At 52.6% G+C, this 68196-nt stretch overlaps 4 protein-coding genes and 1 long non-coding RNA gene across 6 annotated transcripts; 4 read left to right on the plus strand and 1 right to left on the minus strand.

Moving 5' to 3' along the window:
* Positions 1–10994: 10994 nt before the first annotated feature.
* Positions 10995–27443, plus strand: Gga1 (golgi associated, gamma adaptin ear containing, ARF binding protein 1). The gene is made up of 17 exons (XM_028789874.1): positions 10995–11419; positions 14371–14455; positions 15592–15667; positions 16583–16681; positions 17493–17616; positions 18467–18567; positions 19103–19183; positions 21391–21528; positions 21608–21689; positions 22170–22277; positions 22890–23042; positions 24267–24331; positions 24742–24914; positions 25286–25479; positions 26019–26188; positions 26391–26501; positions 26596–27443. The coding sequence occupies exons 1-17, from the start codon at positions 11377–11379 to the stop codon at positions 26704–26706; spliced, it is 1914 nt and encodes a 637-aa protein (XP_028645707.1). The 5' UTR covers positions 10995–11376; the 3' UTR covers positions 26707–27443.
* On the minus strand, positions 24036–32921 carry LOC114640828. 2 transcript variants are annotated; one of them, XR_003714209.1, is made up of 3 exons: positions 32732–32921; positions 31061–31230; positions 24036–24054 (listed from the first exon to the last, which is right to left on the minus strand). It is a non-coding gene; the product is annotated as an uncharacterized LOC114640828 (long non-coding RNA). The 2 variants fall into 2 exon arrangements; XR_003714208.1 differs by lacking the exon at positions 24036–24054 and having other exon boundaries at positions 30990–31230; positions 32732–32917.
* A 55-nt stretch (positions 32922–32976) lies between these two features.
* Sh3bp1 (SH3 domain binding protein 1) lies at positions 32977–45299 on the plus strand. The gene is made up of 18 exons (XM_028789873.1): positions 32977–33165; positions 34335–34377; positions 34607–34711; positions 35742–35818; positions 36046–36157; positions 36247–36323; positions 36746–36890; positions 37377–37445; positions 37601–37691; positions 38233–38378; positions 38957–39068; positions 39428–39509; positions 39596–39676; positions 40476–40592; positions 41223–41320; positions 41614–41776; positions 43268–43359; positions 44580–45299. The coding sequence occupies exons 1-18, from the start codon at positions 33107–33109 to the stop codon at positions 44972–44974; spliced, it is 2064 nt and encodes a 687-aa protein (XP_028645706.1). The 5' UTR covers positions 32977–33106; the 3' UTR covers positions 44975–45299.
* Positions 45300–47087: 1788 nt separating this feature from the next.
* Pdxp (pyridoxal phosphatase) lies at positions 47088–52486 on the plus strand. Its single transcript, XM_028789939.1, has 2 exons — positions 47088–47694; positions 51122–52486. The coding sequence occupies exons 1-2, from the start codon at positions 47133–47135 to the stop codon at positions 51436–51438; spliced, it is 879 nt and encodes a 292-aa protein (XP_028645772.1). The 5' UTR covers positions 47088–47132; the 3' UTR covers positions 51439–52486.
* A 9121-nt stretch (positions 52487–61607) lies between these two features.
* On the plus strand, positions 61608–64780 carry Lgals1 (galectin 1). Its single transcript, XM_028789940.1, has 4 exons — positions 61608–61705; positions 62945–63024; positions 64233–64404; positions 64578–64780. Exons 1-4 carry the CDS (start codon positions 61697–61699, stop codon positions 64722–64724), a joined length of 408 nt encoding a protein of 135 aa, XP_028645773.1. The 5' UTR covers positions 61608–61696; the 3' UTR covers positions 64725–64780.
* The last annotated feature ends 3416 nt before the right edge of the window (positions 64781–68196 follow it).

Here is a 68196-nt window from a genome sequence, read left to right on the forward strand (position 1 = left end):
CTGGTTCCAGCACACTGGAGGCTGAGACAGGGGAACTGCTGTCATGGTTAATCCTGATTGTCAGCTTGACTGGATTTAAGCCTCTGGGCACACCTGTGTGAGACCTTCTTGACCCTGTTACTTAACAGTAGGAAAACATGGCTGCCCCTTTCAGTGCTGGTCCTAGTAAAGGAGGTCGGAGGGAAATGGCTTTTCTCCGCATCGCTGCCTTGGCGTCTCGATGGTGAGTCACCTGCTCTTTTGCTGTGTCCGCTGCAGCGTTTCTTGGCTGACATCAACTTCTTCAGGCTTCCAAAGTGGACTGAGGACCAGCAGTTGTCCAGGAATCCTGCAGCAGCCTTGTGACACCCAGCCTTGTGGAGCACCAGTGGCTTCTCAGGCTGGCCAGCATACAGACAGCCATTGTTGGACTATCTACACACATACCTGTGTGTCTATCCCTGAAAAATCTCATCTAACCTGCCATGTAAGACAATCCAATAAACTCCATTTAAATAGTCATCCTATTAGTTTATTTTTTCTTTTAAACAGGGGTGGGTGGTGTTCCCAGACAAGGCCTCACTGTGTAGTCCTGGCTGTCTTGAAATTTTCTCTATAGACCAGGCTGGCCTTGAACTCCCAGAGGTCTGCCTGTCTCTGCATCCCCAGTGCTGTGATTAAAGGCGTGTGCCACCACCACCCAGCTTCATTCTCTTGGTTCTGTTCCTCTAGAGGACCCTGAGTAATACAAGTGCCATGAGTTTGTGCCTAGCCTGGGCTACAAAGTCAATTCCAGTCTAGCCTGTGCTACAGAGTAAGACTTTGTTTTAAAGAAAACAAGCAAACAAACAAAAAATAGTTTAAAGGTATACTATTTTCAATTTAATGATGTAATATTTAAATAGAAGGTTTGTACATTAATTGGGCAAGCCGTACAGCAGGTGAATAATATATCAGTGAAACAGTTCTTCAAATTAGGGGTCAGGGCTGAAGTTCAGAGTACCAGCTTCTCCTTGCAGGCCCCAGCCTCTGGGCCATTTTTTTTTTTTTAATATTGTTACTGACCTGCACCCCAGCCCAGGCTTCAACACTGAAGTCTGCAATCCTGCCACAGAGCTCAGCCACCACCTCATAGGGCCAATGCTGCCACCACGTGTAAGAATCAGGAGAAAGTGTTTGGTGCCTCCTGGTGGCCACTAAGAGAATAACCTAGGAGGAAAAAACCAGGCTTGTAAATTGCGGAGTGTTGACCACAAAACAAACAAAAAACAAAAACGAATAAAGGCATGCACCGGATTACAAAACGCTTCATGAGGTTGGAGAGTTGCTTTAGCAGTTAAACGAGATTGCTGCCTTTGCAAAGCACCGGAGTTCGATTTCCAATATCCACGTTAGGTGACTCACAACCATGTGTAACCCCAGTTCAAGGGATAGCGCCCTCTTCCGGCCTCCGTGTAAAACGAATCATTTCTACAAAGATAAAAAACATGCCTCCCACAATTTATCTTGTTCATTTCGGTGAAGGGACACCATGACCAAGGCTTAGAAAGGAAAGCATTTGATTGGGGGCTTACAGTTTCAGAGGGTGAGGCGGTGATTCTCATGGTGGGAAGCAGACAGGCTGGTGCTGGAGCAGTGGCTGAGAGCTTTACATTGTGATCCGCAGGCAGAGAGAGACATCCGGCCTGGCCTAGGCTTTTGAAACCCGAAGCCCACATCCCATGTCCTGTGACACACCTCCTCCAACAAAGCCACACCTGTAACTTTAATGTTTTCAAAACCTTTTTTTTTTTTGAAAGAGTGTGTGTGTGTGTGTGTGTGTGTATACTGTTGCTCTCTTCAGACACACACACACACACACCAGAAGAGGACATCGGATCCTGTTACAGATGGTTGGGAGCCACCATGTGGTTGCTGGGAATTGAACTCAGGACCTCTGGGAGAGCAGTCAGTGCTCTTAACCCCTGAGCCATCTCTCTAGCCCCCAAACCCTATTTTTAATGATGGTTCTTAAACGCTTTAACCTCCCTTTTAGCCCATACGGATAAAGGGGGGAAGTGGTCCACATTAGAAAGGTTCTTTGGAGTAACTCCTGTCTGTGAAATTGGCAGTTCAGTTTACAGTTCAGCAGCGGCAGCTCTATCCACTCATAAACACTTCACGGATACACCAGCAGTCCCGTTCGGTAGAGTCGGGTTAGCAAACAGGAATCAGCAGCAGTGGCACTACCTAGCAGAGACAGCCAGGTGGTGTCGTAAGGTAGCTTAGGCATAATGGGCAACTCTGCTTCTAATGTAGAGGAAACGGCAGATTATGAGGGATTAGCAATGTCTCTTAAGGAGACTGGCAGAATGGCAGCTATCGCTGCTGGGTGGTATCCTGCCTTGCTCCCAGAGGGTTTTTTTTTTTTTTTTTTTTGGTTTTGCTTCATTCTTTGCACACTATAATATAAGCATGTTACTGGTATACCACACAATCCTACAGGACAAGCAATTATAAAGTGATCCAGTTGTACCTTAAAAGAGTTGTTTTATTAAACAAAAAGAAAAAGTAGAACCCCCTAGAGACAGACTAAATAATGGGTTGTTAACTCTCAATTTTTTTTTTTTTTTTTTTTTTTTTTTGGTTTTTCGAGACAGGATTTCTCTGTGTAGCCCTGGGTGTCCTGGAACTCACTCTGTAGACCAGGCTGGCCTTGAACTCAGAAATCCACCTGCCTCTGCCTCCCAAGTGCTGGGATTAAAGGCGTGCACCACCACCGCCCGGCCTAACTCTCAATTTTCTTAATGTTGGTGAAAAAGGAACAACAACAGCTGAGAGACACTGAGTTATCAAAAAACTGAGGAGCTAGGTTAACTGATATACCTCAGGGATGTGTTGACGGAATGGATACCTTCTTAAGATGAAGATGTGTTGTGTTTATGTATCTACAGAGACTGGGCAATAAATTCTATAGCTATAGTCTTTTCTCAGACTAACCATTTTTTCCTTAGGGCCCAATCAACAGACAATACAGAGATTGGATAAACCCAGAGACTGGGCAATAAATGCTACAGCTAGCTTTTCTCAGACTAACCATATTTTCCTTGGGACCCCCAAAACAGGAATTCTGCCCCAATTCATCAGGAAATGTGTGTATATGTGTATGTATATGCATATACATACGTATATATAAAACTTTCTAACAGGTCCACTCCCCTTTCCCACTACCTCTGGTGGCTGGTAGGCTACAAGGGAGGTTTAAGCGTTTAGGAACCAACAAACGCAGCTTGACTGCGCAATGTAAGGCAGACCAATACATGCATGTCGTTAGTGAAGAATCCTTCATCACATGTCTTTTCATGTGCTTGCTTTAGCAGAACATCCTATTTCCTATATCTGCTTCAGCAAAATGTTCCTTTCCAAGTCGGCCTTAGCCTTTCACACCTGTTTCCACTTCAGGGAAACACCCCTTCATGTGTTTGCCCCAGCAAAACACCATCTAACACAACTGACTTTCCAAAGAACCCTTAAAGTTTCCACTTCACAGACCTCCCAGTCTTTCCCAAACAGTTCCACCAACTGGGGACCAAGCATTCAAATATGTGAAACTATAGGGTCCATTCTCATTCAAACTACCACACTCAGCTTAAAAGGAGAAACAAGTCTCACCTCAGCCTCCAGGCCTCCAGAAGCCACACCATCTCATGCCACACAAGAAAGAGCAAGCACACTTGCTATGCTGCATCCGGGTTCTAGTCCTTCTCAATCTGGTGTGATGACACACACCAGTAACCTCAGAACTTGGGAGGTAGAGACAGGGTAATCAGATCTGTCATAGGAACATACCAAGTTCTAGACCAGTCTGGGTTGCTTGAGACCCACACAAACAACACCCAAACACATAAAACACTATATCCTGAAAACCGTTCCAATCTACCCTGGATCATTTTGTAGTTGCTGGTGGTGGTGGGTTTGGTTTTTTGAGACAGGGTTTCTCTGTGTAGCCTTGGTTGTCCTAGAACTAGCTCTGTAGGCCAGGCTAGCCTCAAACTTACAGAGATCCATCTGCCTCTGCCTCCTGTGTGCTGGAATTAAAGGTGCATACTACCAGCATCTGGCCATTTCTAGGCATTTTTTTTTTAAATTTTATTGTATGTGTGTGAGAACACTCTCTCTCTCTCTCTCTCTCTCTCTGTGTGTGTGTGTGTGTGTGTGTGTGTGTATACATGTACTTGTACCACACCATTACTGTGGAGGCCAGAGGACTACTTTCAGGAGTCCCCTTTCCATTATATGGTTCCTGGAGATGAAACTCTAGCTCCTCAGGCTTAGCAGCAAGTTCATCTTCCTGCTGAGCCATCTCACCAGCCCACTTAGGTTGCTTCTAGTCTCCAGCTTTTGTAAGGACAGCCTAATGGTGAGTCTTGAACTCAGCACTTTGGACAATGATCTGTAGCAGGATCATCCAGTAATACTGGGGATCAAACCTAAGGCCTCAGACTTGCTAGGTAGGGCCCTGTCACTAAGTTATATCCCCAACATTTTGGTGTATGTTTTTATTTAGAGATGAGACCTAACTATGTCACCAGGCTGGCCTTGAACCCACTCTAGTCCAGACAGGGTCTCCTGAGTAGCTGGAATGAATGACAGGTCTGTGCCATTAAGCCTGACTACTTATAATATTTTCTGAAATGCCTGTTACAGTCTCCATTCTACAGGTGAGCAAACTGATACTCAAAATGGTCAGATCTCTCTTAGCTAGGCATGATTCACGATAGGCCACCACCATGGCTGTGTAAATTAGCATGAGCCACACTAGGGGGAGGACTTCGCCACATCGAGATGGACTGGATTTCTGGGCTTGCTTGATCTGAAGAGTGCACAGTTTGCTCGACCCTTCACCAAGGCTGTGTGCAGTTCTTGGCCTGAAAGCATTATGGGTTCAGATCTAAGAGATTGAGGAGAAAGTCATGGGTGGGAATCGGATTTGGCCCAGTTGTTTGTCTTCCTTCACTGCAGCCTGTGCTGGGAGAGGGGCCTGGGAGCTCTATAGGAAGCCAAGAGATAGTGCTCTTACATAACCCAGATCCCAGCCCTGCAGTGACAGGCAGCTTAAGCGTTCCATGGGGTAAGGGGAAGGAACACAGCGAAGCTGGGGTGGCCATTTATAACAGATTTATTACTATGGGGGCGGGGCTGGAGCGCCATATGGAGGTCAGAGGACAACTCAAAGGAAGAAAGGAAGGTTAGTTCTCTCCTTCCACCAAGTGGGACCCGGACACAGAAATCAGGTTGGCAGCTTGGCAGCCAGTGCCCTCGTGACTGAGCTACCAACCCAAAACATGTTTTGATCAACTGTCCACAAAGGCTGATTGATCTTTCTCTTTTGGGAAATGCAGTGACAGCATGTTACAAGACAAGCATGCAGCACAAAACTGCGCACGACTAGAGTTAGCAGCACAGCGAGAGGCAGAGACGAACTCATTCTGAATAAATGATCCTAATAGACCTGTAACTCCAAAACTCAGGAGACTGAGGAAGAAAGCCCATGAGTCAGAATTAGACTAGCTACATCGATCCTATCTCAAACAACAACCACAAACCCACACATGGTGGTAGGTTAGCCTGGGTTTTGGGGTGGCTTGTTTTCTTGTCGTTTGCTGGTTTGAGACAAGATTTCACTCTGTAGTCCAAGCTGTCCTGGGAATCACCGAATAGCTCAAGCTACCCTCAGACCCATGGTGAGCCTCCTGTCAACCTCTGAAGTGCCGAAACCACTGCGTGCACCACCAAGTCCAGCTCCAAAACTTGTACTTATAGAAACTTATTTCTCATTCTAAATAACTATAGAAGTTTGCACTCAAAAATTATTCTTTTGATTATTTTTTTTTTTTACTTTTAAAGATTGATGATGATGAGACAAGATTTCTCTCTGTAGCCTTTGCTGTCCTGGAACTTAATCTACAGATCAGGCTGGTCTCGAACTCAGCGATGTGCCTGCCTCGACATCCTGAGAACTGAGATTAAAGGTGTGAACCACCACAGTCTGGTGTATTTTTACTGATGTGTGTGTGTGTGTGTGTCTGTCTGTGTGTGTGTGTATGCCTGTGGTGTACATGTACAGGTGAGTGTGGATGAGATATCATATTCCCTAGAGCTGCGGCTACAGGTGATTGTTGGCCATCTGACATGGATGCCAAGAGGAAGGGCAGCAGGTGTTCTTCACTCATGAGCCATCTCTCCAGCCACGCTGCCACCGTCTTCATCGTTATCATTGTCTTCTCTTCCTCCTCTTCCTCCTCCTCCTTCTCCCTCTCTTTCTTTTCTACATTTATTTAGAGACAGAACTCACTATGTAGGCCCGGCTAGCCTGGAACTCACAGAGCTCTGCCTCCCTCCGAATGCTGAGCCTGGGGTTAGGTATCATTGTTGGGACTGGGGAGAGAGGATGGGAGGCATTCCTGCTAAAGTCCTGGCTGACCTGGAACTCTATATATAGACCATGCTGCTCTCGATTTATTTTTTTTAAAGAGCTCCCTAAATTGCTTATAAACTTTAAGCTCCAAAAAACTTGAGTGTTGCTTCATCCTGTAAATACATTCCTCATCCTGGATATGTTTTTTAAAAGATCTCAAAGCAGGGCTGGAGAGATGGCTCAGAGGTTAAGAGCACTGACTGCTCTTCCAAAGGTCCTGAGTTCAATTCCCAGCAACCACATGGTGGCTCACAACCATCTGTAGTGAGATCCGGTGCCCTCTTCTGGTGTGTCTGAAGACAGCTACAGTGTACTCACATACATAAAATAAATAAATCTTAAAAAAAAAAAAAAAAAAAAGATCTCAAAGCAGTGGGACAGTGGTGGTACACATCTTTAATCCCAGCACTCAGAAGGCAGAGGCAGGTGGATTTCTGAGTTCAAGGCCAGCCTGGTCTACAGAGTGAGTTCCAGGATAGCCAGAGCTACACAGAGAAGCCCTGTCTCAGAGGGGTTAGGTGGCAGGGGAAGAGAAGATGCAAAGGCTCTGGATACTTAGAGGATGCCAAAGAATGTCACCTCTAAGACTGTTGACACCTGTGGCAAAAGTTCCACCCCCAACCCCACCCCACCCCAGGTCCAGACAGCTGACTGTTATGGAGAAACAAGGAAGTCCTTCTTGGAGTTTTTCCAAGTCTTTCCTGCTGTCCTTGGAATCCTCATCCTGCAAGGTGACAGAGAGACAAGTGCTGGTGTGTGGCTCTGGTGAGGGAGGGAGGTGAGAACAGGTGTTGTGCAGTTACCTCCAAGCTTTGGGGAAGGGAAGAGAAAGGGCGGATCTCACTCTACATTTGCTGCTGTTTGCAGTTTTCTTTCATTGGAATAATTAGACTGGGCGTGTAGCTCAGCAGATGGAGCCCTAGGTTTGATCGCCAGCAGCACCACAGAAAGCCTGGTGTGGGGCCAGCAGAACCGCTCAATGAGGAAAGGCACCTGGAACCAACCGCGTCTGTAAGCAAGAGAAGGCGGAAGGATCCACTGAGATTGTCCTCTGTTCTCCACGCATGTGCCATGGTGTATACACACATGTAAATAAACATGTAATCATTTTTTAAAGATTGTGTTTTGTTTGAGACAGGGTCTATGTAGCCTGAGTTGTCCTGGAACTTGCTGTGTAGGCTAGTCTGTAACTCAGAGATCTGCCTATCGCTGCCTCCCAAGTGCTGGCATTAAAGACATGCACCACCATGTCCAGCCCAAAAGATTTTAATTTTGTGTGTGTGTGTGTGTGTGTATACACATGAGTGTAGGAGGCCAGAGGTGTCAGATCCTTCTGGGGTTGATGGAACAGGAGGTTGTGAATCAACCAATATGAGTGCCAGGAACTGCACCTGGGTCCCCTGCAAGAACAGTGTTCACTCTTAACTGCTGAGCAATTGTTCCAGATTTAAAATGTAGTAACTTCTTTTTCTCAGATTAAAAAAAGGGAGGGATGGGGAAGTGGCTTAATGGTTAAAAGCCTTGGCTGTACATCCAGAAGACTCAGGTTCAACTCCCAGCTCCCATATGGTGGCACAACTGTCTGTAGCTCTAGTTCCAGAGGACCTGACACCCTCCACCGCACCAAAGCCCACTGTGGAGAGCTGGGCGCTGGCATCCGTGTTTTTCAGTGTGTACTTATCACACACTGCAGGGGAGAAGTTTCCTCAGCTGTTCTGGAGTTCCCAGCCAAGTGTGAAATGAAATTGATGAAGACAGATCGACAGGAGGAAAGTGTAACAAATGGTTTTAATAGGTTTTCTATGACAGGGCGCTTTAAAGGAAGGCACGGAGACCCTGGGTGAGCTCTCCATTTTCACACTCCAGTTTGATGGAGCGGTGACAGTGGGGAATGCTACCGGACTAGAGTGTGAGCTGATGGAGGGAGGCCTGGCAGCCCGAACTCTCCTTCCTATAGGGTGTGAGGCAGAGCCCCTCCTCTTGGAGGAGGTCTTGGAGCCTATACTATTTTCTGGACACAGGTAGGTCCCACAGGCCCAGGTATGGCAATCGTGACCCCAGCAGGTCCTGCCCTCCCCGATTCCCTCTCTGTTGCTAAACTATTAGATTACATTCCTGAGGCTGATCACCAAGGTCCTGCAATCAAAATTCGTTATTTGGCTATACTAACAAACATGTTCAATTAGGATTTACCAAGTCATCCTAAAACAGACTTTCTCCTTCTTCTCCTAACAATAAACCACTCCTACAGAGACAGCTGTTGCTGACTTTGCCTGATCCAGAGGCAGGCCCCCTGCTTGTCCCCTCCAAGGTAAATAAAATCTCTTTGGGGCTTGAAAATTTAGTGTTTGCCTGTGTTCTGTGCTGACTCTGAGATCCCTTCAATGTGTGCAGGTGCCATGCTTTGAGGAACTATGCTCTGAACCCCAGCACATTCTGGACACCAGCAACTGCTTTAGGTCTCAGGACATTGTGATCGATAGTACTGTCAACTTGACAGATTTAGAATCACCTGGGTGATGAGCTGCCACGAGTGCTTGGCTCAGGAGGATTATCCCGCCTGAGTTTACTGAGGTGGGAAGACCTGCCCACTGTGGGTAGCACCATCCCCTATTGAGAGCCTGTCCTGTGTAAGGGAAGGAGTGGGGTGGCAGCATGCGTTCAACATTCCCCGGGTCTCGGCTGCAGGTGTGGCAGCTGCTTCCCATTTCTCCAGTAAGATGGACGGTACCCTTGGATCATGGCCGCCACAAACCCTGTCTCCTTTAAGTTGCTTTTGTCAAGAGGAGTTTAATCACAGCAACAAGGAAAGAAACTCAGGGATTCACCAGACGCAATTCCTCAGGGATGAAACTTCCCAGAGGACGGGAGGGACACAAACCATAAGCATGCAAAGAAACACAGAGTGGGGCAGCTGGAGGTCAGAGATCTGTTGGTTACGTGTCTGTCTGTCATAGATGTTTGTATGAAATGTTACGCTCGATCCCCAGTACCACAGACTCGAAATGGAGGCAGCCGGAGCCGGAGCTGCTGCTCAGGTGGTAGTGTGTTGCTTAGCTTGCAAGAAGCCCTATCCCCTTGCAGGTGTGGTGACCCATGCTGAATGTGAAGAAAGAAGGAGCAGAGATCAAGGTTAATCCACCCTGAGTTCAGGGCCTGCCTAAGCTATATGAGACCCTGCCTCTGTCGACCCACCAAAAGTGCCAGTGAATGGCGACCTGACTCTCAATAAATCAATTTGGCAAATGCAGTTTGGGTTTTTGTTTTGGTTTGCTTTGGTTTTTTGAGACAGGGTTTCTCTGTGTAGCCCTGGCTGTCCTGGACCTCGCTCTGTAGACCAGGGTGACTTTGAACTCAGACTCGACTGCCTCTTCCTCCCAAGTGCTGATATTAGAAGGCCAGCCTGCAGTTGGGTTTTAATTCATTAACAATTTTAATAATAAAGAAAACAAAGGAGGCCAAGCCCATCTCGTTCTGGCTTTTGCTGAGGGGCTACCAAACACACATTCTCCCTCTCCTGGATCTTATAGGTTGCAGGAGAGAATTAAAAATCTCATTGAGAGTGGGGTTCAGAAGAAAAACCGACTGAAATGAGGTCACTGGTTCTGCAAGGTGAATACAGATCCCTCTCCAAGGCCACAGGCACGCGGAACTGGATTCGCCGGTTCCTTGGTCTCAGACGCTCTTTAACTCTTCTTGGCACAGGCTCGCCGAAGCGGGCACAATGGCCAGTTCCCCAGTCGGCCGCCAGAGGCTGCAGAGAGCAACTGGCATTCCTGAGAACTGCCCAAGGCGATAGCACAGGATGGAAAAAGCGGGTGAAAGTACCTCGCATTTTGCCTCCTCCTAAACCACCAAAACAAGAGCCTGACTTCGTCACCACCCTAGTTTGGGGAAAGAGACCTTCTTATTTTGCCACCACCCCTCTGGCTTCCGCTTCACCTTGTGAGTGTTATGTGCTTTGAGATAGGTTATCCCACATTGGCCCTGAACTGATAATCCGCCTCCGTCTGATAAGTGCTGGAGTTATCCTCATCATCTTGTGGGATACATATCTGGCTTTGTCTTTCTCTCCAGGGCTGGTCACAGAATAACCCAAATGCAATATGCTCTTCACGAGTTTCTAAGCTGAATGCAGAAGGAAGTATCCGGTGCAAGCACTGACCCTTATGTGACCTCAGGCAAACTCATTACCTGGCTCCCGGGTTTGAATGTGGATTCAAGGGTAAAAAAACCCAAACAATTTAGCCCACGCTGGGCGTAGTGGCGCACTCCTTTAATCTCAGCACTTGGGAGACGGATCTCTTGAATTTCACGCTGGCCTGCTCTAAAGAGCGAGTTTCAGGACTGCCAGGGCAACATAGTAAACCCTTGTCTCAAAGGGAAAAAAATTGCTCAGAACAATGCCTGGGGCTTTAAGAGCTAAACAAACATTAGCTTAACCTCATCAAGTTCGCGGCCGCTACTGTACCCAGTTGCCCTTTTAAGGGACATTGACATTTTCCCACGTAAGCGGAAGTACCCCTGAGGGCTCCGGAAGTGACTTCAGAGCCCCTCAGAAACATGGTTTCGGAGCGTTGTTCCGGAAGCGGTCACGGATATCTGCGTGACGCCAACTGAGTTAGAGCGTCCCGTGGTGTTTCTATGGTGCCGCCCGCAACCCCCAGGCTCTCCTCTTCCTTTCTCGCCTGAGCGCCCGGAGCTGCGAGGCCGCCGACCGGCTCCACCAGCGACTCCGCCAGCCGCCAGGGGGAGGGTTGCCAAAGAGGTGACGCTCTGGGCGGCTCCACCTGAGTCTCGATGGTGCCCAGCGTCCCAGCGCAGCGTTCCGACTCATCTGGGCCGACGCGGCCCCTTTAACCGGCTGAGGGCGGAGCCGAGGAGTTCCCGCGAGAGCGGCAGGGGGCGGGGGGCGGTGCCGAGGCGGGGGCCCGTGGCGGATGGAGCCCGCGATGGAGCCGGAGACTCTGGAGGCACGAATCAGTGAGTGTCCGGGAGGGGCGCGAGCCGGACCGGAACCGGAACCGGGGGCGCGAGGCTGGCCCCTTTCCCGGCGGGGCGGGGTCCGCGCGCCCCCTCCTCACGCCCCGCCCCCGACCCGGAGGGGCGGCGCCCCAGTCCGCGGCTCGGACCCTAGCAGCTCCGCAGCCTGGCCGTGAGCGGGGCGCCGCCCACCCACCCGGTGACCCGGTAGCCGAGAGCACCCCGAACCCCCGAAGGGCCCTGCTTGTTGCACCCAAGAGCAGACCCTCGAGTCTTCCCCTTGAGGGACCCCCGCATCCTTAGGGCCTGAGTCTTTCAACCCGGTGCTTTTCTTAGATCTGCTCATTCCCCCAGCCCAAGAAGGGCTGGACTCCTGGCCCATCTGATCCAGCTCTATGCGCGCCTGGAGAAATCCCCAATGCTTGGAATGGTCCCGTCTAAGACTTCCTAAGGAAACCCAAGTTCTCTGTCACTAGATGCAGACCAGCCTTGCTCTGCATCCTAGATTGTTTTCCTAGCCCCTGCTGAGCTTCCTCCCCAGGCCTCTGCTCGTTTCCTGTCTCCTCAGAAACAGCTTCCTACAACTCTAGCTTACAAGCCCCTACCTCCACCCTCTGTTCTCTCGGCCTCACACTGCCAACCCCATCCCTGAACTCTGCCCCTGGGAGCTGCAGGCTGCCTCTTCTGGTCCATCTAGTGACAGGTCTCTCCCAAGGCCTTTCTGGATGTAACCCAGGGAAACGTCTGGGTCTATCCTCAGTTCAACCTCTTGGACTCGGGTACAACAAGGATCTGTGCAGGGTGTTGTAGGGAAACGCGGTCAGCACCTTTGAAGCCAGTCTTGAACGAAGTTGAACTGGGAGGTTGATTCCAGACCTCACCATCTGGGGGGACAGTAGGAGGGTCAGACTGGCAGTGGGGTTGGATGGTGGTTGGAAGGAGACAGTGACCATGGACTGCATGAGATGCTATAATTACATGGGTCTCAGGAGGTCAGGGGTAAAGGGTAGCTTCTAGGGAGGACTATAGCTATTTTCCTCATCTGAAGAGTCATGCCCAGTTGTGAAACACCTCTCTCCCTCCTCAAGTACTTTCCTCTGCTCCTTGCCAGGGGAGATGAACCCCCCTCCTGCCATGGAGGTTGGGGGGAGGGGAGAGGGCTCGTCTCTTCCAGCTCTAAGATTTTCCCGTTTGCCCAGTGCTGGGGAGAAGTTGATCCGGGCAGTCAGAGTTTCCTTTTCCCTGCTCCTCACTCAGATTGACTGGCTCCACCCTTGCTGGGACTCACGTGCCTTTGACACTAGGAGGACTTCCCGTTCTAGCCCTTTTCTCAGCCAGTACCCTGAGCATTCTCGATGGCTCCCGATTGGAGTCTCTTCCCAGTGTTTAGACCTTATCCATTGTGGGGGAACTGGGAGGTCAGGAAATACGCTTCCCCAAGGAAGCAGAAGAGATGTTGCTGGTGTCCCTGGGGGCTCACTGGTGACATCTGTTCCTCTCAAGGACTGGAGGGTCCCCACAAGGTTTCTGGGATAGAGTTGTACCAAGAAAGAATGCTGCTTCAGCCTCTGGCCATCCATATTGCCTCTTAAGCACCTGAGAGAAAGCTGTCTACCCCAGCACCTTCTATCCTTCCCCCTGCTCTGTCTGTCTTCATAGCGCTTCTGTGATCGCTAATCTGAGTGGTTAGAGATGCTTTGTTTGGGCCAGTGAGTTTCAGGAGAAGAACTTTTGATCACCACTGTATTTTTTTTTAGAAATAAATACAGATTAAGAGAATGGTTGCTGGGCACTGAGGGTGTCTAGGCCCCCAGACATAGTATAGGTCCCCAACTGGGCAGGTGCCACATCCTGGGCCCTAGCCTCTTCCTGTCTACAGCTCTCTCCTAGCCCCACCTCTCGGGCTGTGATCCTCGGCACCCACAGCATGGGCAGAGGTGTCTAGGAACCATGAGGACACTTCAGCCTCACCATGCACAGCCTGTGTGTTGTCCAGCTTCACAAGTAGGGAAACGAGGGTCCAAGAAGTTTCTCTTACATCATAGCTCTTACCTAGCCCTGTTGGGAGCTCCGGAAGGGATTGTCTTGTTTCATTTGTTCTTCTTTGGTATCACTCATTCCTGCATCCCAGATTCCCCAGCCCCGTCCTCCCTGCCACTGACCCCTCCTGCATCCATTAGAGGAGGAGGAAGGGGTGTTCTCTGCAGAAGTCACAGCAGCCTTGTGTAATAGTCCGCTTGGGCCCACCGTAAAGAATAGTCAGAACATAGCCACTGCCACAGTGAGCAGAAGTGAAGAAGGTACCCTTGGAAGAGGTGTTCCTGAGCCACTCTCCAGGGACAAGGTCTGCCAGACATGAGTTCCAGGGTACAGTCTTTCCCAGGTCCATGTCCTTAACTGAGCAGAGTAGCCCTCAGCCTGGTTAGTTCTTTCCAAACTTAGCTGGACTGTACCTCCTCCTGCCCTGGCCCCAGGCAGATTCAAGTCTCCTGCTCTGGGTTCCTATTGTTTCTTGGTCACCTACTTTTTTTTTTAAGAGCCTAGCATCTCTTGGCCCACTGCCCAGGCCTACAGCCACTCCAGGACCAGACCCTGGCCTTTTCCTTACCCCTCAGTCTCCTGAGTACAGATACCAGGAGTGCTGGGATGCTGCTCTTGAGACCAGAGTCAGAGATGGTAAAGTCAGCATAGTGGGATACAACCATGGGAAGTGCTCCCTGGGTCTAGTCTCTGAAGATGGGGCCATTGGGTGAAAGTGAGGTAAGCAGCAGCCATGTGTCCTTCTGCCCATTGATTGCACTGAATGTCAGTGCTCAGCCTTGGCAGTCCAACCAGAAGTGGAGGGAATCGTCTGCCATGTGCTCAGTCCCTCTTAACCGTGCCAGTTGCAGGATAGAGTTAGGGGAGGCAGGAATCCCACTCTCCCGTACTGACTCCCTCTGCTTCTGCAGACAGAGCCACAAATCCCCTGAACAAGGAGCTGAACTGGGCCAGCATCAACGGTTTCTGCGAGCAGCTCAACGAGGACTTTGAGGGGTAGGTGACTCCATTTGGCTGACACACTCAACAACAAACAACTGTGCCCCTGCCATGCAGTCTACAGGTCCCTGTCTAGGGCGGGCTGGAGACCCAGTTTCCATTCTAAATGGAGTCACAGTTAACAAAGACAGTGGCACTTTCTGCTGGGCTATGTGGATGTTGCCCTGTTGAGGAACCTTCCTGGATCCATTTTATAGATGAAGAAACTGAGGCTCAGCTGTTTGCTCTTGAACCTTACCAGGACACTGGCAGTCCTAAGCTTGGTCAAATCTAAACCTACCATGTAGTTGATGATTTATTGGGATTGAGGACCTTCCAGAGGGCAGACTACACCTTCCCCAACAGGCCCTTCCTGTAAGAAAGAACAAGATATACCTGGCATGCTTGTCCAAAATGCACATTGTGGGCCACTTGTAGAAGTGACTCCCTGAGGGCTTGGTTTGGATGTTCCCAGGTTCCTTGGTGCTCCTGGATTACAGAAACCTCGGTCACAGTGTGGTTCCCCTCCATCCTCCTTCCTGGGGCAGGTCCTTCACTCTAGCAGTCTTTGATGTGGGGTTCATGGGCTTTAGGGCAGACAGACTCCACTCTGGCTGATTAGCCTTGGGCAAGGCATTGATGGCTCTGAGCCTCAGTCCTCATGTAACACAGCAACTGGCAGAGGTGCAGAGGGGAGGTTATGGGGTTTCCTGCCACTGAGGAAAGCAAGGAGCCCGGGTGCTTGTGAGCCACCTTGCTGGCCTTAGCACTCAAGCTCTGGTCACCTGTTCTTACCATTCCCTGCGTAGGCCAAGGACACAGCTACTTTTGCTTTTGATGGTGATGAATTTACATAGGCCTCCCTCACCCATGCTAGGCAAGTGGCTCTACCACCAATAAGCAACTTCTGCAGGCCCATGTCTTGTTCTTAACGCCAGAAGGGGCTAGGTTTATATCTCTTGAAGGCCCTTGACTGCACTGGCCGCCTAGCACTGGCTGTCACCATCCCAGGTCCTGTTTAATCTGGAGACACTTGGGCTTTTGTATGTGCTTTGCAGGACCAGTAGAGGGCTAAAGTGCTACAGGCTAATATAGTGACTGTCCCTCTGAGTGAATCAGGTACCATGTCAATCATGACTGTTCCTCCTACCCAGGCCTCCACTTGCCACTCGATTGCTGGCCCACAAGATCCAGTCCCCACAGGAATGGGAAGCCATCCAGGCCTTGACAGTAAGTAAAGATCCTGGGGTTTCATGAGCCCAAGGGAATTGTGACCAGATGATCCAGGATATAGATCTGGGCCAACCCTCAAGGTACCTAACAGCAGCAGAGAGTTAGCTTTTTGTCACAGCTGGGCCTCTGATGCTGGTGGCAGGGATTCTTCACCTCAGCTGCACAATGGGCACCTCCCCAGGATACACGTTCAACACACTGAATCAGCATACATGTTTTGGAGTCTGTGTTTGTAAAGCTCCCAGGCTCTCTGCAGGGGCCGTCCAGACCACATGGGATCGGCAGAACCCGGGCAGTGCCCAGGGTAAGAGAGGCTCAGGATTGAGGTTATAGCTACACCAGGAACAAAAGAGGTGGGGCACTGTCTGTGACCCCCTGCATAGCCCACACACCAGCTACCTTAGAACAAGATTGTCTGAGGCTAAGTGGAAATCGCTCTAAGTAACTGCGTATTTAAACATGTTAGTTTTGTTTGGAGTTTCTTTCTTAAATATGCAGGGATCTTGTAATTTCATGGGTTTAGGAAAAGCCAAAATAGTGTCAAACTGCCAAGCAGTAACGGTACACACCTTTAATGCCAGCATTTAGGAAGCAGAAACAAGTGGATCTCTGTGATGTTGAGGTCAGCCTGGTTACAGAATGAGTTCCAGGATAGTCAGGGCTACACAGAGAAACTCTTGTCTCTAAAGAATAAAAAAGCCATGCACATGTGATGCATGGGCCAAGCCACGGAGCCCGTGGTCGGGCAGCTTGAACAGTACTGGTCACTAGAGGACCCCTGACCCAGTGCTCTAGGGAGGTGACGAGCAATCTCAGACACCTGAGAACTTCTGCATCTCGTGCCCTCCAGGGTCATTCCCTTCCTCCGGGCCCTGGCCAGGATGAGGGCTACCTCGCTGCTTCCCTCCCCAGGTTCTGGAAACATGCATGAAGAGCTGCGGGAAGAGGTTCCATGATGAGGTGGGCAAGTTCCGCTTCCTGAATGAGCTCATCAAAGTTGTGTCTCCCAAGGTGCGTCCTGGCCCAGGCTCTGATGGAGGCTGCAGAAGGAAGGTCCCTAGGGGCCTCCCAGTTAGGAACCCAGCACAAATCCTTCTCCAGGACCTGACTGAGTCAGGACAGCCTGGGTCTCTGAGGAACCAATCAGTGTACAGGGAGAGCTGATCTCAGGGCACACACATACTGTCACTGGGTGTGCCCAGCTCAGGCTGCTTGGGTGTTTGACATTTCTCTGTGTCCGAATCACCTAGATGTGGTTTCCTTGAGCCTCAGCATCCAAAGCCACAAACCTGAGTCAGTTACATTAGCAAATGGGCCACACCCTGGCTACTGGACTTTGGTCACAGTTTGGGTACATATCTGATGCCCAGCCCCCTTGGCCTTCCTCTGAACAGAACTCTTGAGTGGGCTGTGCAGCCCTGTGTCTCCCAGGAGAGAACTGTAGTGAGAGCCACATCTCTTGGCCTACTTTGCTGCTGGAGCTGATGTGTGGGGCCTCATGGCTGCACACGAGCCCTTCCCTCCTCCACCTGGAGCCCAGGCTCCCTGCTGGGGTCTCAAAATTCAGTTCTGTATGCTCTGAGCAGGTGTTCCTGCTCTGGGCCTCCACCCTGCACCAGTTCCTCATGCCCACAGTGAGGAAACTGAGTCACGGAGCCTGACACAGCCAGTGGGTGGTCAAGCTGAGAGCGGAGCTCAGTTTACACTAGGCCCCTTGCAGGGCATATGAGGCCTCCGGAGGCATCTGAGAGGCTGCAGGTTTAGGGCTCAAGTCAGGGGGCTGAGCACTCTCAGAGAAGTCCCCTTCTGTGTGTCTCTGAAGTATTTGGGCTCCCGGACATCAGAGAAGGTGAAGAATAAGATCTTGGAGCTGCTATACAGTTGGACAGTCGGCCTGCCTGAAGAGGTGAAGATTGCAGAAGCCTACCAGATGCTGAAGAAGCAGGGTGAGTTATCCTCCAGCATGGGGGGAACAAGTAACATGCCCCGCCTGCAGCTCAGGCTCCAGCAGTCTCGGGCTTCTGCCAGCAAGGCCACAAGTCTGCCTTTAATGTCTCAAGAACGCAGCCAATAAGGCCTCTCTGGCTGTGCCCACGGCCAGCTTGAGTAGAAAAAAGGTGGTAATGGATCAAGTTTACCTTCAGAGAGCAGCCTCAAAACATGGGTGCCCAGGAACTAGGGGTTCAAATGTTAGAATGCTTGCCTCGCATGCCTGAAGCTCTGTCTTCAATCCCCAGCCTGAATACTCGAGGCACAGTGGTGCACACCTATAATCTAGGCCTTAGGAATTGGGGACAGGAGGATCCGAAGTAGAAGGACCACCCTGAGCTACATAGTGAATTCAAAAGGATTACATGATACCCTTTCTCAAAAAAATATGTATGGAGTTTGAAGAGCTAGTTCAGCAGTTAAGAGCACTGGCTGCTCTTCCAAAGACCCCAAGTTTGGTTTCCTACACTCACGTAATGTAGCTCACAACCACCCATAACTGCAGCTCTAGGGGAGTGGCTGCTTTATACCTCCACAGGCATCTGCACTCTGATGCCCGAGCCCTATAGTTAAAAATAAGTCTCAGAAAAATAAAAAGGAACTACTGTTTAGATTTTATATATATTGGGCTCAAACCATCTGTCTTGGAGTTCATTCACTGTGCAGGTCAGAAGTAGTCCAACCCATCAAAGTCCCAAACTAGGGACCTGATGAAAGTGTGACCTCTCTTTAACCTTGGCACCCTATCCCAGGTCCCTTTCCTGCTACCCCTGGTGCTGACCGATTTCCAAACCCTGTCTTCCCCAGGGATCGTGAAGTCTGACCCCAAGCTTCCAGAGGATGCCATCTTGTCCCTTCCCCCTCCACGGCCCAAGAATGTCATCTTTGAAGATGAGGAGAAGTCCAAGGTAAAGCTGAGTAGCTGCCTTCAGGTAGATTTCTGGTCTCTGGGGCAGAGGCTCATGCTGAATGTGATCCCTGTGGAGGTGGCTTCCTGTGTGGAGCCTGCTGAATGCACTGAGCCATTCAGGCATGTGCCTTCGGTAAGCGCAGTTCCTAACCCAGGGTTGGCTCATCTTTCTATACTAGTGGGCTAGTTACAGAAGCGTTTGTGTAGAGAGGAGTTGTTGATAGGTCCCCAGCCAAGTCCCAAGGCTACTGCTGGAGTTTCTGATATCTTCCTAGAGGTGGGGGAGGGGGGCTGTATGCTGAGGACACCCTTCTGGTGTCTTCCTAGAGACGTTGGGGGGGTGCTGTATGCTGAGGACACCCTTCTGCTATGCTCCATGGGGAGTGTGCAGTGCCTCTCTTATCTGCATGGACACCCATCAGGTGTCGATCAGTTTTGACCATTTCACAGAGGGGTCCACAAACAGTAACTGAGGAGCTGGGGTATAGGCTCCGGCCGGGTGCTGCCCACAGCCATTGACTTGTCTTCTGCAGATGCTGGCCCGCCTGCTGAAGAGCTCACACCCTGAGGACCTCCGGGCTGCCAATAAGCTCATTAAAGAGATGGTGCAGGAGGTGATGGCTGGCCTGGTGTACAGGGGTAGGAGGGATGGGGTCTGGAGCTAGGCCACCACACAGGAGCTGTGTGTGTGTGTGTGTGTGTGTGTGTGTGTGTGTGTGTGTGTACACGTGTACATGTGTACATATGATATCCCATAGTGGCCCAGCAGTCAGCTGCCACAGTAAAGAACTGACAGGTGCTCAGAGGGAAGAGCTCCCCAGTAGCCTGAGAGAACTTGCTATGCATAAGTTTCTGAGGGACTGGTATTTGTTAGTAATGAGGCCCAAGAATTCGTGGCATGTACCTGTAATCTTGGAACTCCAGAGGCTGAGGCAGGAGGATCCTGAGGTTGAGGCTAGTCTGGCCCATATAGCAAGACCCTGTCTCAAAAAAAAAAAAAAAAGGAAAGAAAAGAAAACAGTTTGGGAGTAAGATGGCTCTATAGGTATAGATATCTGCTGCCTACCTGAGCTGGATCCCTGAGAACCGACATGGGGGAAGGGAAGAATCAGTTCCTACAAGTGCCCTTACTTCCAAGTGCACGCCATGGCACGTGTACACACACACACACATACACACATATAAACGCAAACATTTTCAAAAAGTACTTTGGGAACGTTATTGGGGCTTGGGACCAAAACTTAGTGTAGAATGCTTTCCAACATGCATGAGGTCCTGGTGTCCACCCTCAGCATACCCCCCAAACAAACTGAACCTTAAAATATTTTAAACTATATATGTAAGTATGTGTGTATATGTATAGACGTGCACACACAGCAAACCTCAGATGTTAATGTCTGTTTAATGTGTACGCTGATTTACGTTTGAAGTGTACACTGAAACTCCGTCAGGCCGAGACTGGCATGCTGGCTCCCCTTTAGTCCAGCGCTTGGGAGGCCGAGGCAGGAGGAACTCCTGTGAGCTGAGGCCGGCCTGCTCTACAGTGACTTCCAAGGCAGGGCTACGTAGAGAGAGACTGTCTCAAAACAAAACATTTTCAAAAGGTGTTGAAGATAATCCCAGCACTTGGGAGCCAGAGGCAGGTGGATTTCTGAGTTCAAGGCCAGCCTGGTCTACAGAGTGAGTTCCAGGACAGCCAGGGCTACACAGAGAAACCCTGTCTCAAAAAACCAAAAAAACAAAACAAAACAAAACAAAACAAAAAGGTGTTGAAGATAGTCAAGGTAGCTCACACCTCTAATCCCAACACTGGGGAGGCTAAGACAGGAGGATGGCCTTGACTTGAACTCCAGGCCAGCTAAGCTACAGAATGAAACTTTTTCGGGAGCCAAATCAGGTTAGCACTCAAAAGCATGGGAGAAGAGGCCAAATGTATCAGCTCTCTAGGCTAAGGACTGACAGCAGGAAAGAAGGGTCAAGGCCACATGGGAGACAGCCCATCATGTACCCAAGGTGACTACCCACCTGTAACCCTTGAGTCTGAATCATTGGGTGATTTTTTTTTCCTTGAAAATGATCCAGAAATGCGAACTTTTACATTAAATCTCACAGCTCACCAATGACAGCAGCAAAGAATTTCTGCACATTTTAAAAGCATGTGCCCACAGAGATTGCTAGTTCATTCTTCCTTGGAGGCAAGATCTAGTCATGCAGGTTGGTGGGGCTAAGCCTGGGCCCCAGATTGACTGTCAGGGAGTACTCTGCATCCCCTTCAGCAGGAGAGGACATGCCACGGCCTGGACTGCTTATTTCAGGGAAGTCTTAAAGGGCTAAGCCGTGTGAGACTGGCAAGAACGTGCCCACCTCCTGCAGCAGAAGGACACTGGGAAGGAGAATGGGCTGAGAGAGTGGGGCTGCCTCCCACAGTCACCTTTAAAGGCCCAGGCCCACACACTGGCCAGGCCCCTGCAGACAAGGAGGGACTCCATACTTGTGTCTGGTTTTGAGTGCTGACCAAGGACACTTCCCTTCACTGTCGAGAATGGGAAAGGGTCTTCAGGGGGCAGAAACAAGGAGGGCCACAGTCGTGAGTCTAGAAGCTGGTCATGTGATTGAGAGCCACCTCTGGAGACTGAGGACTCTGGCAGGAGGGTAGCAAATGGCACAATAGTGGTGCACTGCTTCTCGAGAGAGTACTTGTCCTGAGTGGCAAGCTGTCAGCCACTCAGCCTGAGTCAAGCTCACCCAGCCCTCTTCCCAGACTCATGTGCCGTCACGTGAGGAGGCCTGAGACAGCCTTTGGTCATTTGCTGCTCCTCAGGACCAGAAGCGGATGGAGAAGATCTCAAAGCGGGTGAATGCCATTGAGGAAGTCAACAACAACGTGAAGCTGCTGACAGAGATGGTGATGAGCCACAGCCAGGGCGCTGCCTCCAGCAGCAGTGAGGACCTCATGAAGGTGCAGCAGCTCACCCCCACCCACCCCCACCCACCCCAGCTCACTCATAACCCTTGTCTACTCACCCTGTTCCACCCAGGAACTGTACCAGCGCTGTGAGCGCATGCGGCCCACGCTCTTCCGACTGGCCAGCGACACAGAAGACAATGATGAGGCCTTAGGTGAGCCCCAGGCAAATGCCAAGATCAGGCCCAGCCCTGTCCTACCTCCTCCCACTTCCAGGCCCTGCTAGACACCCACAGGGTGTCTACCATGAGGGACCCTCTTTCTCCAGCACTGATCTGAGAAGGCCGCAGAGAGCAGACCCCATTCACATGTCCTCTGCCCAAGAGGTAGAACTCTCCCCAGCTCCAAAACAAATGACTAGCTCAGGTCACAGCGGCAGTGTCAGATCACCCCATGCCAGTCACTCAGGCTCTCTGTCTCACTCCTGCTCCCTGCCTGCCTCTCCTGGACATTCTGGGAACATTTCCACCTCCAGGCCTCTACACCAGCCTGGCTGTCTGGACCCCACATTTGCAGTGGGGTGCCTGGCCCACCCCCATTACATAGCCTTTGGGGTGAGTGTGGGAGGCTCCTCTCCCCTGTCCAGAGACTCCACCACTCCTTCAAACCCACCTCTCTCCTCCTTCCTGTTCCAGCTGAGATCCTGCAAGCTAATGACAATCTCACCCAGGTGATCAACTTGTACAAACAGCTGGTCCGGGGTGAGGAGGTCAATGGTGACACCACAGCCAGCTCCATTCCTGGTAAGAGAGCAGGAGTGCTCCTGGGGGCCCAGGCGCGGGGTGGCGCGACGCTCAGTGTGAGCATGAAGGTCCTGGGGAGGGAGCTGAGGCATTCTGTATGGGGCTGAAGCTGTGGGGAAGGAAGCCCAGGACAGAAGAGAAGGGAGCACCTCAAGAATCCAGATGTGTGGGGCTGATTAGACTTCCAGAAAAAAAGGACAGAGCTTTAGATACAGATGTGGCGGTGTCCCTCTACTCAGGGTAATATGGCCGCATGGGGTGGGGTAAGGAGGAGGGAGTCACAGAAAAGGCTAGCAGTGAGTGGCCCCTGGCAGGTGGGGAGGACCTCTCCAAGTTAGGCAAACAGGAGCAGAGCCTCAGAGTATGACAGCAGCAGTCATCTCTTGAAGCTATGTCTCTGAGTAACGTCTTAGGTGCCTTAGTCGATACTGCCCTGCATTCACACTAATGTCACATTTCTGACATGTCTCCGACCCTAAGCAAAGCTGGCTGATTGTGAACAAAGGTGCCATCTGGGCCAGGAGTCCTGTAATGAAAAGGGGGGTGAGGAGTGCTATGCTCACTCCTGCTGCTCTGAGTGCCCCAGGACTCGCCTGACTCTTTTCCACTCAGGGAGCACCTCAGCCCTGCTGGACCTCTCAGGCCTGGACCTCCCTCCCTCGGGCACCACATACCCAGCCACGCCCACTCACCCTGGCAACCAGAACAGTCCAGAGCAACCCAGTGCCTCAGTGTCCCTGCTTGATGATGAGCTCATGTCTTTGGGTAAGAAGGGGACAGTGCAGGGGCAGTCTGCTGGCACCAACATTCTGAGCTCCATTGGGAAGCCAGTGGAGGCCGTGGATGCGCAGCATGGCCTCCCTATACTGGGTATAGTCTCAGGGAGACCGAGCACAAGATCAGCCTGGCAGCAGCCTGGCAGCGGCTAGGGCTGGCCAGCTCTGGCTGCCTGGGAGAGGAGGGGTGACTCTTGGAGTGGAGCTGCCCTGGTGAAGGCTCAGCGGGTTCTCCCTCCTAGGTTCTCCAGACAGGAAGTACAGGATTTAGGAGGCTCCACTTGTGGTGAGCCCAGTATCCCGGGAACATTAAAAGTGAAGAAGTGAACTGTTTTCCTCGGCCTTTTTTATTTGGTTTGTTGGGGTTTTTTATTTTTATTTTTTTAGTTAGTCTATGGAGGCTATTCTTTTTTTGTTGCTGTTTTTTGTTTTTTGAGACAGGGTTTCTCTGTGTAGCCCTGGCTGTCCTGGAACTCACTCTGTAGACCAGGCTGGCCTCGAACTCAGAAATCCACCTGCCTCTGCCTCCAAAGTGCTGGGATTAAAGGTGTGTGCCACCATGCCCAGCCTTCCTGTGGTCTTGAGGGAATTCCACAGGGGAGAGCTGACAGTTGCTGCCTGCCTGCTGGATAGCACTTCCTAAAGAACAGGGTCACTTGTCTTTTAAGACAGATACAGGGCAAGCTTGGCTGAGGTGTTCAGGACAGACGGACCATGCTGACTTTCCTGCCATCCAGCAGGCTGGTCCCCAGGGTCCTCCAGCACCAATTAGTTGGCGCTACTGACCTATGCCAGAGCCTTCAGGGTTTGCCTGATTCACCACCCCATTGTCCACCTGGGGACACGGAGGCTCACCCAGGATAGCGCCCTGCCCACAGATACTTACCTGACACGAGGTCAGATGACCCTTCCCTCCTCACTACCTCAGCTCCTGGTCTTAGTTGCTGAGGGACCAAGGTGAAAGTTCCAACTCCTGCCAAGTTGGCTTGTGTGGGGCCTTGCTGGAAGGAGAGGAAGCAAGTGTGGGCTGAAGGTGGCTGCAGGATGATGCTTGCTATTTCTGCTCTGCTGCTGGTTCCCTCTGAAGCTGTGGGTTTCACTTCTGAGCCTCTAAGGAAGGGGGGATCCAGGGAGCCCCAAGCAGCACATTGTTAGCCATTTGCCCTCTTGCTTCTGCTCACCAGTCCAACCACCTATCCTGCTTTCTCTACAGGCCTAAGTGACCCCACACCACCTACAGGCACCAGCTCAGATAGTATGGGGTGGAACAACTTCCAGGTAAGAGGGCTAAAGCTAGCCCAGCCTATGACAGGCCGACCCTGGGGAAGGGAGGCTGGAGCCAGTAGCCTGAGAGGTGACAGTCAGGTGCATCCTGGACAAGAGTCCTGGGACAGGGCAGTACCATCCCAGGGAAGAGCCCATCCAACAGAGGTGCCTGGGCCTCGGCTTAGGGTCCCTGATAGGACCACAGTCCCACCTTCAAGGTTAAGCTCTTCTTCCCTTAAAAAGGTGACTTAGGATCCCTGCAGTGTGGAGGTCCACTTAGGCCCAGTATTTTGCCTCATGAACAGGTCGTCTATTATCCTCTCTGCTGTACTTCTCTCAGATGTCTTCTGCAGGGAAGGGAGGGCCTCAGGTGGTGACCCTAACGCTTCAGACAGTCTCATACCAGTCTTGTTTGCCCACAGTCATCAGATGGCACTGAACCCTCAGTCCCTCCTCCAGCCCAGGCCCCCAGCATGGACTGCCGACCCCCAGCACAGGCACCCCCACCAACGAACAGTGGCCTGGACGACCTGGACCTCTTGGGGAAGACCCTTATGCAACAGGCACTGCCCCCAGAAGCCCAGCAAGTGCGGTGGTGAGGGCTGCCACTGCCAGGGCCCTCCCTGTCTCCACAAGCCAGCACCTTCTGGGCCCAGCAGGGATCACCCATCACTTGTAATTCCTGGGAGTCTAGCATGTTGGATCACCCACTGTGACAAGGGAGTACCCAGGGTTGGTCCCACACTACACGTGTTGATGAGAATGGGCCACTGTGCCCACTGACATGCATGCCTCTGGAGTTCCCAGCACCCTAGGAAAAGATAGATGGGGTTCAACACAGGAGGATGCTGAGGCAAAGGAGTGGGGGAGGCTCCCACTGTAGATGAGGGTGCTCAAAGCTCCCTGCAGGCACAGAGCTGGGTAGCCTACCAGAAAATCACGTGCTAATGCAATGTCCCCATTAAGGGAGAAGCAGCAGCCAGCCCCCCGGCTCACCCTCCGTGACCTGCAGAGTAAGAGCAGCTGCAGCTCGCCCAGTCCGGGAGCCACCAGCCTCCTGCATACCACGTCCCCAGAGCCCCCTGGGCCTCCACCTCAGGCCACACCCCCTGAGCTCTCCTTAACCAACGTCACTGTGCCCCTGGAGTCTATCAAACCCAGTGAGTGGGGAGGGGTGGGGTGGGAAGGGCCCAGCCAGGTCGGCTCTTGTCCCCAGAGCCTGTGACTGCTGACCCTAGTGTTACCCTGCACAAGGGCCTCCCCATCCCAGAGTGATGAAAGGCTGTTTTCTAATCTCTGGGTTGCACAGGAGAGGGCTTGTTAGAATTGAACCCTGACCCCGTGTTCCTAGGGAGGGCAGGGGCCAGAACTAAAAGGCTCCTTACGATGATAAAACAGAGCTTCAAAGGAAGATCCCGGAGGAGGCCCCAGGTATTACCCAGGAGCAGTAGGCTGCACTGGCTGATTGACTTCTCAGAAGCTGGGGCCAAGCCTCAAGCCTTCCTGTCCTCCTTAGCACTAGGACTGACTCTGACCCCCAAAATGCATGACCCAGACTTTGAACAGAGCCCTTGACTCCAGCCTGGGAAGGACCTGGCGGTGATGTGGCTCCAGGGTGGGTGTCCTGCCTCAGAGAGGCCAGACCCTGGGTATGGTCTGGCTCCACCCACTGATGATCCTCCTACCCTTCTCCCAACAGGCAGCATCTTGCCAGTGACCGTTTATGACCAGCATGGCTTCCGTGTCCTCTTCCACTTTGCTCGGGACCCACTGCCAGGGCGCTCTGATGTACTGGTGGTGGTGGTCTCTATGCTGAGCACGGCGCCCCAGCCCATCCGAAACATTGTTTTCCAGTCAGCTGTCCCCAAGGTGACAGGGCAGACCAGGCAGGCCTTCCTCCCTCAAAATGGTGACTTTAGACTTGGTGGGCAGCCAGCTGTCTGTGAATGGTATCTCTTTCACTGGGGGAACTGGGGAAAGGGTGGGAAGTCAGAGAGATCCCTGAGACTCTGGGAAGGGAGCTGCTTCCTCCTCAGTGGCTGCCTGACCAGCTATCACCTCCTGCCCTCAGGTCATGAAGGTGAGGCTGCAGCCACCTTCCGGCACAGAGCTGCCAGCATTTAACCCCATCGTCCACCCCTCAGCCATCACCCAGGTCCTGCTCCTTGCTAACCCTCAGAAGGTGAGGGCCCAGCTACGACAGGGCAGAGCCCCAGGGTGGTGCTAACTTCCCTTTCCCTGTTCTGACTGCTGAACTTGTGCCATTTGTACCCCAGGAGAAGGTTCGCCTCCGCTACAAGCTCATCTTCACTATGGGCGAGCAGACCTACAATGAGATGGGAGATGTGGATCAGTTCCCCCCACCAGAAACCTGGGGGAGCCTCTAGGACAGAGGGGCTGGAGAGAGGAGGGGCAGCAGGACCTGTACGGCTCATCCTGGTGCTTCTCTCCTTCCTGTGGCCCCCAGTGACTCTTCCCCCTCCCTCTTCCCCTGCTGAGCCAAACCCAGCAGGAGGCTGTGCCTGGGTTTGCCATAGCTGCTGGGACCTCCATCACCAGTGGGAGCCTGGAGCAGGGAGGGCCTGTATGCCCTGGAAGGACTCTGGGGTAAGGGAAGAAGCATGGCTGTGAGGCCCAGCCCTGAACCCTAGCCTGAGGTGGGGTCATCCTCACCTGTCTTTTATGCCTTATGGAAAGGCTCAGCCATAACTTGGAGGCCACGCTGGAACTGGGACCAGCCCAGACTTCCTCTGTGGGAACCCAGTGACTGGGGGTGACGCCCGTGCCCTAGCTGTTTGCACTTGGTGTGTGGTTTGGCTCTTTGCTTTTCTTTTGGAATGGCCCTGTGGTCACAGAGCTGAAGGAGCTCTCCACTCAGCCCCCAGGGTCTCCAGAGGCCTCCCTTTGCTCTCAGGCTCCTACAGGCCATGGAAACTTGAAAGCAATGCCAGAGGACATGCCCCCTGGAGGGCCATGGAACTCCTAGAGTTCCATGCTTCATTTATCAGCTTCTGCTGGGGCCTCCCGTGAGCACCTCACATCTGTCCACCCTTCTGTGGTCAAAAGTAGGGTCAGTATGGGTGGCAGTGGAGTATTTATGAAAATAAAATGACTTTTTCCTGGAGAAGCTGTTCTTGTCACCCTTGAGGGGTAAGGGAGTTAGGGAAGATTCGGGAGTTGGGGCCTAGGGACTGCTCTATAGATCTGTTCCCTTCTCCCACCCATCCTAGCCCCTCAGCCCTGTGCCAGAAGAGGCCCTACTGGGGATCTGTGGCTGCTACTGAGTCACCCAGGAAACACTGGTCTGTGGTGGCCCAGAGCTGTTGTAGCTGAGAATGAGGGGCCACTCGGAGGCCCAGCTGCTGCAGAAGCCGAAAGGAAGCTCCCGGCTACTTACTTCCTCTGCACTCTACAGATGTCTTCTGCCTCTCCCTGCCTACTCCCCTTCCCCTGGTGTGGTAAAAGGCTGTACCCAAGTAGGGTGCAGAAGCTACACAGCAAGGAGAACCTGCTAGTGGGGTACAGCGAGGAGTTGGCTTAGAGCTCCACACTGCAAGAAGACAGCCCCTGCAGTTAGAGGCGCAGGCTGCCCGCTGCCCACTCCTGTGAGCCGCTGCACTGCTACAGGCTCCAGGAAGTTCTACATCTGAGGAAACACTTTCACTTTGTCTCATCTGGCAGTTCCTAATCTGAGGTTGGCTACTAAAACCCTTTCCTTAGATCCTGTGGAGACCTGGATATGACACAGCTCTCTTGAGTCCTACAGGGCTGACACCCTGTCAGGCCTACACTGGACATTCAGAGTGAAGGCATCTCAGCATGGACTGAAAAGCAAAAAGATGGGAGGCAAAGGCCCCACTGAGCCTCCTTCCAACCAGACCCTACAGCATGCTCCCAGCCAGCACCGCTGATGGCCTGTCCTAGCACCCATCACCAGGGACCTCAGAAATGTGTCTCCAGTAGAATCCTGTTAGAGGCCACTGGATGGATGAGGTTTGCCATGGGTTGTGGGACCATGAACTGGGATAGTCCCATGAGTTGAGTGTGCTGACTCCAAAGTCACTGCCTTGCTGTCCCTCTCTAGGTCCCTCATTTGAAAAGACCACAGGGATGGGACCTGGGGAGCCACCCCTCCTCTGGCTTTGTCCTCATCCATCCATACGCACATCTGAGCCAAGTATGGCCTGTCTCAAAACCTGGTAGGAACCTGGGAGAATGGAGGCCAGTACGGCACTCTTGGGGAGCTGGGGGTGTCCCTAGAGTCTGCATCTGCCTTAGCATGGAGACCCTGGGAAGTACTGTTTGTGTCTTAAAAGATGAACTGTGTGACCACACCAGACCAATGGGACTTCCCAGACCTGAAAGCCACATTTCCACTTCTGGGACACTGACCAGAGCCAGCAGTACATTCTGCAGTAACCACAGAACAGCTTGCTTATCTGTGATGAACCCATGAGTGATGTTGACCCCTCTGCTACCCTGGGACACTTTCTGTGGCCTCTACTATCCCTGTAGGCCAGCTGAGGGGAGCCACCCACCCTGGCATGCTGCAGGGCCTGCTGCCTGCAGGCTCCCTGTCACCGAGTCCTCAGAACTGTCCCAAGAGCAGGAGACTGGACCACCTGTCTAGAGGAAGTAGCCATCAAGATGGTAGCCATTAAGATGGTAGACTGTTGTAGCCTCCTGAGCCTGCTCTCTAGAGTAGGCACCTGGCCTGCTTTGCTCCCAGCTGAGATCAAGAGCACACATTCCCCCAGAGTAAGCTAGCAGCAGCAGGAGGGAGTCCACCCCAGGGTTCCTGGAAAGGCCTTTTGAACTGTGGAAGTGGGGGTGGGTAAGGGAGTTACCAAAGCCCCAGGAAAACATACCTTGCCTCCCTGCTGTGGGCAGAAACCACTTGGAGGCTTTCTAGTATTGCCACAATCAAGCCATGTGGCAGCGTCTCAACTGGTAGGATGAAGCCAACAGCCTCCACCCCAGCCTGCCTACTGGCTGCCCTGACCACATCCGCTCAAGTCTCATTAGCAGATGCCACCCAGACTGTCAAAGCCACTGCAGGCAAATCTGTGGAGAATGGTCAGTTCCTCAGTGGCCATTGTGGAGGCAGGAGCAAAGGCCAGCCTTGAAGGAGTTTCTAGGCAACGCCATGTACACAGCAGAAAGACAGCAGTAATGGCTCTTTAGGAATGCCTTCTGACCTGGCCTCTACCACACAATCAGCAGGTGTGCACATCTGGTCTAAGAGCCTGGATCTGCACATCTGCCAAATGAAGGCAAAGATACCAACCTTAGGGAAGGATGACCCAAGGGACACACCAGTAAATTCTATCCTAAGACAGCCATACATATTTCAAGGGCATTTAAGGTGGGGTAGCCAAGGCTCTTCTCTCCAGAATTTTTGGTGTTTGAATAATAACAGCAGACAATGCCAGGCGCTTTTCTGAGAGTTTTACATACTAATTTCTGTAATCCTATTAAGCTGTGTTGTTTGTGGCGAGGGGTGAGCTGTCTTTTTTTTTTTTTTTTTTTTTTTTGGTTTTTCGAGACAGGGTTTCTCTGTGTAGCCCGGGCTGTCCTGGAACTCACTCTGTAGACCAGGCTGGCCTCGAACTCAGAAATCCTCCTGCCTCTGCCTCCCAAGTGCTGGGATTAAAGGCGTGCGCCACCACCGCCCGGCGGGGTGAGCTGTCTTATCCAAAGTCATTCAGGTTGTGTGCTGGTGAGAGGCATCCCCCCAAGCCAAATGGCTGTTCCTTCGGGATGTAGGTAATCACAGATCTGGTATGATCTAAGCCACCACACTGTAGCACTACGCTGCTGAGCCCTAGACGGCTAAGCCAAGAGATAAGGCGAGACAGGGTAGTTCTCCAGCCCACTGGCTCAGAGTTTAGGGAAGGGCCCAGGGAGGGGTTGACTAGTGACCTCAGAGGTACTTCTGTACAGTTCTAAAGTCCATGATCCTTTGAGTGATTCTCGGCTGCATATCCCTGTAATATCTACTACTGGAGAGGCAAGAACATGGCAAGTGTAAGACCAGTTGGGCAACTCTGTGAAAATGGTGCTTTCGCTCCCTCTCCCTGTCTCTCCCTGTCTCTGTCTCTGTCTCTGTCTCTCTCTCTCTCTCTCTCACATACACACACACACACACACACACACACACACACACACACAAGGGCTGGCAAAACAGCTCAATGCGTAAAGGTTTTTGCCATCACGCATGAGAACCTGAGTTTGACCCCTGGAACCAACATGGTGGAAGCAGAGAACTGACTCCCGTATACTGTCTGTCCTTGTATGTGATGTTTACACACATGTGCGCACGCGCACACACTAAATAAAAATTGTGACTAAGGGAGCTGGAGAGCTGGCTCAGAGGTTAGAGCTGCTCTTGTAGAGATGCAGGTTCGATTCCCAGCACCCACATGGTGGCTCACAATAATCTGTCCTCCACAGGCATCGCATGCTTCTGGCACGCAGACGTACATGCCGGCAAAACACCTGTACACATAAAATTACACTTTTAAAACGTTTAGATGTTTAAGAAAAAGTGAAAAGGGAGCTGGGGCTGGTACTTGGTGGCAGTGCACTTGCCAAGCCTGCATAAAGCCCTGGATTCAGTCTCTAGTACAAGACCAAAATACATATCCCCATAAAAGAGAGCCCGGCCAGCCGTGATCCCAGCATTTACTAATCAAAACTTCTGATTACAACATCCTTTAATGGAATAGCTTAGGATCCAACCTTCAGGGCTTCCAATCTTCAATGAATGATTCAACACCCAGAGAAGTACAGCGACTTTATCCAGTCAGATCCCGAAGATCCCGAGGTCTGGCTGCAGAGAAGGCTAGAGCTGGAGACAGGGAGGGGCGGGGCAAGAGCTTGGATGGGTTGATAATACACTCTGGTCATTTCTAAAAAAAAAACAAAAAAACAAAAAAGAAACATGCCATTTCAGCCAAGGGAGCTGTCCCCTCCCAGGCTAGTTAGGACTAGGCCTGGACAAGCCTGGGAGACAGGGAGTATAAGCCGAGCCTGCCTTGAGGTCCCTTCCAGACCAGCCCTGGACATGAAGGCAGAAGCACCGCAGAGATCAGACTTCCCTAGAGGCAAGAAAGTGCTACCTGGAGCTGGAATCAGTCAGCTTCCTAAGGCTCACCCAGGAGAATGTACCCATTGCCAAGTCAGGGAAAACTGAAACCTGAGAATGTTCTGGGTTGGACCTGGATGAAGGGAAAGAAAAAGGGCCAGGCTAGAAACAAGACATTACAAGTCTTACACATTAGGAGACCAGGTCTAGCCTGCTCTAGTGTCTCCCCAAGGCTGGCCCTTATCTAGAATCTTTTGCCATCTCCTCTCCAAACACTGGTCAGCAGCCTTCCCATTGAGAAAAGAAAGGTAAGGAACCTGCCCTGCTGTCTCAACTCCACCACAGAGCCAGGATTCCACCAAGGAGAAGCCATTCCTGGCCAGGATGTCCTGACTGCTGCTGCAGCAGTTACTGGGACCCCGCTGGGCCTCCCAGCCTCAACAGGACTTCTTAAATGAGTCAAGCAGGCTACCTGCTCCCAGTAAGTGACCACCATGTGCCAGGCCTGTGGTAGGTACAAGGAGACATCTGGAGCAAAGGGGATGTCTTCTAGAAGCACACCAACTCTCTAACCCCCACACAGTAGGTGCTCAAGTGGTATGGCTCTGAACTGAAACTAACAAAGCAAAGTCGCAGTGTGGTGCTCAGGGCTTCCTGTACCCATCTCCTCCCCACCCCCCGTCACAAGCCTGAAGGGTGCTCACTGGAGTCAGCTTGCTGTTGCCTACGGGCTCTCTTACGGTACCTATGAACACCTACTGTATGCCCAGGCTGGTTTCAGCTCAGCATTTCAAAGAGAAAACTTCTATCGGGTTTGGGAGTTCAGAGCAGCACCCATATCAAGGCCTGACAAGAAGAAAGGGCAGGGACCAAGGACATATGGTAGAAGAAATGAGAAAGAGGTTTACAAACAGAGGAAGCCGTCCAAGCTGAGGACCCTTAAAGTCTGGAGCGACAGGAACTCTAGGGCAGAGAAACAGGCCAGCAGGCCTGGGTATTCTGTTTACCCTGTGGCATAGACTGGTTCAAGTCAGTTGTCCTATACACTATACACAACGAATGAAGAACTTTGGGGATGGATCCAAGGACGTTGGTATCTGGTGGTCCTAGGTACCCCAAGTTTCGAGCCAGTGGTTCAGCAGGCATAGGGCATAGGCATAGAGAATGGTATGGTGGAGAAGAAGCCTCCAAGGAGCATCCCCTAGTGACTAGCCTGCACAGGTCCTGAAGGCCTGTCCCTGGCCTGTTTTCTAGGCAGCCTTCTTTTCCTTTTAAGAGAGCAAAGGTTGTTTATACCCAGGGCGGTGGTGGCAGGAGCAGCTTACCTGCTTACCGCCACCCGCCGCAGCGGCGGGGCAGGGTGCGGGAAGGAAGAGCCCGCACTCAACTGCGGACCGCAGAGAGACAGACCGATGGACACTCGTAAGGCGGGTCGGACAACCCGAGGGTCGTTGAGGCCCGGAAGCAGCAAGAGAGCGAGACTCCAAACTTGGAGAAAGGAGTGACCTGGGGGCCGGGGGCGGAGTCGTGAGCGGGGGAGGAGAGCGCCCGCGCCAGCACCAGCCAGAGGAGCGCGCCGGCCCAGGAAGCCAGAGCGCCGCCCACCCATCCGGGGCGAAGCGCGCTGGGAAGCAGGCTGGGCCGGGGGCTGCCAGCCTCAATCCCCTAGGTGACTCCTCGGCCCCCAGCCCGGACCCAAGATGATGAAGAGGCAGCTGCACCGCATGCGGCAGCTGGCCCACACAGGCAGCTCAGGACGGTGAGTGTCACCCTCTTCTAGCCGTGCTGTGGTCTCGCAGGACCTGAGCGGGCGCAGGAGAGTGGGGAACCGGTCAAAGAGGTCGAAGGCATCTGTGCAGCGGCCCTCTGGCATGCCAGAGCCCTGACCTTGCTCTCTGGGGTCTGAAGCTACTGTGGTCGCACAGGCATAGCTGGCTTTTGCGGAGGTGGAGGGGGGAAGGCACCTCCATTCCCGGTTGGAGAGGCTGCAGAGAACAGAATGCGCCCTGAGCCAGGACACTGCCTGGAACCTCATTTGTCCCCTCCGGACAATGGGAACAGTTAACCACCTCTAACTGGAGGGAAGGGGAGGAATAGAGCCGATCCGGGGCCCCAGACCCTGGGGGAAGGGACTGGCAGTGTTCTGGCCTGGGGAGGAGGGGCTTGCTCTGCTCTGGGTGTCCTTCCCCTCCCCCAACCCAGGGGCCTCCTGCCATTTGGTCCTGCTTCTGCTTTTCGCAGGCTCAGGTAGATTCACCCCTTGGTCTCCTCGGTCCCCAGCTCCAGAACTATGGGAGCGGAAGTTTGGGGAGTTTCTCGGAGCCTTTCTTTCTGTCCCTCTTCCCCAGCCTGGGAGTTCCCCATTCTTTGAGCCCTGAGAGGTGACTGTGTATCCAGAAACTTGATCCAGTCCTACAGTGACACAAACATTTACATGTACCTACGAAGCCAAGCCACTTTGCTCTGAACCCATGTCCTTATGTATCCTTGGGCAGAGTCCCCAGACCTGCTCACAGCCACGGTCCAATGTCGTATGCCTGTGGGCCTGGCCACCCCAGAGACCAGCTTCCACACTTCCCGTTCTGGGGGCCAGCTTAGACTTTCTCTTTCCGGGCCAGGCAAACAATTTGGGGGATGGGGAGATGAGAAACTTTTCCTCTGTCCCAAAGTTGGGCCCTGGGTAGCTCCCTCCTGCTTTTTTGGTGTCATGGGTCCACCCTCTCCCAGGACACAGCCCTGGGTGGAGGAGGAAACAGGCATCCATCCTCTTAACCACCATGGAATGTGCTTCAACTATGATATAGACGGGCCACCCAGGCTTGGTGGGTCCTAGAGGCAACTTGGGCTCAGGTTCCATACCAAGGGTTAGAGGGAGGCAGTGGGTTTCCTAACCCAGATTGACTCAGCAGAAGCCCCCTTCCCCCACAGCACCCCGGAGACTGCCGAGTTCTTGGGTGAGGACCTGCTGCAGGTACGTGCCTGGGCGGGCTGGGCTGGGCTGGGAGGCAGGCCTGTGCAGGCTGTCAGTATAGAGCCTGGCAGGCAGGGGCAGCAGTCAAGGGCCTGGTTGTGTCATTCCCTGCTGGCCAGAGGAGGTCCAGGAGGGAAGAGAAAAGTGATTCTTGGGGAGACAGCAGAGCAATGAGGACGTGCCCCTCACAATATACGATCCCCACTTGCCCCTCCCCTGTACCTCCCAGGTAGAGCAGCGGTTGGAGCCAGCTAAGCGAGCAGCCCACAATGTTCACAAACGGCTGCAAGCCTGTCTGCAGGGCCAAAGCGGGGCTGACATGGACAAGCGGGTGGTAAGTGGGGTCTCTGGGAGGAGAGACCTGTGAGGGAATGAGGCCTTCTGGAGGGGTCTGCAGCTTCTGAGCTTTGCTCCCAGCTAGTAGGCCCCCAGGTGGTCCAGGTGGGCGGGACAACCATCTGAGCTGGATGGAGGATGCTCTCTGTTACCCAGCAGGCAGCTTTTATTGACTCCCGCTACTCTGTTGCTAAGACTGCTGATGCATTGTCTCCCCCACTGCTGGCAACAGCCCTGGCAATAGTCCCTTGTGAAAGTCACTTGTGTAAAATGGGAAACCGAGACCTAAATTTACTAGCCCAAGACCACACAGGTAACAAGTGACAAAAGTGGCTCTGGGGTCCTTCTGATTGTAAATGTAGTGTTTTCTATAACTCCCGGTGGAAGCCCGGGGATGGTTAAAAATTCATGTGGCTGGAACTGGAGGGTCCCCTCAGCAAAGCATTGCTCTTGCAGAGATCTGGGTTCAGTTCCTACCACCCATGTCATTCACCACTCTCCAGTCCCAGGGCACCCTCTTCAGTCTGCTGAGGGTACCAAGCATGCTTCCCCCAAACCCCCACCCCAGAAGAGAGCCTGGCTGTGAGGCAAGAAGAAACCCTGACCCAGAGAGTGACCAGATTAACCACCTATGCCATGAGGCTAGGAAGGAGTTAGGGCCATCTCACCCCCACCCCAGCCACAAGGCCCCTCCTGGCAATGGTGTAACCTTGGGACAGCTTACTGCTCCCTCCTTCCCTCTACGTAGTAGTTTCCTGTCTCCCTGGGATTGATCATTCCTCTTGTCCAGTCAAGTAAGGGAGGGTGGGCGGGATCCCAGGTCTCCGAGAGATTGTGCACGCATGTTGGAACACATGGGGGGGGGGGGGGGGTGGGGGGCGCACACACCATCATTGTCATCCAGTTTCCACTCTTACCTATGACTGTGGCTCTTCCCTCTGCTGAGGTGTGGGTTTGGCCAGGTGCTGGGCTCAGGCAAGGTGGGGGAAACTGGTAAACTGAGGCTCACTCACCTGCCCTCCCTGCAGAAGAAGCTTCCTCTCATGGCTCTTTCTACCACGATGGCTGAAAGTTTCAAGGAACTGGATCCCGATTCCAGCATGGGGTGAGCATGGGGTGAGCATGGTTGGGGCTCTTCACTAGAGAATGCCAGGAAGCAAGGAGGGGGTCAGATCAGCCAGGGTGTCTGCTTCAAAAGGATGACCAAGCTGGGAGAAATGCCCAGGTCAGTAAGACCCAAGAAAGCAGGAAACAGAGGCTGGGACCTTCAAGTGTTCCAGGTAGGGGTGAGGGACCAAGGCTGCCTTTCCCATTGGGAGTCTGTGTCCACAGGAAGGCTTTGGAGATGAGCTGTGCCATCCAGAACCAGCTGGCCCGGATCCTGGCAGAGTTCGAGATGACCCTGGAGAGGGACGTCTTGCAGCCGCTCAGCAGGCTGAGCGAGGTGACTGCACCCCACCCTCCCAGCTTCCCCAGCCTTCTGCTGTCCCTGCCCCCACCAGACCCCTGAGCCCTCCCTGTGCCTGCCCTCAGGAGGAGCTGCCTGCCATCCTTAAGCACAAGAAGAGCCTTCAGAAGCTGGTGTCTGACTGGAACACCCTCAAAAGCAGGTGGGCACCTGAGCCTAGGTCACGTCATAATGGGACTCTGCAGGCCCCACTGGGTACTTGTGGTCACACTGGTCCTTGAGAACACACGTGGTAAAGGCACATATATATTTGAGGGTGTGCCTGTGCTCCCCTGTGCCACAAGTTGTGACCCCAAACTAGGAAACCCACTAGTCTCCAAAATCCCCCTAAATGGTTCCAGGGCTCCTTCCTATGCTGCATTCTGGAGCTGAGTAGTTGTGATCTCCAGGAACACCACCAGAGGGAGGCCTAGAGCACTTTGGCCTAGTCCAGGCAGAGGCCCAAGGAATTTCTATTTTGCCTCTATAAACCCTAGAGTCCTGTGTGATTACGTGTGTGGAGGGGACACTTAGCTCTGGCCATGCAATGGGGCCAGTGACCACCCACCTTGGGACCCTCCCCAGGCTCAGCCAGGCAGCCAAGAACTCAGGAAGCAGCCAAGGCCTGGGTGGTGGCTCAGGCAGTTACACCCACAACACCACTGCCAACAAGGTGGAGATGCTGAAGGAGGAAGAGGAAGAGCTCAAGAAGAAAGTGGAACAGTGCAAGGTGAGGTGATTTGGGATGTCTGCCTAGACCATAGGTGTGGGTCCATTTTACAGACGGGAACATTGAACTGCCAGAGCAGCACTGAGTTTTAAGCCCAGGCAGTTGGGGGACAGAGTCTACATAGTGGGGCACTACCCAGGACCTCTGCAGTACTTACCATGTGCATTAACAGCTGGTATGTGGTTGTTTGCTGGACGCTCAATGTTTAATGAATGAATGAATGTGTGGTGTTTGCTGAGAAGTGAATGAATGATGTTCACGGAGAGCGTAAAGCAAGAATGAATGAAAGTGATTGGATGGTGAGTAAGAACACACCGTACTAAGGATCTGAGGACCTAGCGTAACCGGAAGCCTCAAAAATTTAAGGGGCTCCTGTGGGCTGGCCCTAAATATAGACCCTGGCCTGGGCGTGTTTCTATCCCTCCCAGCTGTGAGCTTCTCTGTGGGATCTCCAGCCTCACCTGTCCTCTCCCTTCTGTCCCCAAGGACGAGTACCTGGCTGACCTCTATCACTTCTCTACCAAGGAAGACTCATATGCCAACTATTTTATCCATGTGAGTTCACAGTCCAGTTCCAGCCACCTGAAACTCGGGTGGATGCCACGGGGAAGCACCTCTCAGAAACCCCAAGAGATGGTAGCTGTTCTAGAGACGCTGGGAAAGTCCCCACTTCCCTCACATGTCCTTGGGGATGGCCTTTGTCCCCACAGCTCCTGGAGATTCAGGCTGACTACCATCGCAAGTCACTAACTTCACTCGACACAGCCCTAGCTGAGCTGAGAGACAACCACAGCCAAACAGGTAGGGACCCGAGTGAGCCAGCCTCACACCTCTGACCCTACTATGCTAAGGGCTCTGTAAAAGTTTGCCCCTTAGCCAGGCAGAGTGGCAAACACCTTTAATCTGGGCACTTGGGTGGCGGAGACAGGTGGATCTGAGTTTGAAGCCAGCCTAGTCTACATAGGGTTCCTGGACAGCCAGGATGCTACCCTGACTTGAAAAAACAAAAAGAAAAAAAAAGTTTGCTCCTTATCCTGAAAGGCAGTAGGGAGCCGTACATGCCCTGGGAGCTGGGAGAGGGCTGGATTAGGTCTCCGTGGGCTGACTTTCTGCTGCTATGGAGGACAGAGAAGGAACAGAATAGGAACCAAGAGACCTTCTAGAAGGTTGGGAACTGACTAGGCAGAGCAGTGAAGGTGGACGGAACCAAGATGGTTGTGTGTGTGGTACTCAAACAGGATGGAAAATGGATTTCTGGAGGTGCCCTGTTTGCCCTAGCCCTACTGCCTGCGGCAGAAAAACAAAAACAAAAACAGGCTACTGATGTGTCTCATTCCCACAGACTCCTCCCCCTTGACAACGGCCGCCCCCTTCTCCAGGGTTTATGGGGTGTCCCTGAGAACCCACCTGCAAGACCTAGGCCGTGACATTGCCCTGCCCATCGAGGCCTGCGTCTTGTTGCTGCTGTCAGAGGGCATGCAGGAGGAGGTGGGAACTGAGGCATGAGGGGTGCGGGGAGTGATGGGCCCCCATGTAGCCCCCATGCAGGTACCCATAGTTCCCTTCTCTGAGAAGCTTAGCCTCTCGCTGCTGAGCTGGACTCTGCCTCACTGAGTAACATTTCAGGGGCCTGGTACTGTCCCATAGATACTTAGCAGTCTGCTCCAAGATCCTCTTGGGCTCTGGCAAGGGGGAGAGAGTCAAAGATTAAATGGGCCCAGAATCACTTGAGGAACTCGGGTCCTTGGTCTAGTCCTCGGACCTTTCCAGAAAAAACGATGTGTAGGTGAAAATGGCCCAACCGTGAGTGGATTGCAGGCTCCCCAGCAACCATGCTGAGCCTTCTTCCTTTCCCACCCCTAACAAGATGACTGTCCTCACTGATCTCCGAGCCTCACCCACTTCCCAGTCCTGCCCTGTGCTCAGAGTTCCAGTCCTTCAGAGTTGGGAAGGTCCATAGACACCATCATGACTACTGAGCAGCCACCTGTGGGGACACTGAGGCCCGGCAGCCTGCTCCTGCCCTGCCCTCTGTGAGGCACAGCGTGTTCCTTCCTGCATCCTAGGGCCTCTTCCGTCTTGCTGCTGGGGCCTCTGTGCTGAAGCGCCTTAAGCAGACCATGGCCTCAGATCCCCACAGCTTAGAGGAATTCTGCTCAGACCCCCATGCTGTAGCAGGTACCTGATCCCCTGGGCGCTCTAGGCAGAAGGGGGAGGGGGGCGCAGAGGTATCTAAAGGTAATCTAAAGGTATCTAAGGTATCTAAAGTTTATCCTTAGCCCTGATAATGCTACCAACGAAACACCATGGGACACTTAGAAGTTCCTAATGCAGATCTGTGATGAACCTCTGAAATGTATATGCATATTTTTCTTGAGGATAAGCTTGCTAAAATGCTATGTTAAAAGGGTCTATAACCCAAAGAAACTATCAGACTAAGACATGAAGACTAAGTATGAATACAGACTAGAGGTGCCTTCCAAGTAGAGAGAGCTGGGTCCTTACGCTGCCCGAGATTTTCCTCTGCCTTGTTTCAGGCGCCCTCAAGTCCTATCTCAGGGAGCTGCCGGAGCCTCTGATGACCTCTGACCTCTATGATGACTGGATGAGAGCAGCTAGGTGAGGAGGTGGGGGTAGAGGGCGGGATGGTGAAAGCTCTGGAAACATGGCCCTCGATTGGTGCATTGGTTACTCTCCCTCCTCAGCCTGAAGGAGCTAGGAGCCCGCCTGGAAGCCCTTCATGATGTCTGCAGCCGTCTACCCCAAGAGAACTTCAACAACCTCAGGTGAGCCCTGCACACACACACACACAGAGACCCACACACCCCACACTCACATACACACAACTAGACACATACTCACAGACACACACCACACACACACACACACACACACACACACACACACACACAGCTTTGGGTTTGGCTCTATCCTGTGCTGTGCTCGTGAGCACAGAACCTCCGCTGTGATGTCCTGTTCCTGTCTTTTACACTAGACCAGATATCAGAGCAGACAAACACAGTCAGGTGCAGTGGCTCATGCCTACCGTGCCAGCACTCAAGAGGCAGAGGCAGGTGCACCTCTGAATTCAAGGCCAGCCTGATCTACAGATCAAGTTCTAGGATAGCCAGGGCTATACAGAGAAACCCTGGGTTTGACCCTCAGGTTTGATCCTCAGCGTGCTGTGAGCTGGAGGTGTTGCTGCATACCTGCAGTCACACAGGCATGAGGATCAGAGCTCAGGGTCAGCCTTGGCTATATAGAGTTCGAGGCCAAGCTGGGCTATGAGACTTTGTGTTAAAAAGCAAGCAAAAAACCCTACTGAACCTGGGAAACCATATTGGCTGACTGCAGACCTCACCCCTGCTGTTCTGGGACCCTGGGCCCAGTGTCAGCACTGGAGACAGTCCTTACTGCTTGTGGCAGCCAGAAGATTCTCAACTTGGCTCAAACAATAGACCAGAGAAGTTAGCTAATAAAAATGTAACCATGCCATATCCGTTCCCCTCTGCAACTCTCAGGTAGGGAGTTTTTGGACCTTTAAGGACATCGGTGAGCATTTACGATGCTCTCCCCCTCACCCAGGTACCTGATGAAGTTCCTGGCACTGCTGGCAGAGGAGCAGGACGTGAACAAGATGACACCCAGCAACATCGCCATTGTCCTGGGACCTAACCTGCTGTGGCCTCCTGAGAAAGAAGGGTGAGGGCCATGAGCCCAGGGAGCCTGTCCCCAGCTAGTCACCAGCTGCTGATTTGCCCAGACCTCCGTTGTCTGTCCTCCAGTGGGCTGAGCAGTTCTTAAACCTGAAGCTGCTGTGAGGAACAGTCTGAGGGACCGGGGTAGCGGGAGGGGGCGGGGCACCTGTGCTCAAAACCATGAGGTGTGATTGAAGCCTCGCTCCCAACCTTCAGACGTGGGCCTTGGGAGTCACTTTCTCATCTGTCAGTTGGGGAGACATGATATAAATTCTAAGGGGTCGGGGGATAGGTGTTAGTGTAGAATTTAGATGGAAAGTGCTTTACAAACTGTGACATTCAGTGATACATGAGAAGTCACCTCTGCTTTTCAGGCAACAGATGGATGACAAGGACTCATCCCATGTGCTGAATTGTAGTTGTTGAGAGGGGGAGGGGGAGGGGAAGGAAGAAGGGGAGGGGGAGGCAGTCAATCCAAGACCTGGAGAAAGAGCCCAGAATTGATTAGTGATGTCTGTCATAGGTGAAGGAGTGGGAGATGGGGGTGTGTGAACTACATGTGTGCCATCAACCATGCCCAGCAGAGTCGCACAATGTTAGCGTCACTAAAACTCTTGCTTCTCTTTTGTGCCAGGGACCAGGCCCAACTGGACGCTGCCTCTGTGTCCTCCATTCAGGTGGTGGGTGTTGTCGAGGCGCTGATCCAGAATGCAGACACCCTCTTCCCTGGAGGTGATGTCCTTTATTTATGTCATCTCTAGTCCCCACTTCCACCAGCTCCTGGACTACAGCCCAGCCTCAGTCCTTTATTGCCCCCAGAACTCTCCATGTGGCTTAGAGGAAGCTGCTTTTTCTGCATTGAGCCTCAGTTTCTCATCTGTGAAGTGGGAACAGTGCTGTTTGACCCATGGGAGTAGGAAGGCAAAGAGACGTCCCATCATTCCAGGGAAAGAGAATAGCCCTGGCTCTGGACAGGCAGGTTTGGCCAAGGCTCTTAACTTGACCCCTGTTCATTCCGTCTCTAGATATCAACTTCAATGTGTCAGGCATCTTCTCAGGCCTGGCCTCCCAGGAGAAGGTCAGTAGCCAACCGGCCTCAGAGGAGTTGCCACCTGTTGTTATGCCTGCCCCAGCTACCACCCCAGCCACCACCACTCCAGCTCCAGCCTCAATGGCTGTCAAAGAAAGGTACGAGCTAAATATCATGAACAATCTACTCCTGGCCTGGGGCGCTCTCTCTGAGGATTTAGGAATGTAATATGCTGTATTTGTCTTGTAGATCTGGTCCCACAGGTGGGAGTAGGTGGGAGGAGCCTACCCTCAGCCTTAAACATCTTCCCTTCTTTATTTCTGCAGCTATTTCTACAGCACCTACTATGTGTCCCAGGCATTGTTCATGCCCTGGAAATTTAGGGAACTGGGAGGGGACAGTTGGGATCTGTAACTTTCCTGTTAAGTCTGTTAGGCTTTGTGGCAGACCAGTGTTTCTCAGTGACCCACACCCTGGGCATGGACTGCCTCAGATGAGGTGGGTATATGCCACTCTCAACCTCTGCCTTGGGTGAGGTAGGGAGAGTGGACATGTCCCATGTGCGTCCCTGTGATGTCAGGATGTACACTCTGCTGGAGGGTTACACGGTATACGGCGGTATAGAGATGTGTACCAGCCGGGTGGGAAAGGAAGGCCTCTCTGGGGAAATGGCCAGATGGACGTTTAGGAAGCCAGACTCTTTCAACTGCTGCTCACGTACTCTCTGACTTCTGTTGGCAGAACATCCCCTACAGATCACATGGGGGCCTGGGGGTGGGGCTTAATTGGTTGCCTAGCACACAGGAAGGCTGGGTTCGAGCCTCAGCTCTGCATAAAATGGCCATGATGGTACTTCTCAGCACTGCAGAGGTGGAGGCAGAAGAATCAGGAGTTCAGGATCATCTTCCCCTACATGGATGGCCAGCCTAGGCTGTCTGAGAACTAGATAGTCTCAAAAAAGAAAAAAAGATCACCTGGAAAAGCCAGAGGCTTGCCCCCCCACCTCTGTGGGACTGCCCCGCAGGTTATAGCTCAGTCCTGGGCTTTCTACCAGTTTACTGTCTGTTGCTCTGGTAAACACTGTGACCAGATGACCAGAACAACTTGGGGGGGAAGAGTTCACTTGGCTTATACTTCACGTAGCAGTCTCTCGGAGGCAGGGTCTCAAGCAGGAGCAGAGGCAGGAGCCCCAGAAGTCATTGCTTACTGCCTAGTCTGCCCTGGCTGGTACCCAGCTAGCTTCCTTACACAGCTCAGGATGGTTGTGGAGACAGCGCAGCCCACAGTGAGCTCCCACATCCATGAGCAATCAAGACAGTCCCGTTAGGGACTGATAGTCCCCCACCTGCATGGCCTCAGGCCAGTCTGATTTGGATGATCCATCCCTCAGTTGAGACTCCCTCTTCCCGTGTGACTCTGGGTTGTGTCAAGTTGGCAATTAAAGTTAACTAAGCCAGGCTTAATGGACACAAATCCCACCAATACCTGAAGTATCTAGTCAAGAGACAAAGACAGAGGGCACATTCTTGGTGCAGCCATAGGTGGTAGGAAGCATGTCCTTCCACTCGACGCTTTGGAGTTACGTGGGATCCTAGGAGATGTCCAGGAAGTGACGGGGCTTGATGGTTGCACTTCCCTTTCCATGACAGGACAGAGTCTGAATTGCCCAAACCAACTTCTCCCAAGGTCAGCAGGAGCCCCACAGAGACAGCTGCTTCGGCAGAGGACATGACTCGCAAGAGTAAGTTGAGTGTGGGAGAGAGGAGTTGGAGCTCCCTCCCCTCCCCTCTCTACAACCCCCGAGAGAGGCCAGCATTAGGCATTGAGAAGCTTGGGGTTTGCTGCCCAGCACCTAGGCCCAGCTTCCAGCTTATTCCTTGGGCAAGTGGTGCAGCCTGTTTGAGCCTCACACTCTGCGTCAGAACTATAATTGCCCCGACCTTGAGGAGCTGGGACTTCAGGGAGTGTGCAGGGCTCTGGCACACAGGAAGTGCTAGAGAATGGAAGTCAGTGTGAGTGTGGTGGGTGTTCCAGCCCTCCGGAAGCCCAAGGACTATGAAGGACAGGACCAGAACTGTATTTAAGGTAGAGGGAAGAGAAACAAGGTAGAGGGAAGAGAGACGTTTGGGAGGAGTCTGGAGGCTCCTGAGCTTACCTGGTACACTCATGCCAGTCTGGCCCAGGATGGATAGGTAAGAGGCCAGGGATTCTCATGGGGATGAGTTCACTGGGAGCCCGCCCCCCAACCACCACAGTTCTGACAAGGGCCCTTAGAGCTGGGCGCATCATTCCGAGCTAAGAGAACAGTCACAGATGTCTACAGGCCACACAGGGACCTGAAGCCAGGGTACTACCAGAGTCACCTGAGCTTTCAGGTGATTAACCAGTGAGGAAACAGGCCCCAGAGAACAAATGAACCTTTGTAGTCACCTGAGTCCACAGAGCCAGGGAGAGTCATGATCTCAGCTCTACCTAGCCTCCTCCTTGGCCCTCAACTACCTCACAAGATTGAAACTTGCCTGAGGACCTGGGGCTTCTGAGAGGAAAGCAAGACCCATGTGTCAACAGACAGGAGGTATTTATTTAATTAACAGATGTGTAGCCTCTCCCATTTGAAGCCTAGACTGAGCTAACTAGTGGCCATGTTGGGTTTGTGTTCTAGGGAGAGACACAAGACAGATGAACAAGATAGTTGAGAGGACAAGGTCTCTGACTGACAGCATAACTAGGGTGGGGTCTGGGGGATCTGCTGAAGCTGAGAGGAACATAGAGGAGGACCACTAGGGAGCACTATCACCACAGAGGAGGACCATCAGGGAGCACCTCTGTGATGAGGACCCACTGTGGAAAGTGAACCCCACCCCAGAAGGAGTGTACAAAGGCCCAGATGCGGACCTATGGACATGTGATGCACACAGACACGTAAACTCCTAACGTTCCTCTATTTCGCTTCCTCCACAGCCAAGCGCCCAGCACCAGCCCGGCCTACCATGCCACCTCCCCAACCCTCCAGCTCACGCTCATCTCCAGCTCCATCCCTGCCCACTGGCTCTGTCAGCCCTGGCACTCCCCAAGCTCTGCCACGCCGTCTGGTGGGCACTGGCCTCCGGGCCCCCACCATGCCTCCCCCATTACCCCCAGTTCCTCCACAGCCTGCCCGGCGCCAGAGCCGCCGTTTGCCAGCCTCCCCCTGCCCAGCTTCCCCTGGCCTAGTCATTTCAAACACGCCTGCTCAGGCTGACCAGGGAGCAGCTACCGAGGATGGAGGAAGCCCTGAGGCTGTGGGTGAGCATCCCCCTCCCCCAGCTCTGCCACCCCAGCCCCGGCCCAGAGGCCTCATTTCTGAGGCAGATTAAGCAGGCCCTCCTGCCTGGCAGGTCCTCAGTGTCCCCTTTCTCCCCCTCCCCCCTTCCTCCCTGCACAGCCCTCGACCTGTGCCTAGGTGCCTGCTGGGCCGGCCCCTATGGCCAGGAGGGCTCAGGCCAGTCCTCTAATTTCTGACCTGTTCCTCTTCCATTTGAGCTTGGGGTTCCCACCCGACTCCCCACTCTCTGGCAGGGTCTCAAGAGAGCTATCAGAAGGAAGGACAGACTTGCCTGTTCGTACAGGACTTTTATTTTTTTTCTCTTGCCAATGTATTTTTGTAAGGCTCGTAAATAAATTATTTTTAACAAAACTGGAGTAACTGGTCAAATAATAGCTTTCTCTCCTGGAGATACAGAGTCTGCTTCCATCAGGAGGAAAGGGGACAGAGTATTTGCTGCCTTCCTGATTTGGAAGAGCCATGGGCTTGGAGCTTTCTCAGAGCTGCTTGTCTGAGTATGGCTCCCGTAAACTAGTTTCTAAGTGAGGTAAGAGCACCACCTGCAGGTGAAGTTTCTGAAACCAGTGAGAAGGGACTGCACAGGTCATGGCCAGCAAAGCCTGGGCCTGAAATTAGTGAATTAGCTCTGTAGCCTGGGCTCTTCCCCTCCCACCCAGTGAGGTTTGCTCAGCCTCTCGGGGTCATGGGTTCCTCCTCTGAGACAGTCTAGCAATTTCACCCAGTCTGTGTTCTGAAAATCAAAGCACCCGTGCACACATAAACAAGTTTCCCAGGAGCAGGGATTGATCTACCCATGGCCTTCCTGAGCTGCTCTGTGTTGGCCCAGGCTAACACCCTTTTCAGCTCTACACCTGAGGGTCTTTTGGGAGTGGGCTGGCAGGATTGAGCCAGTGCAGCTGGAAGCCCGATTTAATAGCCTACTGTGGGTGGGGACATGTTGTCCAGGGTCTTCTAGATCAAGAACACCCATTTCAAAAGTCACAGAGAATAGAAAATAGGCCTCAAAGGCATGGTTTACCTTTGGTCTCTTAACTTCAGTTGCTCTGGGGGTTAGACAGCTACAGCTCTGCTTAGAACAAAAATATTGTGACAGTACAGATCCCCATTCATTCTTGGTCCCCATACTTTGAACTACTGGTTATTCAAAGGCTGGACAGATTTAAATGTTCCCATCTACAAAATGGAGGCCTAGGCAGCTGGAATCACTCCATCAATAACATGGGCAATCAAATTGGCCCTGGCAATCAAAATAATGCCTAGTGCCCCCCCCACATGAAATCAGATCTCTGGGTTCCTGTCTTATATCATGTATTTGATTTTTTTTTTTTTTTGAGACGGTTTCTCTGTATACCCTTGGATGTCCTAGTTCTTGCTCTGTAGACTGGGCTGGCCTGGAAATCGGAGCTCTTCCTGCTTCTGATTCTGAGTGCTGGGATTAAAGGCACAACATGTATTCCCATTGCCCGGCTAGAATGTTTTTAACATTCATTTGTGTAGAGGTCAGAAGACAACTTGAAGGAATATGTTCTCTCCACCATGAGGTTTCTGAAGGAAGAACTCAGGTCCTCAGGCAGCAAACTGCCATCAACTGCTAAACCATTCCACTGACCCGGCATCTGTGGTTTTAAAATCATTTATCTAAAGCCATCGAACTGTAAAGTAATATCTTACTAAATGGAAATTTTACAACAACAAAACAAGTTCCCCGGGGACTCCACAGCACTGTCAGACGGCCAGAAGGATCACTGGCCAGGCCCAAGAGCCCAGACCAGCCTGCGAAGACACGGATAATGCAGCCCTTGCCCCGTCACATCCACATGTTTCTTTCTAATGAGCGTCAGTGGTTCCGAGGGCAACTAGATCTGGCCAGAAGACATCGCTTTTTGCCTCTGTGTTTCTCCTAGCAACCAGTTGGCCCACGTTTTTAATTGGCTGGGAAGCGCACGGCGATTCGCTCCAGCTCAGGCTGTCTCTCCATTGGTCCCCTCTTTCAGTGGGCGCCCGCGGTTCCACCCCTTTCTCTGAGCTCCTTCGGGATCGGCTAGCGCCTTCGACTAAACTCTAGTCGCTATTGGTTGAAGCCTGTGCTCGTAGCCCCGCCCCCGCCCCGTTCTGCGCGCCAATTGGTGGAGCTGCCCCTTGTCCGCGGAGGCAGCGCAGCGCGCGCGTGCGAGCGGCCAGCCGGCTGCATGGCGCGCTGCGAGCGGCTGCGCGGCGCGGCCCTGCGCGACGTGCTGGGCCAGGCGCAGGGAGTCTTGTTCGACTGCGACGGGGTGCTGTGGAACGGCGAACGCACCGTGCCAGGCGCCCCTGAGCTGCTGCAGCGGCTGGCACGGGCTGGCAAGAACACGCTGTTCGTGAGCAACAACAGCCGGCGCGCGCGGCCCGAGCTGGCGCTGCGCTTCGCCCGCCTGGGCTTCGCGGGGCTGCGCGCAGAGCAGCTCTTCAGCTCCGCGCTGTGTGCCGCGCGCCTCCTGCGCCAGCGTCTGCCGGGGCCGCCCGACGCACCGGGCGCCGTGTTCGTGCTGGGCGGCGAGGGGCTGCGCGCCGAGCTGCGTGCCGCGGGGCTGCGCCTAGCGGGGGACCCCGGCGACAACCCGCGCGTGCGCGCCGTGCTCGTAGGCTACGACGAGCAATTTTCCTTCGCCAGGTTGACCGAGGCGTGCGCGCACCTGCGCGACCCCGACTGCCTGCTCGTGGCCACCGATCCCGACCCTTGGCACCCACTCAGTGACGGAAGCCGGACCCCCGGTGAGCGCGGGACCGGGCGCGGGGATGTGTGCAGGGCCCCGACGCGCGTCTCGGAACTCCTGCGGCTGCTGCCTGTCGGGTAGTGGCCGAGGACCAGTTTGACAGACGAGCCACAGACTCTGTAGCTCAGGGAATGGCAGGTGGGATCCAGGTTTGGAAGTGGCCTCCTGGCTTTTGTCATTGGCCCCACCCACTTTGCAGGTGGGTTTGTAGAAGCGGATGATGGAAGGATGATGCAGGTGGAGAGCTGCATCCGCGCATCCAGAATCAGGATGGAGGCCAGTGTGGAGACTGGAAGATAGTGGAGCTTAACCTCAACTCCAATTCTGGCCCTATTTGGTCAACCCCGGGAGTTACATAACCTCGGAGCCTGGCTCTTCACCGTGCCGGCCGACCCTGGGCTCCTGAACCCAGCCTTCCAGTGTATTGATAGCGTCCTGAAGCCCCTTAATGGGTGTCTTCGTTTCCTTTCCAGATTACTTAAAAAATAAGAGTGTTGGCCCATTTCTCAGCTAATGAAATCAATGCTCAAGGAAGTGAGCTGCCAGAGAGCACTCAGCATAGAGCAGGGGAACCTGAACTTGGCCTTTGGAACAACCCCCATCCATCCATCCAAGAGCAGTTCGGGCTGTAGGAGTACTCAGGCCTGCACCTAGACGGTTGGAATGAGCCAAGAGGTGGAGGCAGCAGAGACGAGCAGATAGTGATGAATGTTTGTAGACAGGTTTGCTTCCTCCAGACAAGGCATGGACATATCTCTTCCACATCCGTTTTGCTAGCTTTTGGCCCAGATAGTCCTTGATACCAATTCTGGAATTCTGCAGGGTGGTATTGCAGGAAGTGAGGTAGTCACAGGTTTGAGATGGAACGGTGAACTGGATGCATGTGGAGAGAGGATCTGGGAAGCCTTCCCAGAGGAGGCATGCTGCAAAGCAGGATGACAGTGAGCAGAGAGATATTGGCATCCTGTCAGGATGGTATAGCCGATAAAGGAAGTTACTGCTGGGCCTTTCCTGGCTCCTGGCTCTGCCTGAGATCTACTTTCCACCTCACGCGTGAACCATCTCCTCACAAATCTAGGCGAGGGGTCACGGAAGCTGCTGCATCCTTTCCCCCATCATGTTACTATCTAGTCTGATTTCCCAGAGAGCTTGGGTTGAGGCTATGGGGCAAGGGTTTCTCCGGGGTCCCTTGGTCTGAGGAGCCTGGGAGAGGCAGGACTTAGTCCCAAACCTCTGCAGGAACCCTCCTGGCTTCTGTCTGCTGGACTCACTTACACCCAAGCTGCCGGTCACTCGTACTGCCTGGAGGGGGAGACAGAGCGTTAACAGACACAGGCTTGCAGCCTCATTTGTGAGTGATGTACCCTCCTAACATTGATTAACAAATGCCCGGTGGCGGTGTGCTGTAACCCAGGAGCAGGGGCAGGCGGACAAACAGTCATTAACCAAGGTTTCGATTATCCACCAGATCTACAATTAATGTGGAGGACCCACCCCAGTTCTCCCCCTTTCTCACGGGCCTGCGAAATGGTGGGCTTGTTTGCCACCGGCAGCCCCTTGAGCTGGCAGGTAGACACGGGCACCACTGCAGGAATGTGCCGTTACACACAGCAGCCTTGAGTTACATGTTACATTCAGGGGCTCGCCTACTGGGATGCTTGCTGCCCAACCATCATGTTGACTGTTGGAAGCTTAGCTGTAGATGTGGGATCAAGAGGAACCAGCTCTGCCCTGGGAGCTGGGGACCATCTTTTTGTTTACTTTTGTGTTTTTGAGACAGGGTCTCAGCCTCGGCCTGGCTTCTAAGTGCTGGGATTAAAGGTGTGCACCACCACTTCCTGGCATGAGGCTCAGGTCCCCTGCCTGTGCCCTGGCCACTGTTGCAACTCCTCCTTGTTATCCCTGCCTGTTCTCTGGCTGCTATACTGCAATGAGGTACCTATGAGGCAGAACGAGGAGGCCCTGAGGGTTTAGGTCCAGTGAGCGGGTCTTTATGCCGCTCTCAAATATGTTAGTTCCTTTTCTGTTGCTGCGATAAAGCACCATGACCAAGGCAGCTTACAGAAGGAACTGTTTATTGGGGGCTTATGTTTCTAGAGGGAGAGGAGTCGGTGGTGGGGAGCACGAGTGGTGGGCTTGGTGACTCAGACAGCAAGTTGGAAGCTCAGCAGCAAGCTGAGAGTGTACCCTGGGGATGATGGGAAGCTTTGAGACGTCAAAGCTTGTCTCCAGTAGTGCCTTTCCTCCTGCAGAGCCATGTCTCTTAAACTGTCCAAAAACCACCGCCAGCTAAAGACCATATATTCAAGTGACCAGCACTGTGGGTAATCACATTCAAACCAACACACTGAGGAAATTCAGCTCTGGGCAGATTTGTTTTGTTTTGTTTTTTGAGACAGGGTTTCTCTGTGTAGCCCTGGCTGTCCTGGAACTCACTCTGTAGACCAGGCTGACCTCAACTCAGAAATCCGCCTGCCTCTGCCTCCCAAGTGCTGGGATTAAAGGCACCACCCGGCTCTGGGCAGATTTCTTTTTTTTGGGGGGGGTTGGTTTTTTGAGATGGTTTCTCTGTGTAGCCCTGGCTGTCCTGGAACTCACTCTGTAGACCAGGCTAGCCTCGAACTCAGAAATCCGCCTGCCTCTGCCTCCCAAGTGCTGGGATTAAAGGCATGCGCCACCACCGCCCGGGTGGGCAGATTTCTTAATGTCGTGGGGCCTCGGCTTTCTCATCTGTGAAATGGGCTTTCAGTACACTGAGTAAATGGTGCCACTTCTCTTCATTTAGTTGTGGGTGTTGGTGTAAAGGCAGAATGTTCTGGCACGAGGTCATGCCAGTGGGCAGGAATAGGAGACTCATTGTGCCAGGAGATCAGTGCTGGCTGGGAGGCAGCACCTAAACAGGACTCTTGTTGTTAGACTCTCTGGCTTCTTCCCCAGCTTTGATTACTTCCCATGCTTACTGTGGCCACAGACATCTTTGAGGGTGTACCTTTTTGTCTCCAGCTGGAATTTTCTCTAGGGTATACTTTTCCCTGCAAGGCTGACTGGGTCAGAGGTGTGGACGTCTCTGGGCCTCGCTGCATTCCAGGCCAGCTGTGCCAATTTTCCATGCCACGAGCGTGGCTTCTTACCACCGCGGCTAAGTGCCCTTCCCAGCGAGGCCCGCAGCATTCCTTCAGGGGATGTGTAACTTGGATCCTCATCTTACCCACAGTTCAGAGAAAGTCAGAGAGGCCAGAGGGCTTACATAAACCCAGGAGGTGAGTGCGTGCCATTGCCAGCTTCATGTTAGATTGAGAAACTGAGGCAAAAATGCGCCCAGAGCAGTGTGACTTTGAATTCAGTTACCTGGGACAGGCAGTGCCCAGCCTTTAGGTCTGACCCAGCTGCTGCCCTCTTGCTGACCACGTATCCCCTCTCCACAGGTACCGGAAGCCTGGCTGCTGCGGTGGAGACAGCCTCGGGACGTCGGGCCCTGGTGGTGGGCAAGCCTAGCCCTTACATGTTCCAGTGCATCACAGAAGACTTCAGTGTGGACCCTGCCCGCACGCTGATGGTGGGGGACCGCCTGGAGACCGACATACTCTTTGGCCACCGCTGTGGCATGACCACCGTGCTCACACTCACAGGTGTCTCGAGCCTCGAAGAAGCCCAGGCTTACCTGGCGTCTGGCCAGCATGACCTTGTGCCTCACTACTATGTGGAGAGCATTGCGGACTTAATGGAGGGGCTGGAGGACTGAGCCCGCCTTCCCCGTTCCCTGATCCCATAGATGGAGGGGACAGGCCATGAGTCACTTTCAGTACCGTGAGCTTTCTGTCATGGGTGTCTGTACCCCAGTGAAGGGAGGCTGGGATCCAGGAAGGTTTGTGGGCTCTCATACCCCTCCCAGCCGTGGCTGGACACTGCTCTTCAGAAGCTGTCCCCCCACATCTTGAAGGTTCACCCTGGCCTGTCCCCACCAGGTGGCCTTATTTCCTGCCCTGTCCACCTCCCGTCCTTGGGCCCCGAACCAAATGAAGATTTTTCTTCCAATCTTGAGTTAAGGTCTTCCCGTTCTCTGGGACCTCTAGTGCCCTGTCCCTAGGTCCTTGTTGGCCAATCAGCGGTCTAGGGAACTCCAGCCCATTCCTGGCTGTGACAGGCCTATGGAAAGAAAGCTGCTGGTACGGCTGGCCTGTTAGTGTCTCAGAGTGGGCCTTTAGTGGAACAAGTAGGAGCTTAAAGAATGCCTTGTGTGTCCTGGAGCCCCAGAGCGCCAGTCAGAGGCTACGTGTCCATCAGGACAACAATGAATCCACTGGCCTCTTAGATCCCAAATAGAACAATCTACAAGTCCTAGAGACCTGTGGCCTTTTGACAATCCTGGCCTGACTGGATGAGCCAAGGGACCAGGTCTTACCTAGCAGGGCAGGGTGATGAATGCCCATAAGTCTAGCACTTGGGAGGCCGAGTATGGTGACCTGGGTTGCAGTCAGACCTCATCTCAGAGGGTCAACCTCAAAGTCACCCCCTCCACAGACTGCTCAGTGGGCCCCTGTGTGGCCCTGGAGTGGAATGGAGAGGTCCCCTCCCACCTCAGTATCATCCAGTGTTGATGGCTTTTTCAGCTTGGAGGGGCCCTCATGTCCCCGCCTGCAGTCAGCGTTTGCAGCGCTGCCTCTCCACCTGCCCCTTCCCAGTTATTTATTTATTGTGTGCCAGTGAAGGTGGGGGCGGGGTGGGACAGTCCCACCCCCTCCACCCGTTGTAACCGCTCCTTGAACTTAATAAAATGTGAATGGAAGTGTTGTGTGTGGAGTGTAAGCCCTGACTGAGCCTGCTTCCCTGAAACCCCTACACCCTACGCCCCACAAGAAAGGATGCCTCCCATTTCTCTGTTCTCAGTACAGATACATTTTGCTGTTAAGCTTTTAGCATCTCTGACATTTTACATGTAGGTTTGTTTCGGTCCTTTAAAAACCCAGTGTTGGGCCAGGAGTGGTGGCCTTTGATTCTAGTAGTGGGGAGGCAGAGGCAGGTGGATGTCTCTGAGTTCACAACCAGCCTGGTCTACAAAGTGAGTTCCAGGACAGCCAGGGCTACACTGAGAAATCCTGTTTGAAAAAAAGAAAAAGGGGGGGGATGTTGCTGGAAGTGGGACACTTGGGGTCCTCTGGCCTCCACAGAGACTGCATCCACATAACCCAGTACTTGAATTACTCTGGGAACCAGTAGGTATGTGGTGCTGTAGATCAGATGTCTCCTGTGCCTCAGGTACCAGCACCATACAGAAAGAAGAAATGTGATGTGGACTGAGACCAGGACAGACAGCTGATCTTTGCTTTGAACTGGAGATAGACATTTGCCCGGAATGTTGCAGCCCTCTCTGAGGAGTGTAGAAACTGGAGGTCACGTGATGAGCTCCCCACCCTCAGGCCATCTCGCCATCCCTCTCAAGTTTTAGATAACGTGGCATTATACACTCCTTAAAAATCTCTCAGGCTGCAATTTCTTCAAAGGATGATTCATCCCTGACTCCCTCTCCCGCTCTGCAGCCTTCAACCCTTCTATCGATGCAATTTATCAGAATAGGCGCAGTCCATTTACCTCTGCCTCGTAGAATACATTTCACACACCTCTCAGGACACCAGCATTCCTCAGGGCGGTGACCTAGAGCGTTCAACCTTCATTCGAAGTGCAGGACCCTGTCTCGAAAAGCAACAAAGCCACCGCTAGAGAATCGCCCGGGTAAGAGCACAGACTCCTCTTGCCCTCAGATTGGCAGCTCAAAATCACCTGTAGCTCCAGCAGCAAAGGATCTGACGCCCTGTTCTGGCCTCTGACAGACACACAAACACATTAACAACAACAACAAAAAGCAACGGTGGGTGATGCATGCCTTTAATCCCAGCACTCTGGAGGCAGAGGCAGGTGGATATCTCTGAATTCCAGTACAGCTAGAGCTATACAAAGAAACTCTGTCTCAAAAACAAACAACAAAAAACAGTCATCTTTGAAGCTGAATGAAGCCCCACACAGAGAGTGACTTGAAACCCATAAAAGTCCAGCATGAAAGCCTTTATACTTTTGCTTACGTACTGTTTAGGGGAGAAAGAAAAGACACTGGCCATCCAGATCCAATCGGATAACTCATCGCTATGAATACCTGGAAATTCAGAGGAAGAAAAGCCCAACCCTCAAAGTCTCATTCAAAACAGAAGGCTTGAGACTAGTCCACTTAATATTTCCTTTGAGCTTCATTACAGTAAACATTCATTTCAGCATTGCATTAATTTTGCTTTTTTTTTAAAAAAGAAATGACCAAAGTTTATAAGCATTTGCTTGCATGTATACATTTGCATGATGTGTGTGCCTGGTGCCTGGTGCCTGGTGCCTGGTGCCTGGTGCCTGGTGCCTGTGGAGGTGAGAAAATGGTATTGGATGCCCTGGAACTGGAGTTGAAGGAGGCTGGGAGCTACTAAAAGGGTTCTGGGAAGGAGACACGCCCTGAGCATGCCTATGCTGATGTTTCCCAGAGACGTTTAACTAAAGAAGGAAAGCCAACTGAATGTGGGCAGCAGCATGCCACAGGCTGGGGACCCAGGCTGAAACAGTGAAGAAAGACCGAGGACTGGGACCAGCATGGCAAGCTGTACAACCACCTGTCCCACATTTCTGCCACCATGTCTTCCTCACCAAGATGGACTGTTTTCCCTCAAACCATGAGCCAAAATACGCCGTTCCTTCCTTTGGTTTCTTACCAAGTAGTCACAGCCATTAAAATCTGTACAAAAAAATTGCTGTTGGCAGAGGGGTCGCTTGTTGTGAGAAGCCTATGCGTGAGGTTCATAGGCCTTCTATGAGTAACATGGAAGAGTCCAGAGCTGCTCCCTAGAGAGGCTCAGATGTTATAAGCGGAGAGCATCATGGGCCATTCTGCCGAGAGTTTAGTAGGACCAAAATGCAGAGACCCTGAGCGGTGAGGTTTCAGAGGAGGCTGCGGACTCCACCAGGACCTGAGCTAAAGGTCACTTGTGGCATATTCTAGCCGAGGGCCTAGCTGCACTCTGCCAGCTCTCCAGAAAAGCTGAGTGAGGCTGAATTCAAAAGCAACAAACTGAGCTGTTTGGAATTTTCAAGACAGCACAACAGCCAAGCTGCACCGCAGTGGCTGCTCGCTGTTCTTAGATCTACAGTGCAAAAGAGTGGAAAGTTGCAGGGGAGCTGGAGAAAATAATTACAGTGGACAAAGAGGGTAATGCCACGACAGAGAAACTGTGCCTGAGGCAAGAGGAAAGATCCCTTTAGAGCAAGACAGAGCGGCTGAACTGAGACTGCTGGAGGGGTTCATCACTCAACCACCACCCCTAGGGAAGAGTTTCCTAGGTCCACCCGCCAGAACGCGTGCTACACCTGTGGTAACGGTCCAGACCACACATCAGGCCGCCATTAGAGCTTGGCAGCATCTGTATGGTGCTAGTTCTTCATGCATGCAAACTCTAAATGACAAGGTCGTGGAGGTGCCAGAAAACTGCCAGGCAGTGTGTAGCAGGGTTGGAGGCCCCGCAAGGAGACCCTAAGAGGCCATTATTACTTGAAGCTACGAAAGTGAGGCTCAAGTCAACCAGGGCTGCCAGACATCTACTGAGGAAAGTGGTAGCCATAGGCACGGAGTGAAGCCTGCCCAAAAGAGAGGCAGCCGAATTGGAATGGGCGGGGCTTCCAGAGGATGTTAAAGCCCAGACAACACCACGAAGAGTCCCAGATGCCAGACAGGAAACTGCAGGGTTTGATATGTTCTCTGCTGGGTTTCAGTCTTGTTTGCACCTGATTCCGTCCTTCCCTTTGAGAATGGAAACATTTACCATTGTATATTGGGAGCAACTTGTTTTCTACTTTTTATGAGTTTATGGCTGCCTGGTGGTGGTGGCACACACCTGTAATCCCAGCACTTGGGAGGCAGAGGCAGGTAAATCTCTGAGTGCCAGGCCAGCCTGGTCTACAGAGTGAGTTCCAGGACAGCCAGGACTACACAGAGAAACCCTGTCTTGAAAAACCAAACAACAACAACAAAAGAGTTTTGGCTAAGACTACCTTGAGTCTCAGGAGAGATTTTCGACGTCAGGCTTTCAAAACACTGTTAGAACTGTTTGAACTTTTTTTTTGTTTTTTTGTTTTGTTTTGTTTTTGTTTTGTTTTTCCAGACAGGGTTTCTCTGTATAGCCCTGGCTATCTTGGTATTCACTCTGTAGACCAGGCTGGCCTCGACCTCCAATTCAGAAATCCACCTGTCTCTGCCTCCCAGGTGCTGGGATTAAAGGTGTGCGCCACCACTGCCTGGGTGTTTGAACTTTTAAAGATGGACTAAATCCATAAATTTAAATTTATGGACTGGGCTGGAGAGATGGCTCAGTGGTTAAGAGCACTGACTGCACTTCCAGAGGTTCTGAGTTCAAATCCCAGCAACCACATGGTGGCTCACAACCATCTGTAATGAGATCTGATGCCCTCTTCTGGTGTGTCTGAAGACAGCTACAGTGTATTCATATATAATAAATAAATAAATCTTTAAAAAAATGTATGGACTAAATCCATAAAATTAAGTTCATTAAATTTAAAGAGATAAATTTGAGACTTTGGGGCCAAAGTTGGATATTAATATGAAGTACTTCAGCCGGGCGGTGGTGGCACACGCCTTCAATCCCAGCACTTGGGAGGCAGAGGCAGCGGATTTCTGAGTTCGAGACCAGCCTGGTCTACAGAGTGAGTTCCAGGACATCCAGGGCTATACAGAGAAACCCTGTCTTGAAAAACAAACAAACAAACAAACAAACAAACAAAAAAGTACTTCAGTGTCTTGTGGATTGTGGTGGTTCATCTCCTTGGTCAAATTGACTGGATGTAAAAGCATTTTGGAGGGGGCTGGAGAGATGGCTCAAAGGTTAAGAGCACTGTCTGCTCTTCCAAAGGTCCTGAGTTCAGTTCCCAGCAACTACATGGTGGCTCACAACCATCTGTAATGGGAATCTAACGCCCTCTTCTAGTGTGTGTCTGAAGACAGCTACAGTGTATTTGTATACATAAAATAAATAAATCTTTAAAAAAAAAAAAGTATCTCCGGGGACACCTGTGAGGATGTTTTCCTGAATGTGAGTAGCACTGTCCCCTGGGCAAGGAAAAGAAGAGAAAGTGGGGTGAATGCCAGTATTCCTCCCTTTCTTCCAGAATGCAGACACAATGTGACCAGCTGCCTCACCCCGGTGCCTTTCCTGACATGACAGACCATACATACCCTCAAACCACGAGCCAAAACAAACCCCTCCTCCCTTTAAGTTACTTAGCCAGGTATTTTATCAGAGCCGTGAGAGATGTAACAAATCCAGTAATTTCAAACTAACACTCTAATGCATATGTAAAGGCTTAGGCCTGAGCCCTGGAGGTTGGGGATCAGAAGAGGACCGACCCCAAGTAGGAAACAAACTAGATGAGAAAAGTTGTTGTCTGGAAAAGTGGGACGGGGGTGGCAGCAAGGGCATGCAGTGGGGGAGGTCAAAAGCTGCCCTTCTACCCTTCAAAAAACAGCTTTCAACAAAAGCTTCATAAAACAGCCCGGATCCATGCTGTTCTCTCCTCAGCTCCAGCTCCCCGAGACAGCACAGCCAAGTACCCTCCCTGTCTGGTTTCCACATCCTTAAAGTGCATCATAAAATGTGGGGGAGCAGGTCAGGCATAGCATCTCTGGGGTCCCTCCCTGCTCTGACTTCAAGGACTCTGTGTTGGAGCCAGCTTGGTGGGTGCTGTGGATGGTACCCCTGAGCTCCACGGCTCACTGACAGTGCTGGCTGCCAGCAGGACAGACTGTTGGGAAGGGGTAGGAGCTGGAGGGCCAGGAAGGCCCTTGCTGGCTGGAACCTGTATGTATAAGCTAAGCCCAGATCCAAGGGCTAGGCTTTGGAACAGAATTCCAGAGGACTCTGTGGCTACTGCAGGAGCCTGAGGGACAATCCTCAGGGCCCATCTTTAGCCTTAGGAAACAAGGAAGGGAAAAGCCATTCTAACTCAATACCTGCAATCCTCAACTCACCCTGGAGTGATCCACATACTGCAACCTTCTAGAATGTGTACCTTATTCAGAATAACCAACGCCCAGGGGGGCGTTGCAACGCTGGGCACTGGGTCTGACAGATAAGTGGGTGCCAGGCCCTGAGCACTTTGGGGTATAGGACACAGAAGGGACTTTATCTCTGTCCAGCCTGTCTTAGTGCCGGTTACAGGGGCTATTACACCACCCAAATCCATGCTTGCCTCTCTTCCCCATCCTGCCTCTGTTCGGGATCTGGCCACAGCTGCTGTTCCAAGGGCAGAAGTTCACCAGGTGGGCACAGACTACGGGGAGATGATATGCTCAGATGAGATAGGCTCTGAAAGCAAGGCGCCGGGCACTGGGCCTGACAGATAAGTGGGTGCCACCACGGGCCCTGAGGACTTTGGGGTGTGGGGCACAGAAGAGACTTTATCTCTGTCCACCCTGTCTTAGTGCCGGTTACAGGGGTTATTAGCATCTGGCAAATCCATACCACAGCTCAGGTGGGAGAGAACCAGGAGAGGGTCTGCCAGACACCAAGGAACCTTGGTAACCTTGAAAGAGGTGACAAGGGGACTATAAAACGTGAGCTCAGCTAGGTATGGTGAACTCACACCTGTTATCCCAGGCAAGACTGCTGGAGACTCCAGACCAGCCTGGGCTACAGAGTAAGATTGTCTCAAGGCAAAGGTCGCCTATGGCAAGCCTCAGACCTGAGTCCTGCCCTCCGTTTCCCTCAGGAAGGAAAGCAGGACTTCACACATACTGTTGTAAATGGAGAAACTAAATAAGCAGGGCTGGAAGCAAAACCAGAATCTCCAGACCCCCTGGTCAAGAGAATGACCCTCATACCATGCTCCCCATGGCCAGCCTGTGTGGGCAGCACCTACAAAGAAGTGTCCTCCTGCCTCAGACACTTCCTGGTGCAGGTCTTCTATTCAGGTCATGACCTGGCAGGGACAGCTCCTGGAGCCCTGAGCTCCTAGCCCAGCCCGAGACTTTGCCTGACAATTGCCTGCCTCACCTCTGTCCTCTACCTGGACCTCTGCCTGATGGGTTTGTTCTGCTCCTGGTGTGAGAGAGGGGTACACACAGTTGGAATTGTAGAGGAACTAAGTGACCAGGGCTGGACAGTCCCGCCTTGTAACTGAAGTCTGAGGAGGCCTCAGAGGAAAGACAGAAGCTGCAGTGGTTAGTTTTCATAGTGGTTACTTGAGGGTGGGGCTGGGGATGATGAGGCAGCCCCACCTCACTTCAGATCTGATAGCATCTCCTCTGTGCCCTGCAGGCTTTCCTCTCTTCCCATCCTGGGTAGCCTTTCCACATCTGGAGGAAGGAGCTAGAGATGAGCCTGGGAAGGAAAGGCTGGGTAGGGCAAGGAGGATTGCTGGCCTGACCTCCAGATGTAACTCATGATCCCTATCTTCACGACTCTTCCAAGATGGCAGTTTCAGAAGGGGAATGGCAGTTTCAGAAGAGGAATGGCAACATGGACTCCCTGTTGCTCCCGACACCCAATCCCCCAGTGTGAGGTGAATACCCCTCTAACTAACCAGAGGTTTTAGGGTCATAGAGGGGGCTCTGGCAGCCAACCAGTGGAGCTTGGGCTCTACACCAATTAAAGAGATAACTAGTTGGTAGCATGATCACTTAACAAAGGCGAAGGTCTGGTTCAATCCCCCAACAAGACAAAGTTGTCACAGGCCTGAAATCCCAGAACTTGAGAGGCAGGAGTAGGGGGACCTTAAGGTCATCCTTAGCACAGCAAGTTCGAGGTCAGGCTCTACTGTGTGAGACTCTTGTCTAAAAAGAGGCTAAGGGGACAATGGTAAAAACCAGAAGGATTTATTCAGTGTGGCCACACAGGGAAAGGATTTGTTTTTCGAGACATGGTTTCTCTGTGTAGTCCTGACTATCCTGGAACTTCGACCTGTAGACCAGGCTGCCTTTGAACTCACAGAGATCTGCCTGCGTCTACGCTCTGAATGCTGGGATCAAAGGTGTGTACCACCACTGCCTGGCTAGCTGGTTTTTTTTTTTTTTTTTTAGCCAGGGTCTCATGTAACAGATGGTGGCCTTGAATTCCTAATCCTCCTGCCTCAGCTTCCCAAGTGCTGGTGTTACAGGCATGGGCCACCATGTATTTTAAGTTTAAATATTGGAAGAATCTCCACAGACAGTGAGAGGGATGCATAACTGAGCAGACAGGCCCTGTAAGATGGCTCAAAGAAGTCGTATTGCTTAAGGGAACATGTGGGTTCTCAGGAGAGGGTCACTTCAGCTCCCAGGTGTGCAGAGTTACCCCAGGAACACTTGCCCTCGTGTGTGTGTGTGTGTGTGTGTGTGTGTGTGTGTGTGTAAGGGGGGGGGTTGTCCAATAAGGCTTTGCTCGGCATATTTGAGACAGACTTATCTTTGTGCCTTTGGCTTGGAAGGGTGATGGTCAGGTCAAGAAGGCTGAGTCGAGTCAAGTGGAGTCTGAGCCAAAGGAAAGGAGACAGATAGAAGACAAAGGCAGAGAGGGCAGACTCACCCTTTCAATAACCTTCTAGGGCACGGGAGGAGTCCAGGCTTTTTGGCAAGAGCAGCTTTGAAGTGCCTGTTTTATCACAAGCCCTCCTCTCTGCTCATAGAACCTCCCCAAGTCTCATGTCACCCCATGACTATCTGTAGCTCCCCAGGACCCTCAGGTAAAAGAACACTGAAACCCTTGACCTGGCCCACAAGACCCTTCAGGATCCTTAACTCCCAGCTTTCTCCCACACAGTAAGCAGCGCCTTCCTCAGCCATGGGCTTCTCTTCTCCTAGCCTTTGCCCAGTTGGAACGCTGGGTCCTTTCAAGCCCCTGCTTCATATGCCAGTCATACGCCAGTCCCCACCATAGTGAGTGTCTGCCATGCTCAGCGCCAGTACCGTGTTATTTCTTAATTCAGCTCATAGTCAGATTCTATCCAAACCGTAAATTCTGCGAGCAGTGACTGGAAGAGGCTCATCTTCCAGCCCTCCGAGGCCGGCATGGGGCTAGACACACAGTAGGTGCTCAGGAAAATATCTGCTCAATGGATGGAAAGGGATGGCCATGTCTCTTCTCCAAAAGTGGGAATGAGACCAAGGGGCAGAGCTGGCACACCCTGGGCTGTCCCGAGGCCTGCCTCTCAGGCCCTGGGGATGTCACAGCCAGGGCACTCAGAACTCTCTGCAGGCTCTGCAGTGGCGTGAAGTCCAAGATATAAGCCAAGGACACCACAGCCTCGGGCCTGGCGCCCAGCCCAGGCTTTCTTTAGCCTTAGTGAGCACCGCTGAGCTGTAGCCACAGTCCTCTGCTTCCGGGGAAAACCCGGGTGGGGCCTGTGCTTTGTGGTCCTCCTCAGCCCTCCTGCAGAAGCCCACAGTGGGAGTCACAGCGAGAGCCACACCCTGGCCTGTGGCGGCAGCCTCCTAAGTGCCATGCTGTAATTCTCTGCAGGCATCTATACATACACATCCCCTCCCCCACCAGCTGCGCTGGGCCCTAGGGGCTTTCTCTCTGCTGGCCCCAGGCCCCTTCCCGCCAACTCTTGAGCTTAACTCATCCTTAAACTATTTTCCACTGGCTCCCCCAATCTCTGCCACAGCACAAATCTTTTTTTAGTGGGAAGAGGGATAGGGAAGAAAAAGAGGCGGGGCCGGGACCCTGAGGGAGGGGCTAGGAGGGGGCTCTCCTCTCTGACTGGTCACCTCTGCTCCAAAATTGACTTTATAATCCATTGACTCCACTTCTGGTGGCCCCCCCCCATCCCTGTCCTGACATGCAATTGGCTGAACTCCCGGGGAGGGGCGGGACTCACCGGGTCTGATCCAGTTAAAAAGGTCGGAGCGGGCCTGGGCCCCATCTCTCGGGTGGAGTCTTCTGACAGCTGGTGGAGCTGGTCGCAGGAATCTCTTCGATTCAATCATGGCCTGTGTGAGTGCGGGACCCTCTGTTCCAAGGTCTAGGGGATTGAGCTGAAGTAGATGACTACAGGAGAGTAACCTATAGGGGAGCTGCTTCTAGTCCCAGCTGTGAGGCCTTGGACAGGAGTTTTCTCTGGTCCTCAGTGGCTACATCTGTGAAATGGGGGTGGCTGTCATAGTCTCCCCTGAAACCTTAACCCTCTCTGGCTTAAGAATGTTCTGGATTTCTCTGAGTTCTGGCAACATACCTATGTCTTGCAAGGCTCAATACTCTACCGCTTTGCAGTTTTCTGAGAAGTGGGAGTGGGAAGGGTGTGGCCACCCAGGGAAGGGGGAGGCGAGGCAGGGGGACATTTTAGCCAAGGCCGTTCACTGTTCCCTCTCCTCCGCTCTAGAGACTCCTGACCCCTCCCCCGCTGCAGCTGTCCCCAGTCACAGGGCCAGGGCTCAGTTGGTCACCCTCTGCTCCAGAAAACGTAAAAAAAAAAAAAAAAAAAAAAAAAAAAAAACCTCTTGGGCCCAAGATAGGCTGCAGACTGGTCAGTGGAGGCTGGTTGGGTCTGGGCCGAGGAAACTGCATGCATTAGCACACACAGACATACAGGCAAGCCCTCAGGAATAGGGTTCAAATGTCAAAGAAACCCTGTACCCAAATTAACTCCTGTCCACTCACCCAGGCAGGTGCCCAGCAACGTCCGGATATGTGCTGGGCTGTCTAGCTTACTCAATCCACATGGCCACTCGCGGGCTGAGCTCTTCCTCAGAGCCGGCCCGCCCCTCAGCTCCGCTCCAGTTGGTGTGCCTCTGGACAGAGAGCCTTGAAACCGACTGGAGAGGTCAGGCTGCTTCCTCTCAGATCTTGGGCTAGTGGTCGCCTAATCCTGTCCATCAGCTGAATGAGGAGTTAGGAGCCCACACACACTCCGTATCCCCCTCCACTCTAAGTCCGGATCCACAAGCCGATGATGGGTGAATCTTCTAGGGCCTGTTCCCGAGGACCGCCACAGGCCACAAGTTTCAAATTAACACACTGCTGGGATTAGGGACTTTCCCCAACTACAGGGATAATCAAGACTAGAATTTACACCCTATCCTAACCACCTATCCCACCTCGGGCTTCCCCTAGGGCTGGTCAGGGTACCCCAGGGTGGGAATGACCCCATCCCCACACCCCAGGCTACTGCAGGTAGCTCAGGCCATGTCCTCCTGACTCCAACCTAAACACAGCTGGGTGCTCTTGTCTACACAGGGTCTGGTCGCCAGCAACCTGAATCTCAAACCTGGGGAAAGTCTCAAAGTTCGGGGAGAGGTGGCCCCCGACGCCAAGAGGTGAGATTGGAGAAAAGAATGGAACTGGCAGGGGGCGGGGTTCTCAGACTTAGGTTGCGATGGGCGTGGCCGGCCAGACCCGCTTCTCCCCAGCCCGCAGCGGGTTAACGCTGCAGATGCTGCGTTTTCTGGGTGAGTCACTTCCTCGCTGGGTCGGCTTCGCCATGGTCTCCCGCTCCCTCCCTCCTCTTTTCGGCTGGAGTTTCTTAAACTAAAGCAGCTGCTGCCTCAACAACTTCTCCGGCTTGCCCCCTCCCCTTCCGCCAGGAGTGGTGGCGCGAGGGAGGAGGGGTGAGGGGATGAGGGAGTGGTCATCCACGTGCCTGCGGGGGCGGGGGGGCCTGCAGGGTCTCAATCTTTTTTTTTTCCAGAGCTTCCTCCTCTTTCATACCGCCCCCCTCTCCGCCTCCCCCCTCCCCCGCAGCCATGTGAGCTTGGACCAGTCACCCAAGCTCATGAGGCTTCGTTTTTTTTTCTTCTCTTCTCTAAAGACAGGGTCTCCCTATATAGCCCTGGCTAGCATGGAACCTAAGTTGACCAGGCTGGCCTCCACGGAGACCCACATGCCTCCATCTCCCCAGAGCTGGGATTGAAAGTGTGCGCCTCCATATTCCACACCCCTAAGAGCCTGGGTTTCCTAATAAAGCCAGAGGGAAAGTAGTGGAGTGGAGAGAGCCAGGGGCCACTTCCATCAAGGCGGCAGCTGATGCTGCCTGTTGTCTGATGTTAGTAAGCTCCTGAGTCTTTTTTCCTCTTCCTACCATACCTCCATGGTGAGCACTGCTACCAGGCTCCGTGAAACAAACCCCGTTTTATTATTTGCTCTTCTTCTCCACGGTGAGGGAACATCTATTGTGTGTCCTGCTCTGTGCTCAGCACCAAGGACTCAGATACAAAAGACAGATAGGACACCATCTGGAGAGTCTCCCCTCTTGACCAAAGGGGTTGACAACTATCAATGTCTGGGCGAGAACTCCTTTCAGGGCAGCCTCCCCCTACTGTACAGACAGGAAAGAAACCGGCTCTGAGAGAATCGGAGGGTCTAGCTCAGTTCCCACGGTGAGGCCAGGAGTAGAATCCAGATTCCTGACCTTCCTGCTGACCGAGTTTCAACGTGGTACATTCATAGCCCGCTGCTGATGTTGCGTTTTCTCAGTGAGCTGGGGTCCAGATCCAACGTGGCTTAAAGCCCACCTGTCTCTCCCTAGCTTTGTGCTGAACCTGGGAAAAGACAGCAACAACCTGTGCCTACACTTCAACCCCCGCTTCAATGCCTACGGAGACGCCAACACCATTGTGTGTAACAGCAAGGACAATGGGACCTGGGGAACCGAACAGCGAGAGCCTGCCTTCCCCTTCCAGCCTGGGAGCATCACGGAGGTGGGTAGGACTGGGGCTGGGCAGGGTCCTGGGGAGGCTGACCATTCCTGCCTGTGTGATTACCATTGAATGGCATCCCTCTCTGAACATAATGGACCTCACCTATACAGGGGCTGTCCCCAGGGCTCTGAGCTGGTCCAGGGCCCAGCTCACTGCCCTTCTCCATCCATCAGGTGTGCATCACCTTTGACCAGGCTGATTTGACCATCAAACTACCAGACGGACATGAGTTCAAGTTCCCCAACCGTCTCAACATGGAGGCCATCAGCTACATGGCCGCAGATGGCGACTTCAAGATTAAGTGTGTGTCCTTTGAGTGAAGACAGCCAGCCCGTAGCCCTCAATAAAGGCAGCTGCCTCTGCTCCCTGTAACCCAGCCTTTCATGTGAGAGTGTTTATGTCTAGGTGAGGGGCCCTGCCCAACCTGGTCCATCTGAACTTCCATTCACTCCTCCACGTATTCTTGGTCCCAGTGACCTCGCTTCTTGTGCTCTCCAGGCCAAGGGGAGAGCCCAGCACATAGAGGGCTTAGTGACCACAGAGTGTGAACCAGTGTCCCACTGTGACAGGGGCAGAATGGTGGGAGATGGACGGACGAACAGCAAGACCTTCATTTGTCTTAGTAGGGGTCAGAAACCACTGGGCATGGTGACACATACTTGAAATTTAGGAGGTTAGGACAAGCACATCAGCCTGTGGTCTAGACCAGTCTGGATAGCCTGGGCTACATAGTGGAGGCAGCTTGGACTAGCTGTGTAGTCCTATACCACTAACTACTTGGGAGATAGAGGCAAGAGGACCACTTAGGGTTGGCTGGGGCAACATAGCATGACCTCATATAGGACAGGAATCTTGAACTAGGTAAGGGACTACAAGGTGTTGTGTGGCCTTGTGCTTGTTAGCTGGTCTCTCTGAGCCTCCGCTTATCGTTTTGTGCATGAGGGATAATACTCAGTTCTCATGAGGGTTGTTGTGGAGTTGGATGAGGTTTTGGTGGAGGAGGCCAGGTTCTGCTCTGGGTATATCATGGCCAATGCCATGCGGGTAGCTTCTGATCTCCCTTATGCCACTGCCTTTTTATGCCTGCAGATGGGAAGGAGAGGAAACGGCCTCTGAGGGAGAAAATGACTCCCCAGCAGCTGAGCACATGCGAAGTGGGCTTCCCAGCTTTGTGATCCTTGGCTACACAGCCACTCTCCTGGAGTCAAAGGGCAGCCAGGGAACTAGGCTAGAAGCTGCCAACTCGGTGGCACTGGACAGGTCTCCTCCCTAACAGTGGGAGTCTGGGATGAGGTCGCTGCCCTGTAATGTAACGGTTGGGGGTTCTGAGTGGGCCCCTTCGGCGACGTGGGGTGAGGAGTGGGATGGGAAGGCTCATGGGAAGGCCCAGAAGCAGGTCTTCCAGATGGCAGGTGGCTCACTGGGCTGGCAGAGACAGCCGTGCCCACAGCCGCATGCTTACTCCTGGCTTCCGGAAGCAGGTGTCTTCCGGACCTCAGCTCAGGTTCTGCTGCCTTGGGATGTGGTTCTTAGCCAAGCCCTGTCCCACCCAGCACAATTAACGGCAGCAGACCCATGGGCCACCGTTGTTCATCCGCACCAGTGTCTGCACTTTCCAGGAAACAGCTGCAGGAACTGAGCCAAGGCTCTGGAAGCCTTCGACTGTAAACCTCATTAGGCTCTCTCCCTCTCTCAGATCTGGGACATAATATCCTGAGGTGGGAGGCGGTGTCTGTGAGAGCAGATCTCATTTCCTAGGACAACTGGCACCCTCCTGGTAGGGTCTCCTGCACCCTCAGTCTCAGTTTCCCCATCTATGACAGGATGAAGACTTTCATGTTGTTGGGTCCCCTGGGACCCAGGAAGCTGGGGTACCCATAGGAGAAGGCCAAAGAGAATGGCATACACAAGCCTCGGGCTCCCATGTAACACCCCATCACCACGCTTTTCTGAGGTTCCCAAGTGTGGCTGTGGAGGAGACGCCCTCTGCTGGACCTCAAAGAAAATGTCCCTCAGAATGTGTTCCTGTGTTCACAATTCACCCTAGGATTCTCCCTGAAGGAGCTAAGCACTCACAGAGAGTTTGTAAGGCTCACCACAAGAGTGGGGCTGGGAGACAGCCTCAGCAGTAAAGAACACTTACTGCTCTTCCAGAGGACCTGAGTTCAATTCCCAGAACCCACACGGCAGCTCACAGCCATCTACAACTGTCTGTAACTCCAGTTTCAGATGATCAAATGCTTCTTCCGACCTCCTCAGGCAAAATACCTATACACATAAAATAAATTACAAATAATAACAACAATAATAAAGAATTGCACAGATTTCCAGCTTGGTGGTGCCTTTTTTTTTTTTTTTTTTTTGGTTGTTTGAGACAGGGTTTCTCTGTGTAGTCCTGGCTGTCCTGGAGCTCACTCTGTAGACCAGGCTGGCCTCAAACTCAGAAGTCTTCCTGTCTCTGCCTCCCAAGTGCTGGAATTAAAGGCGTGTGCCACCACTGCCCGGCTAGTAGTGCCTTTTTTTAAAAGGCACTCAGTAGGCAGGACTCTGTGAGTTTGAGGCCAGCCTGGTCTACATAGTGAGTTCCAAGATAGCCAGGGATATATAGGGAGACTCTGTTGCAAAACAAAAAACAAAATCGGGACAGGAGAAGTGGCTCAGCAGTTTAGAGCACTGACTGCTCTTCCAGAGGTCCTGAGTTCAATTCCCAGCAACCACATGGTGGCTCACAACCATCTGTAATAGGATCCGATGCCCTCTTCTGGTGTGTGTGAAGACAGCTACACTGTACATAAATAAATCTTGAAAGAAAAAAAAAAGGAAAAGAAAAAATGGGGGGTGGGAAATGCACAGGCCACAGCCTCAGCCCAGAAGGCATCCAGCACATGGTCACTGAGAGGGGCAGAGTCTGAGAAAGGGCTGAAGACAGAAGTGCTGGTTCTGACTTACCAAGTCAGACCACAGAACTTCTGTTTAGTCCATAGCCACAGGGAGGAGGAGATATCGTGTGATAGATAGCCCAGTAGCAGAAGGCAGCTCTTAGCTCTCTAGGCTTCTTCAGGGGGCACAGTGTGGCCAGGACAATGCTACCCAGAGGAGAGATGACAAGGGATGTAAGAGGACGTAGCTCCAGGGGAACAGAAGTGACCACTCTGAGACACGTGTGTCTAGTACCCCTTTTCTTTACATAGGGTCTCTAGCCCAGGCTGGACTCCAATTTCTACGTATCAGGATGACTTCAAACTCCTGATCTTCCTATTTCTACTTGTTAGGATAACTTGGCTTTGTCACCAAGCCCAGCTTGGGGACCCACACTTTAAAGATAACTTCTTCCCAGCATCCAGCATAGAATCTCCAAGTTGGGGACCCATGTGGGAGGAATCTGCCATTCATGGGGTGCCTTGCCTACATGGAAGCGAGGCTCTTTCCCAAGCTCATCACCACAGCCTGCTTCCTGCCTCTCTAAGCAGACACGTTAGCTTCTGAGGGAGTGGCCAGGGAGCAGGGAAGAGAGACCAAACACCAAAGATGGGACAATCCAGTTCACATTTTAGCACTGGCACAATCCTCCCCTGACTCCACCCCCTCTCTTGTTTGGTTTTGGTTTTTTTGAGACAGGGTTTCTCTGTGGCGTCCTGGCTGTCCTGGAATGCAAGCTATAGACCAGGCCAGCCTCATACTCAAGAGATTCCCTTGCCTCTGCTTTGAGAGTGCTGGGGTTAAAGGTTATGTGCCATCGTGCCTGGTAAGCACAGTCTTAAGTGACAGCTTGCCTCTCTGAGTACACAGTAG

Source organism: Grammomys surdaster, unplaced genomic scaffold (genome assembly GCF_004785775.1).
Source record: "Grammomys surdaster isolate TR1022 unplaced genomic scaffold, NIH_TR_1.0 125852, whole genome shotgun sequence".
NCBI classification, from domain to species: Eukaryota; Metazoa; Chordata; class Mammalia; order Rodentia; family Muridae; genus Grammomys; species Grammomys surdaster.

What these genes read in the sequence shown, in the direction of transcription:
- Lgals1 (XM_028789940.1), top strand. An exon ending in GTGGCCCCCGACGCCAAGAG is followed by an intron (nt 63,025 to 64,232) that starts GTGAGATTGGAG and finishes GTCTCTCCCTAG; the next exon opens with CTTTGTGCTGAACCTGGGAA. An exon ending in AGCCTGGGAGCATCACGGAG is followed by an intron (nt 64,405 to 64,577) that starts GTGGGTAGGACT and finishes TCCATCCATCAG; the next exon opens with GTGTGCATCACCTTTGACCA.
- Sh3bp1 (XM_028789873.1), top strand. Translation starts at nt 33,107, where the DNA reads ATGATGAAGAGGCAGCTGCACCGCATGCGGCAGCTGGCCCACACAGGC. An exon ending in TGGAACACCCTCAAAAGCAG is followed by an intron (nt 36,324 to 36,745) that starts GTGGGCACCTGA and finishes GACCCTCCCCAG; the next exon opens with GCTCAGCCAGGCAGCCAAGA. An exon ending in CAGAGGGCATGCAGGAGGAG is followed by an intron (nt 38,379 to 38,956) that starts GTGGGAACTGAG and finishes CCTGCATCCTAG; the next exon opens with GGCCTCTTCCGTCTTGCTGC.
- Gga1 (XM_028789874.1), top strand. Translation starts at nt 11,377, where the DNA reads ATGGAGCCCGCGATGGAGCCGGAGACTCTGGAGGCACGAATCA. An exon ending in CCAGATGCTGAAGAAGCAGG is followed by an intron (nt 17,617 to 18,466) that starts GTGAGTTATCCT and finishes TGTCTTCCCCAG; the next exon opens with GGATCGTGAAGTCTGACCCC. An exon ending in TGGGGTGGAACAACTTCCAG is followed by an intron (nt 24,332 to 24,741) that starts GTAAGAGGGCTA and finishes GTTTGCCCACAG; the next exon opens with TCATCAGATGGCACTGAACC.
- Pdxp (XM_028789939.1), top strand. Translation starts at nt 47,133, where the DNA reads ATGGCGCGCTGCGAGCGGCTGCGCGGCGCGGCCCTGCGCGACGTGCTG. An exon ending in TGACGGAAGCCGGACCCCCG is followed by an intron (nt 47,695 to 51,121) that starts GTGAGCGCGGGA and finishes CCCTCTCCACAG; the next exon opens with GTACCGGAAGCCTGGCTGCT.